This window comes from Urtica dioica, chromosome 6 (assembly GCF_054948205.1).
Source record: "Urtica dioica subsp. dioica isolate 48M chromosome 6, U.dioica_male_clone48M_v1_H2, whole genome shotgun sequence".
Classification (NCBI taxonomy): domain Eukaryota; kingdom Viridiplantae; phylum Streptophyta; class Magnoliopsida; order Rosales; family Urticaceae; genus Urtica; species Urtica dioica.
The window spans coordinates 29988855-30060943 of NC_142761.1; the positions used below are offsets into that span (position 1 = coordinate 29988855).

At 45.0% G+C, this 72089-nt stretch overlaps 2 protein-coding genes and 1 long non-coding RNA gene across 4 annotated transcripts; 2 read left to right on the top strand and 1 right to left on the bottom strand.

Annotated features, from left to right (window-relative positions):
- Nucleotides 1–34355: 34355 nt before the first annotated feature.
- On the top strand, nucleotides 34356–36246 carry LOC149393607 (uncharacterized). 2 transcript variants are annotated; one of them, XM_089617752.1, is made up of 5 exons: nucleotides 34356–34567; nucleotides 34643–34717; nucleotides 34981–35118; nucleotides 35205–35297; nucleotides 35825–36246. In XM_089617752.1, coding segments are annotated over exons 1-5 (573 nt in total). In that variant the 5' UTR covers nucleotides 34356–34566; the 3' UTR covers nucleotides 36091–36246. The 2 variants fall into 2 exon arrangements, with proteins under 2 accessions (XP_089473878.1, XP_089473879.1); XM_089617753.1 differs by having other exon boundaries at nucleotides 35205–35323; nucleotides 35825–36048.
- A 155-nt stretch (nucleotides 36247–36401) lies between these two features.
- LOC149393608 (pentatricopeptide repeat-containing protein At5g56310-like) lies at nucleotides 36402–38770 on the bottom strand. The gene has a single exon (XM_089617751.1). It carries the CDS (start codon nucleotides 38571–38573, stop codon nucleotides 36498–36500), a length of 2076 nt encoding a protein of 691 aa, XP_089473877.1. The 5' UTR covers nucleotides 38574–38770; the 3' UTR covers nucleotides 36402–36497.
- Nucleotides 38771–39883: 1113 nt separating this feature from the next.
- LOC149393609 (uncharacterized) lies at nucleotides 39884–42640 on the top strand. Its single transcript, XR_016299878.1, has 3 exons — nucleotides 39884–40615; nucleotides 40690–41777; nucleotides 41967–42640. It is a non-coding gene; the product is annotated as an uncharacterized LOC149393609 (long non-coding RNA).
- The last annotated feature ends 29449 nt before the right edge of the window (nucleotides 42641–72089 follow it).

The window sequence follows — 72089 nt, forward strand, 5'->3', positions numbered from 1 at the left end:
CAAGCCTTGGGCCGGCCATTGGCCGAGGCAAGCCTTAGGGCCGGCCAATGGCCGAGGCAAACCTTGGGCCGGCTGTTGGCTGAGGCAAGGCCGAGGCCAGCCCTTCTGCCGGTCGGGAGGCTGCCAGCCGGGAGCTTGCCGGATGGGACTTGGTCGGCCGGGAGGTGGCGTTGTGATTTTGCCCCTGTCGATCGTTGACGGGCCGACAACACTAGTTATTTTTCGTTTTGTTTTGGCACCTAGGTCCTCATTTGACCTTGTGGTTTTAGCTCTTCGACTTTGAGACTTGTTCTCGAGTTGTCGTGTTTAAAAGTGCCCACTCACTAATTCCTTTTCTCTCGAGTGATTCTTGTGATAGAAACTATCGTGGTTGCTCGTGTTGCCGAGGAAAGAAGAGAGACATGCTGGGAGGGAGACGAACGTTTTCAACCTTCCGAAGGCTCATCAACGTTCAAGCTTCTAGAAAGGTTAGTAAATTATTTATGCGCATAATAGTTTTTATTTACATGTGCTTGCTCTTTGTCTAGGTTAGTAAAATCGTCTTACTTATGAAAATAAAATTTTTAAAATTCCGCCGCTTACCCGAAGCGTTAAACTTTTTCTTAAACCCTAGATCAATTCCAACACAAATTCTATCATTGTGCACTCTTCTCCTCATATCATACTTGTCACCATACCAAATGCATTTCAATAATACGACATGACAATTATGTCCATAATTCAGCACGATGACGTCTTCCATCCGACCGTAAAAAGCGTACTAATCGACGGACATACACATACACCTTTGTTTTGAGTGATTCGTTGCTTATCATGATGATGAGTGATGAACTTGATGCCGTTAATCACACAGCTCATATATTGAAGGGCGATTTGAAAGGATCCGACATACAACGCGTAGAGCTCTTCGACACGTTAGAGCCACTAGCTTTCAAATTATAAATCTAGTTACGAAACAAAGCCTTGATAAATATGTGTGAGATAATAAAAGATATAATATTACCTTTTTCGCAAACCAAACTTCGAACTCCTTCCTATGCGCATCATTGATATCATCTACTCTAGTTTCTCTTATCAGTTCCCAATGTTCACTTTTGCTCAAAACGTTACTCGAATAGTAGTAAAACAATGAGATAGCTTAGAGAAACACATAGATCGATAACTTACAGCAAATATGAATCAACTTTTTGCATAGCAAAAATGATGTCTGACTTGATACAAGTCTTTGCGTACATCAAGCTTCCAACAATAGATGCATAAGGAATTTGTTCCATTTCTTTGCGTTCCAATTCATTCTTTGGACATTGATTACTATATTTATCTTTCTTTTGAATTGGAACAACATTTGCAGATCATTTGTCTATCTTGAATATCTCTAGAACTTTATTTATTTATGCTTTCTCAGACAATCTCAACCATCCTTGTGATCTATCACGAGATATTTCTTTTCTGATCAAATAGGATGCCTCACTCATATCTTTCATTTCAAAGTTCTTAGAGAGAAACTCTTTGGTTTGATGTAATAAACCAAGATCATTATTAGCAAGCAAGATGTCGTCAACATACAAAATCACAATTATAAACTTACTCCCACTGATCTTCAAATATATACATTGATCAACGATATTTTCTTTAAATACAGAAGATGTGATGGTATCATTGAACTTAAGGTACCATTATCGGGAAGCGTATTTAAGTCCGTATATTGACTTAGTCAATTTACACACCATATGTTCTTTTTCGTCAACCACAAAACCTTCAAGTTGATCCATGAACACTTCTTCATCTAAATTCTCTTTGAGAAAGGCAATCTTCACATCCATTCGATGGAACTCTAAATCATAATGAGCTACCATAGCCATAATGATCCTTAGAGAGTCATTTTTAGAGACAAGTGAAAAGGTCTCCTTGTAGTCAACACCATCTTTCTGAGTAAAAATTTTGGCAATGAGTCTGGCCTTGTGTCTTTCGATATTGTCATTTGCATCGAGCTTGGTCTTGAAGACCCACTTGAACCCAATCTTTTAGAACCTTCAGCCAATTCAACAAGTTCTCAACTTTCATTGTAATTCATTGCTTTTAGCTCTTTTTTCATGGAGTTTAACTAGTTAGTAGAACTCTCACTTCCTATGGCTTGTGAAAATGAAACTGGATTATTATCAACTCCTAAGTCATATTCCGACTCTAGTAGATGAACATTTAATCACCAGAAATAGCATATCTACGTTCTCTTAGAGATCTTCTTAATGGGACTTCTTGTGGCTCACTATGATAAGTTACAACATCATTCAGTGGTGCTTGATCATTAATTTGTTGTTCTTGCAAATCATTATCATGGTCGACATGAACAGGAACAACTTGAGAAGAAGGTAAAGGCAAATGTACTTGAACTCTAACTTCTTGAAATTTCACATTACATGGTTTTAAACTCCCACTAACTTTACTATTTTCAATGAACCTAGCATTTTCAGTTTTGACAATCCTTGTACTATGGTTAGGGCAATAGAATCGATACCCTTTAGATTTTTCAAGATAACCAATGAAGAAATCACTTATTTTTCTTGAGTCTCGTTTTCTTTCATGTGGATTATCTTACTTCAGTTGGGCAACCAAAAATATGCAGGTGCCTTAACTGGATTATCTTCCCGTCCACAGTTCGAAAGATGTCTTATCAACTGTCTTACTGGGAACTCTGTTCAATAAACATTGGTCTTTAAAGCCTGCATCCATAAATATTTGGGAAAAGAAGAATTGCTTAACATACTCCTAACCATGTCCTTAAAGTATGATTACACTTTTCTACTACACCATTTTGTTGTGATGTTCCTGGAATTTTGTATTGAGCATAGATGCCACGATTTTTTAGAAACTTAGCAAATGGACCAAGGCACTGTCCACTTTCATTATATCTTCCATAGTATTAACCACCTCTGTAAGATCTAACAATTTTTACCTTTCCATCTAATTATCTTTCAACTTCATTGATAAACACATCTAGAGTATCTACCAACATAGATTTTTCATGCAACAAATACCCATATCCATAATGTGAAAAGTCGTCGGTAAAAGTGATGAAATATCTTTCTCCACGAAGTGATGGAACGTCAAAAGGTCCACAATTGTCGGTGTGTATAATTTCAACGAGCTGTGAGCTTCTTATGGATACTTTCTTAAGTGTGTGTTTTGTTTGTTTTCCCTTAATGCACTCAACACAAACTCCAAGATTGGTAAAATCCAAATCAAGTAGGGTATCATTCTTTACCAACTATTTGATTCTTTCTTTGGATATATGATCATATCGTTTATGCCACAAGTGAGCTGATGATTCGTTAGATAAACATCACAGGTACAACCAGAAGAAATCCATCAAGTTGATAAGGAACTTTAGCCATATTTAATTCAAAGCATACTAAAGCACTAGGCTTACCTTTTCTTTCAAAACATGGCTTACGTTTCAGGAAATCATTCTGATAGTGTCCAATCTTTCTAGAGAAATGGCATGTATCTTTGGCTCGTTCCTTCTTGCGAATTTGGACAGATGACTGATTAAGCATTGATAGTCCTTGCTTGCCTTTTCCATAATTCCATGGTTTTTTACCAACTCCTTTATGACCAACGAGATTGGCTAAATGATTTCTAGATTTCTTAAACATTTTTTCCTCTTGAGTGAGCATACTTTTCAATTCATGCATATTCCATTTATCCTTTAGAGTATTGTAATACACATGAAATGTGACATACTCAGAAGGTAAGGAATTAAGAATAAGCCTTAGTAGGAAACTTTTATTCACTTTTATTCCAATGGTCTTCATTATTCTTGTAACGTTTGTCATTCCAACGAGATGTTCATTGATGGTACAAAAACGATTAAATTTCATGGTAGTTAACGTAACCGTTAGTGCCTAAACATCCGACTTATCAGTTGAGTCGGACTGAGATCTATCTTCCACAAACTTCATGAATTTCTTAGCACATTCAGTTTTCTTAAATGTGGACTTCATGTTATTTTCTACATTCATTCGCATAAACATTTGGCTTAGTCTGTTAGACATTTCTCAAACTTTATGGAAGGATCTCTGATCATCATTGTTTTCTCCAGTAAGAGCAGCGGGTTTCTCAATTAAGAGGCTAAATCAAGATTCTGAACACGAAAGTGAAATTGAATATGTTTAAACTATTTAGAGAAATTGAGTCCGTTAAACTTAATAACAGACGTAGCTTGCGAGTGATGAGAAACAGGAATACAGGCTACAAAATATAGATAATATATGCTCATACATTAATGCTTTGAGTAATAAATCTAATCTATAATACAGATTCAGAACATGTGGTATACATTAAAGTCTCATTTGGGCAGAACAACAACATATACAATAAGGTAAGCATAATTTGTGCAAAAAAAAAATCAAATAATAGGTAATTGACATATTCAATCACATATATTTGCAATCTTTTGATATACTAAACATATCTAACCAAGCATATCAATTTACCACGATAATGTTCATGATTACAAGAATACTCCCTGAACTCGGAGGTCGGTAACAACTCACCCCCTGAACTCGAAATTTCCACAAAAACTACTCGGATCTTTCAATTTTTTTGAATTGCGCCCCTTCCGTCTATTATTTTCAGTTACCATCCATGACAAACCCACGTTTTCGACACGTGACCCATCAGCGAACTTTTTTTTTTCCCTTCACTGGATTCCAATGATTTTGTTACACAAATATGAACCTAGAGACAGTCTTACAGTCTTCGGTCACGAATTCTCACGCCAAATTTGACGAAAACTATTCAATACAACATAGAAAACTAAGTTACGTCAAAGCTTTAAGGAATCAATTCCAAAATAAAAAATGCAACTAAAACCTGATTCAAGAACAATGCAAAGATTCATGCTTTACACAATTTCCAAAATATCAAAGATCATACATTAAAAAAAAAAGTCACTAACAAGCCAACAGAATCATGCTTTGTACATGAACCATAGGCAACAAGGCTCCAGTGCAAGAACAGTCGAAAAAACCGAGTTTTTTATTATTATTATTTTATTTTCACATCAACAGACTATCCCACAAAATAACATAAAATCAAAACAATCTCTGAATCAGATTGCTTACCTTCTGATTCTGTCATCGTGGCAAAGGAGATAGACCAAATTGGAGTGTCTGTCGCCAAAGTAGACAACGAAAGCCGCGGAGACAAGCCAAAGAACATTCTCGACAATCTCAACCTTTGACCAAATCCTCGGACTCGGCTCAAATGTGTTCCTCGGCCTCGAACACGCGTCGTCCTCGAGATCGTCGCTGCTCGAAGCGTACCCTTGGCTGTGTCTATGTCTCATGAACCCACCGGCCGTCGGAGTCTCACCGGACATCGTGAAATCCCTAAACTACCCCTCTAACGGAAAAGAAAAAAAGAAAAAATAGGCAAAACCCTCTTCGGAGTTGGACGAGGCTTCTTTCAGTTCAAATTTCGAGACCCATTTAGGAGAATTGCGAAAAGAAACGATCTTTCGGCGTTAGTTCGCCGCGATGAACGAAACCCAGATCAGAGTTCTCTGATTTCACGAAAAACCCAAATGGGATTTGGGGACGAACATGCATGAGTCGAAAGTCAGACCCGGATTCTGATTTGGGGTTTCGTTCCGATTGTCCATAATGGGGTTTTGTTCCTTTTGCGCTTGTTGCTCGAGTCAAGAATGCGAATTTTCAGTGGTTGAAACGAATGGTATTATCATAATTTGACCTCGCTGATGGGTCACGTGTCGAAAACGTGGGTTTATCCTGGATGGTAACGGGAAATAATAGACGGAACGGGCGCAATTCAAAAAAATTTAAAGATCAGAGTAGTTTTTGTGGAAATTTCGAGTTCAGCGGGTGAGTTGTTACCGACCTCCGGGTTCAGGGGGCATGAGTGTAATTTATCCTAAAATAAATAATCAACCTTTGGACGATCTGAAAAGCTTTATAATTTTGCCACTTTGGTGACTAATAAATAAATCATAATATGGATATCAAAATTAAAATATAAAAACTTGATTATGACGACAAAAGACTTTAATAAATCATGTCACTTTGGTGATTAGATTTAATATTAAATATTTTATTTGTCACGCATAAAAACTTGAATGTGTTATCACTTTAGTGATTAACAACATATTCCAAATAGCTTTGAAGACATTAATATTATTTACTAAAAATATCATATTCGTAAGCAAGCAAGGCAATTTCGAGCAACCGTCATTATATCAATCAAAAATCAGTGAAGAAAAGGAAAATGTGTGAATATGAAACAAACAAAAAAAAACGGCGTAGCGGGTTTTGATTATACCCACAGTATACTTTCAAAATATAATTCACAAATTGAAATATGCAAAGTCTTATCTAACTATGTCACCAAACAATAATGCAGCGGACGCATAATTCAATGAAGAAAACATTATAAATAAAGCCAAACATGACAATAAGTTTTCATATGATTCTGGAGAATGAGTCATGTAAACAAAACTCCAAAAACGACGAATAGAGAATGAACCAAATACATACTTTCGTCAAATTAAAACAAACTTCATGAATTAAATTTCACGAAATCCCACAATAATCAATCAAACGTCTAATATACGTTTCTAACTTCATAACTTTATTATATTAAAGCACATGATTTCAATCGCCACTCATACGACACAATGCCAAAGAAGGATCTTCTTAATTCTTATCCATTAAAGAACCTGTGGGTATTTCGAAACATGAAAAACAATCACAAATAAAATGTGATTAATACGGATTATTTATTTGGGAATTTTGACGGACAAATTAAGAGCAATGCCGCGAACATGATTCATAAACGCAAAATCACAAATTCACAACTTGGTTATGATACCACATTTAAGCATAATTTAGACAATATTAAAAAGCCAAGATCTTAGAATTGGATGATTTTAACATATCATTAGAAATAAATAAATAAATTTCTACCTCGATTCATGACAAGAGCAAAGACGGCGGATCGAAATTGGTTTCTCTCTCTTGACATTTTAGACTTCAGAGCTTTCTTTTGATAACAGAGGAAAACAACGTAATGTGTTGAGAAATGACCAATTCCTAGGGTTTCACTTTATATAGACTCACCATCAAGGTATATAGAAAAATTATCTTTATTTTAATTAATCAATATGATTTAATCCGATTATATATTAAGTCCACTAATTTGTATTGCACTTGGACCACACACATACGCTCACTTTATAAAATAAAGTCCAACAAAATGTACTAACAACTACCAAGGACTAGCTTTGGTTTTCATATAAAAGAGTTGGATTTCGTGTGAATTGTTGTCGGTCGTTTTCGGAAAATCTGAGGCGCCGAGAAGACACGCCGTTCAAAGGGCCGATGTGTTGGAATCGATCTAGGGTTTAAGAAAATAATTAACGCTTCGGTAAGCGGCGGAATTTGAAAAAATTTCTTTTACAAGTAAAACCAGTTTTTACCAACCTAGACAAAGAGCAAGTACACGTAATTAAAAACTATTATGAGCTAAGAAGTTTACTAACCTTTCTTGAAGCTTGATCTTTGAGAAGCTCTTAGAAAGTTGCAACGCTCGTCTCCCCTCGCAGCACGTCTCTCTTTCTTTCCTCGGCACCTCGAGCAACCACGAAAGTTTCTATCACTAAATCACTCGAAATAAAGGAATTAGTGAGTAGGCACTTTTAAACACTACGACTTAAGAACGAGTCTTGAAGTCGCAGAGCTAAACACTAGGTCGAGTGAGGACCTAGGTGCCAAAACAAGAAAAATCGAAAATAAACTAGAGAGAGAGAGAAGAGGGGCGGCAACCACAAGTTCTAGAGAGAGAAGCTCTCAATCTCGAACTTATGTGGAATGAATAGAATGAGAGGAATGAGGGTCCTATTTATAGGAGAAGGGTTGGCCTTGGAAAGAAGTAGTTTCCTCTTATTTTCCAAGCCTTTATGAGCAATCTTTTATTACCCATTCCTATCAACATAGGCACCCACCTCATTCAAATCCCCAAGGGATTAGTTTCCTCTTTTGTTCTCTCTTGGTTGCCTTGGCCGAAATTCCCTATACAAGTATAGGAAATTTGTTTCCTCTTTTTCTTTTGGCAAGTATCTTGATACATTTATGCACAAAATATTATCTCTTCCTCTTGCGTATGTTGGGCGCCTATCTCATTTCAAGGAAGGCCTTCTAGAAGCTTTTCCACTTGTTCATGACAACATGAAAAAGGCCCATTAAGAATTTTCAATAAAATTCTTATGAAATGAAATTAATCCACAAGGCCCAATAAATCTAATTTTGGCCGAGTGAAACTTGTCATCAAATGACCATGTCAAAAAATTTATTGACATTCATTTCATCCTATGTCTCAAAAGACAAAAATACCCTTTTGACAATTTTCGTTTTTGTTTTGACTTAGCTTCCAGTTTAACTATTCCTAATCGATGTGATTCGTGACAGTGACCTCATGGACCCAAATGAACAAAGCTTGAGCTAAACACTTGGACTCAAAAGTTCACAAACCTTTTCCAAGTTTAGCTTAATGCCAACTGACTCCACTAAAGAGTTGACACTGAAAATCTCTCGGTTCAAATGAATTTATTTTCTACTCAAGAATTCAACCTAATTATGATGAGCGGATCCACTGAATATTATCTATGGTTACCCTTCATGAATGTCATCAGCTAGTCGGGATTTACTAAATTACCATTTTACCCTTCTAGCTGTTAGTTCCTCAACTCCTTTGTCGCTTGTGAATAAGTTAGAAACAATGTATTGACGAGGAGCTAACAAGTCACATTGTTTCATCCAAAAGAGCCAGGACTCAATTTGGACACTGGCCAGTTCATTTATTCACACTCCAAGGAACAAAGCATGAGGTGACATACATTGCATTTCAGCAATCTTGTACATGAATTCCATATCTATGAGAACTTCACAAAGTTACTCATGACATTCTCACAACTTAGTACTTCACTAATAGGCCCTGTTCGGAATCACATAGTGAGTCCGAACTCTGACTTTCTCAAATGAGAATACGTAAGCTGTGAAATGGCATGTCTCATTTCAGGATTAAGGTAAGCATGATGCAATTCATACATAGTGACTTCGAGACATAAGAGGTTAAATGGTTTGTTCTTATCTTGTCTCTAGAAGTGCACTGGTCAATTCAGTACCAGAAGATACCTAGAAGAACTATAGAGTCTCCAACTCTCAATGCCTCATAACCAGACATCATAGATTCTTCTAACAATCATACTGAGGTCAATAGTCCTTTGACCCTAAGATTGCGAATATATTGTTTTAAGCAAACTACGAAGAGTTTGTTCATGCAAATCTACATTTGTCTCTTCGTAAGTTGTTAAGTTTGTTTATGGACTAAAAGACTAAGGTTTTATCATAAAGCTTCAAACAAAGAAAGAACGAATGAACGTTTCAACTTTATATTAATGAATAAGCAATTACAAGCAAGAGTCTTCGTAAGACTATATGACATCAAATGTACATAAATAGACACTACTACTCTTCTTGTGGTCACCATTGACAACAAACTCCCACTTGACTCAAAGAAGACGTGAGTAGTCCTACATGCCTAATCCCTCTCGAAGTTGGTCGAAGACCATGTTCGCTAGGGCCTTGGTGAATGGATCTGCCAGAGATCTACTTCACCTCCACGTCTCCGCGCTGCGCGATCTCTCGAATCAAATGGTATTTCCTCTCAATATGCTTAGAGCGCTTATGGCTTCGAGGTTCCTCTGAGTTAGCGACAGCCCCACTATTATCACAATAAAGGGTGATGGGCTCGTCGACGTTTGGAACAACTTCCAAATACTTAAGGAATTTTCTAAGCCATACAGCCTCTTTGGATGCTTCACAAGCAGCCACATATTTTGCTTCCATTGTGGAGTCAGCAATGCAAGATTGCTTAATACTTCTCCACACAACAGCTCCACCATTAAGGATGAACACAGATCCTGAAGTGGATTTCCTGGAATCCTTATCCGCTTGAAAATTGGAGTCGGTATATCCCGTGATAGTCAGGTCAGTACCTGAGTATGTAAGCATGAAGTTCCTAGTTCTTCGAAAGATACTTAAGAACATGCTTAACAGCAATCCAGTGCTTGGGTCCAGGGTTGGATTGGAAACGGCTAACTACGCCAACGGCGAAACAGATATCAGGTCTAGTGCAAAGCATAGCATACATGAGGCTTCCTACGGCAGAGGCGTAAGGAATCTTCCTCATATCTTCAATCTCTTGTGCAGTCCTGGGAGACTGGTCCTCAGAGAGTGACACTCCATGCCTAAAGGGTGTTTGACCCTTCTTGGAGTCTTGCATCGAGAAGCGATCCATCACCTTATCAATATAAGATGCTTGAGAGAGCGACAGGGTCTGGTTTTTCTTATCTCGAAAGATTTGGATTCCCAGAATGTACGCGGCTTCTCCTAGATCCTTCATATCAAATTGCTTTGCCAGCCAGACCTTAACCTCAGATAACTTACCCACGTCATTACCAATGAGTAATATATCATCGACATATAGTACCAGAAACACAACTTTCCCTTCGTGTATTAACTTGTAAACACAAGGCTCATCTATTGACTGTTCAAAGCCAAAGCTCTTTACAATTTCGACGAATCTAATATTCCATGACCTAGATGCTTGCTTTAATCCATAAATGGACTTAAGCAACTCACAAACCTTGGTCTCTTGACCTTCTTCCACGAAACCGTATGGTTGAGCCATGTAAATGCGCTCGTCAAGATTGCCATTCAGAAAAGCTGTCTTGACATCCATTTGCCAGATCTCATAGTCGAGAGCCGCAGCTATGGATAGGAGTATGCGGATGGATTTAAGCATCGCGACTGGCGAGAAGGTTTCTTCATAGTCAATCCCTTCTTGTTGGGTATAACCCTTCGCCACAAGTCGTGTTTTGAACGTCTCGACGTTCCCATCAGGACCCCTTTTCTTCTTGTATATCCATTTACACCCTACGGGTTTAATCCCTTCAGGAAGGTCTACAAGTTTCCAGACTTTGTTGACATACATCGAGTGCATTTCAACTTTCATGGCGTCAAGCCAAAGGTTTGATTCAAAACAAGCCATCGCTTGGCTATAGGAAACAGGATCTTCCATGTCGGAGACGGCTACGAGAGAGTCTCCATAAGACATGTACCTGTCAAGGTTTTGAGTAGCCCTCCCACTACGTCGAAGTACTACTTGACGAGATTCTGATGAGTTAGGTTGTGTTTCAGTTGGGGTAAGAACAGTTCTTACAGATAAGGTAGAAGCTTCCTCACCCAACTTTTCTTCAAGCACAATTTTGCTTCTAGGTTTTGCATCCTTCATAAAGTCCTCCTCAAGGAAACGAGCATTCGTCCTAACGAAAGTCTTATCGTCCTCGGGACTATAAAGATGAAACCCTTGGTTTCCTTTGGATATCCCACAAACAAGCACAATTCTGACCTACTAGCCAACTTGCTAGTCTTTTGCCTTAGCACGTGTGCAGGGCAACCCCAAATTCGGATGTGGCCCAAACTTACTTTACGGCCAGTCTATCGTTCATAGGGAGTACCAGGAACCGTCTTGGACGGAACTTGGTTCAGAATATAAGCGGTTGTTTCGAGGGCATATCCCCAAAAGGAAAGAGGGAGTGATGAGTAACTCATCATTGATCTAACCATCTCCATAAGAGTTCGGTTCCTTCTCTCTGACACTCCGTTTTGTTGAGGTGTGCCAGGTGCGGTAAGCTGAGAAGCGATGCCTTCTTCTTTAAGAAAGTCATCGAACTCTCCAGACATATACTCACCACCTCGATCAGATCGAAGGGTTTTGATCACTTTGCCAGTTTGCTTTTCCACTAAAGACCTTAAATACGTTAAAGGTCTCGGATTTGTGTTTCAGCAAATAGACAAACCCATATCGTGAGTAATCATCGGTGAAGGTAACGAAGTATTCGTATCCTCCATGTGCCTGTTTGCTGAGCGGACCGTATACATCAGAATGTACTAGTTCCAGCAACTCAGTGGCTCTTCGACCCTTATTGGAGAAAGGTCGCTTAGTCATTTTTCCTTCTATGCAGGATTCACAAGTAGGTAGTGAACCTATTGCAGAGGCTTGGAGTGGACCGTTCCTCACAAGTCTCTTAATCCTATCTAGACTGATATGACCAAGTCTTAAGTGCCATAGGTATGTTGATTTTGTTAGATCGGAGGATTCAGAAAGTTTGATCCTCTTTGGCTCCCTAATTAGATCATTATCTATTTCGGTGTCTAATATGGAAGGTTGAGTGGGATAAATGTAAAAAAGACATTCTTCATACATGCATCAGTGACAAAAGAATTATCAGGAAACGAAATACGAATTCCATTCTTAATGAACTTTAAACAATAATCTTGCTCACGAAGACGAGCAACAAATATTAAGTTCTTTCCAAAGGAAGGAATGAGATAAACATTATTCAAGTTTAAAGTACGGTCTTCAAAAGACAGCATCACGGATCCCACAACCTTCGCAGACACCAGGCTCCCATCACCCCATTTGAAACAGAACTCGCCTTCCTCTAAGCTTTTGGTTTTCTTGAAACCATTCAAGGAACAACAAATATGGTTAGTAGCAGCGGAGTCAAGAATCCACGTTGATACATTATCAGCTACTAAACATGCTTCGGTAACTAGTACAATACTATGTTCCTTTGCTTTGAGATAGGCATGACAGTTCTTTTTATCGGCCTTGTAATGTCCCTTCTCAGCTCTAGAGGCGGAGGCTTTGTGCTCAGTAGCATGTCCCTCTCCTTGATTCCTCTTTCTCTTAGTGAGACCTACAGCAGTGTGAAGTTCCTCCATAAGCTTGGTAACAGTGTACTCTAGCTTGTTAATGGAGTAGTTCATCTTGGAGGTATCAAGAGATGCGGGGAGAGTTTCTAAGATCACATCTATGACATTCTTCCCATCAATCTCAGATCCTAGGATTTCCATTTTACTCAGATGACTAATGATCAATATTATAAAGTCTCCAACAGGAGTCCTAGCCTTCATGCGACAGTTCATAAATTGTCGGACTGCTTTTTGCCTTGCTTGACGCCTTTGCCCTCCAAACATCTCATGGAGATTGGTGAGCATGTCTCGATGTCACGATGTTGTTGTTGCAACACATTGTTCATTTATTCTAAGATATAGAACCTCACAATCTCATCGGAGCAGAGCCAGGCCGCCAAGGCGTCTTTGTCCTCTTGAGTTGAATCATTATTCGTCAGAGGAGGACACGGGGTGGTGAGTACCCATTTGTGCTTGGTAAGGATTATGTCGAGGTTATGTTTCGAATCTACGCAGTTTTCGTTTTCGAGTTTGTTCGAGGAAAGGATGAACGAGAGAAGGTTGAGAGACATATTGCCTATTTAAGTTGAAACAAGTTTATGATTAGTCTTTGGTTTAGGATTTAAGTTTTATTAAGACTTTTATAAAATCCAAAGGTGTTATAAACCAAACGATAATTTATTCCCTCAAGAGAAGGCCGCAAAAAATCTCCTTTTATAAGTAAATGACACATCATTAATGCTTAGCCAAGATGTCAATACATCATTTTTGACTAGCCACATTGTAAATTGGTTTGATCACTCACATCCTTTCGCAGGGCCTCGAGGGAGGATTACTAGGGATTGAGCCTAAGTGTGCAACCAACCACTTAGTCCAAAAGGTTAACTTTGAAAAACAATCCCCCAAGGGGAGGCCTTGCCATCATCGTCTCACTCTCGGACGTAGCTCATTGAGCAATGATCAGTGCAAAGCGCCCTTGAGTACTCTCATTTAAGAGAGGGCCATGAGGGTGACTCTTAGTCTGGCGACACTTGCACTTTTCATTAGTGTTGGGGATCGTGGGTTACAAACAACAAGCATAACCCTCCCACTTAGTTTTTGGAGTTAGTTCATTGACTCTTATAAGTTCGGAAACAGATTTCCTAGTTAGAGAGCGACAGAGTGGACAACTAGAAGAGAATCCTAGATCGACATGTTCAGAGCAGTATTAGTGCATAAAGGCACAAGGTACATCCTCGATCTTTTCCTATTTTCTATTTCGGGAAAGTGCATGAGGGAAGTGTGAACTTCAACTCACTCGAACACTTGAAAGTTTGAGATTACACATCCTTTTATTTTTCGGCTTGTCTACAAGGAGACCTCCCACTCAAATTTTCAAGAGCATATAGATTTTGAACATATGTGATATAGATATAGTTTTGAAAACATTTTGAAAACTTATTTGATTTGGATGACAAAATATTTTCAAGTTTGAAAGTGAAAACGGTTTTTCAAAATTCAAACTAGTTTTGTAAAAACTCAATTTCAATTAAACTTTCAAAAATCAAAAACATTTTAATCTTACACATCATGTTTATAATCATATGAAAAACATTTTTTCTCAAGAAAATTTTCTCATTAGAGTTCTATAACTCATGGTAGTGGGGTTTGAAAATCCGGATTTCTAAATAACTGGAGTTTCAGCACAGCCGCCCACCTCGGAGTAAAATCGCCATATCTGGCGGCTCCGATTTAATTTGATTCAAGAATCATTAAATTACGATTTCTGAGCAGAGAGTTATGCCACTTTTAATGCGGGTTTACTCCAGCTCGAAGAAAAAGAAATAATTAAAGCTTGGTCCTTTTTAGGTGCGAAAAAGAATCGAGTGTAACGGAACGTTTTATGAAGGTTGTTAAAACTTTTATTTGTGTTTTATTAGCAAGGTAATAACAAGATATAAAAGAAATAACAACATGCATAAAACGATTCAAGTAAAAATAAGAAACTAGTAAGACAACAAAACTAGTCACAAAATTTTACTCGAAATTTCTCAAACCTTTAAAACACGTTTTTCAATATAAAAAATTAAAAACTTTTAGAACTGATTCTAATGTGTTTTAAAAACATCCCAAACTCATAGAAAATCAACATGATTTTTAATTTAAAGGCAAGAGCAATAAATTAAAAAAAATCTAAGATTACAATTCTAACTTGTCACAAAATTAGTAAACTTTCGAAAACGATTTTCAAGCTCATAATTTTAAATACATGTACCTGCTAATCTTTGACCATCGCTCTAATACCAGTTGTTGGAATCGATCTAGGGTTTAAGAAAATAATTAACGCTTCGGTAAGCGGCGGAATTTTGAAAATTTTCTTTTACAAGTAAAACCAGTTTTTACCAACCTAGACAAAGAGCAAGTACACGTAATTAAAAACTATTATGAGCTAAGAAGTTTACTAACCTTTCTTGAAGCTTGATCTTTGAGAAGCTCTTAGAAAGTTGCAACGCTCGTCTCCCCTCGCAGCACGTCTCTCTTTCTTTCCTCGGCACCTCGAGCAACCACGAAAGTTTCTATCACTAAATCACTCGAAATAAAGGAATTAGTGAGTGGGCACTTTTAAACACTACGACTTAAGAACGAGTCTTGAAGTCGCAGAGCTAAACACTAGGTCGAGTGAGGACCTAGGTGCCAAAACAAGAAAAATCGAAAATAAACTAGAGAGAGAGAGAAGAGGGGCGGCAACCACAAGTCCTAGAGAGAGAAGCTCTCAATCTCTAACTTATGTGGAATGAATAGAACAAAAATACCCTTTTGACAATTTTTGTTTTTGTTTTTACTTAGCTTCCAGTTTAACTATTCCTAATCAATGTGATTCGTGACAGTGACCTCATGGACCCGAATGAACAAAGCTTGAGCTAAACACTTGGACTCAAAAGTTCACAAACCTTTTCCAAGTTTAGCTTAATGCCAACTGACTCCACTAAAGAGTTGACACTGAAAATCTCTCGGTTCAAATGAATTTATTTTCTACTCAAGAATTCAACCTAATTATGATGAGCGGATCCACTTAATATTATCTATGTTTACCCGTCATGAATGTCATCAGCTAGTCGGGATTTACTAAATTACCATTTTACCCTTTTAGCTGTTATTTCCGCAACTCCTTTGTCGCTTGTGAATAAGTTAGAAACAATGTATTGACGAGGAGCTAACAAGTCACATTGTTTCATCCAAAAGAGTCAGGACTCAATTTGGACACTGGCCAGTTCATTTATTCACACTTCAAGGAACAAAGCATGAGGTGACATACATTGCATTTCAGCAATCTTGTACATGAATTCCATATCTATGAGAACTTCACAAAGTTACTCATGACATTCTCACAACTTAGTACTTCACCAATAGGCCCTGTTCGGAATCACATAGTGTGTCCGAACTCTGACTTTCTCAAATGAGAATACGTAAGCTGTGAAATGGCATGTCTCATTTCAGAATTAAGGTAAGCATGATGCAATTCATACATAGTGACTTCGAGACATAAGAGGTTAAATGGTTTGTTCTTATCTTGTCTCTAGAAGTGAATGGTCAATTCAGTACATTCGGAAGATACCTAGAAGAACTATAGAGTCTCCAACTCTCAATGCCTCATAACCAGACATCATAGATTCTTCTAACAATCGTACTGAGGTCAATAGTCCTTTGACCCTAAGATTGCGAATATATCGTTTTAAGCAAACTACGAAGAGTTTGTTCATGCAAATCTACATTTGTCTCTTCGTAAGTTGTTAAGTTTGTTTATGGACTAAAAGACTAAGGTTTTATCATAAAGCTTCAAACAAAGAAAGAATGAATGAACGTTTCAACTTTATATTAATGAATAAGCAATTACAAGCAAGAGTCTTCGTAAATAGACACTACTACTCTTCTTGTGGGCACCATTGACAACACGATGGTCAGGCCGGAGGTCCTGAAGAGCGGCGAGCCTTCCGTCACGAGTCGACCGACAAGTCCTCGTGCCAAGCATGCAGCTCCTCAAGTCGAGCCTAGCTCCTCGAGTCGAGTCACTCTCCTCGAATCGATCCTTGCTCCTCGAGTCGAATCATTCTCCTTGAGTCGAGCCTTGTTCCTCGAGTCGAGTCACTCTCCTCGAGTCGAGCCTTGCTCCTCGAGTCGAGCCTTGCTCTTCGAGCCGAGTCACTTTCCTCGAGTCGAGCCCGCTCCTCGAGTCGAGTCATTCTCCTCAAACCGAGTCTTGCTCCTCGCGTCAAGTCATTCTCCTCGAGTCGAGCCTCGCTCCTCGAGTCGAGTCACTCTCCTCGAGTCGAGTCTCGCTCCTCGAGTCGAGACTTTTATGTTTCGTGTGACTTGCACGATATCCGGAGCTCCGAAGGCCCAACGGGCCAAATAAAACGAATGTCACCAAAGGCCAGCCAGGCGCGCGCCGCGCCTGGCATGCGACGCGCTGCGCGGAGACTGCGCGGCGCACCCTTTGCGCCACGTGTTGCGTGCCGCGCGGGGCAGTCTGCGCGCCGCGCGCACGCTGCGCTCCTCCTCTTGGTGGGGCGCGCGCCCCAGTCCCACATGGACAAGAAAGAAGCCTCCTAAGGCCCTCCAACTGCTATAAATACCCCCTATCATTGAGGGGGAAGCGACCTCATTCATTCTCAAGAAACTTGAGACTTCTCTCTGCTTCTCTGGATGCCATCTTTGGCCTGAAGTGGATTCTCCTCGATTTCTCGTTCTCAGAGATTCCGAAGCACTCCCGGGGACTCCCAAGTGCCGCCTCTCTCGATCGAACGACTAATCTCGAGCCCACAAGTGCTCCTACGGATTTCAACTGAAAATCGCCTACGCGTCTAGCACACTAGAGACGTCTACCATTTCTGACAAGAAATTACCTACGCGTCCGGAATCTCCACCACAACAAGGAACTCTTGACTTAGAGTCTCCCGCGTCTCCAAAAGAGAGAAAAAACACACATTCTCTCTCGGGTCACTGGATCCCAGAGTTCTGAGACGTCACCGAGGACCCCTTCGCGCTCCGTCTCCTCTGTCGAGCACACCCTCCAGGCTCCGCGCCTCACACAGCGTTACATACGCCTTGAACTATGTTCTGACCTGATCCCACACACGGGTGTTGTAGGTCGTTTTCGGAAAACCCGCGACGACAAGAAGACATGTCACTCAAAGGGCTGATGGTCAGGCCGGAGGTCCTGAAGATTGGCAAGCTTTCAAGCCCCCGCCCAAACTCTTGACTCCTTGAGTCGAGCCTAGCCCCTCGAGTCGAGACTTGAGTCGGCTCCTCGAGTCGAGCTTCGCCCCTCGAGTCGAGCTTCGCCCCTCGAGTTGAGACTTATTCAGTCTCCCCGAGTCGAGCCTCGCTCCTCGAGTTGAGCCTTGAGTCAGTCTCCTCGAGTCGAGCTTCGCTCCTCGAGTCGAGCCTTGAGTTAGTCTCCTCGAGTCGAGCCTTGAATCTGTCTCCTCGAGTCGAGCCTCGCTCCTCGAGTCGAGCCTCGACTCGGATCCCATCCGTCAAATAGAGACAATTATGTCATAAACCCAAAATGCAAAGCCCACGATAGCTCAACGGGCCCGGAAGGACGACGGTCGCGAAAGACCCACGAAGGCGCTGCCCTACGCGCGCCGCGCCCGCCACACTGCGCGCCACGCCCGGGCAGAGTCGTGCCGCGCGCCGCGGGTCGCGCGCCGCGCGTGGTGCGCCGCTGCCTCTTTTGCGCCTCCACTTGAAGAGATGCGTGCCCTCAGTCCCACATGGGCGACGAAGGACCCCCTTAGGTCCCCAAACACCTATATAAACCCCCTCTCACTGAGGGGGAAGCCATCCCTTCATCTCCTATCGATACGCTCGATTTCTCACTCTCCTCTGCTTCTCTTGATGCCATATTTAGCCTGAAGCATCCTCGCAAGTCTCTCTCATTCTCAGAGGTTCCGAAGCACTCACGGGAACTTCCCGGACGTCGCTCCCTCTGACCGAACGCCCCCCGGTGCTCAAACACGCCCCTAGGGTTCTCGACTAGAGGTCCCCTCACGCGTCTAACACGCTAGACGCATACGCGATCTCCGAAGTTCTCAGACGCCGCCGAGGACTCCACCGCGCCCCGTCTCCTTCGTTGAGCACGTTTCTCCACCAAGGCTCCACGCCTCCTACTGCGTCTTACACGCCTGAACTACGTTCTGACCTGATCCCATGCACGGGTACGTAGGCAGCCGACACCCAAGGCACGGTCACTCTTCCTCCTCACCCCTTTCCTCTCCCGAGAGGCGGGTTGATCAGAAAAAACCTAGCTCGAGGCTTTCAAGTTCACATTCTTGGCCCGGGTGCGATCACTTGGTCCGGCCTTGGATCGAACCGCCCGAGGTTTTCAATAGTTGTTCATTTTCGTGCGACAACATTTTGGCGCTAGAAGGAGGGGACTTCCCGACCTGTTCAGCCCGAAATCCCTTATGTTCATCTTCTTCTTTTCTTCTACGAACTCAATTTTCTCGAACTTGAGAAAAGATGAGTAGTCAACAACCCGTACGTTCTGAGGGCGTTAACAACCCCGATAACGTCACTGGGACCAAAAAGTACTTCTTGCGCTCCCGAGCGCATGGTGACGAAGAGTCACTCCATGAAGAGAGCTCGACCCACTCACCATCTCCATCCCCTGATAGCAGGGACAACCGCATCATGGAATTGGAGGAGAGTATCCGCCGGGTAAAGGCGAGGAACGCAAGGTACCACAGCCGACTGGCTGCGAAGCAACCTGCGCATGACACGGTAATCCCCAACGGGGATCCTGAGAACCTCAACGAGGAAAGCCGCGATCGCGACCCTGATTACGAGGGTACTAGTGATTCGGAGGATATCGAGACTTCTCTCACGAAGGACGGGGGACCCCCCGCCGTGCTTGAAGCTGGTCCATCGAATCCCCTACCCCGGACAGGCGACGCGCCGGCAGCTTCTCAAGAGGGGAATTCCCGACGTTCAGCCCTCGACGGACTAGGTCAAAGGGAGAATGTTACGGAAAGTCAGGGCACACGGAGAGCGCGCCGTCGCAGACGAAGCCTGCGCCTCCGTACGACCAGCCCTGATCTTAGGGACCACCTCACTGCTCAACGCATTGGGCGTGGAAATGATCTGAGAGAGCGACTAAGCTCTAGACCCAACGTCTCGCTGGCAGCCCCAACTAACGGGAACCGCCGCACAGGTCAGGGGTCTAACGAAAGGCGACATGTGACTCCTCCCGAACAGGGGGTTACTCCGACAATCGGTCTCGATGTGGTCACTATGATCCACAATCTTCGGAATGAGGTACGAGATCTCCGAGAATACGGAGTAGGTGGAAGCACCTATGGGGTCGTTGAGGAGAACTCCTCACCTTTCACGGCTCAGATATTGGCTGAGGTTTGTACGGGGAATTTCAAACTCCCAAACCTCACTCCCTATGATTGGAAGGCAGATCCTGCTTACCACATCCAGCACTATGAAACCTGGATGACGATGCAGGTTGTTTCTCCTGGCGCCATGTGCCAAGCTTTTAGTTTGACCCTCGTCGGACCCGGTTTTGAGTGGTTCAAGAACTTAAGGCCAGGAAGAATCCACTCGTTCAAAGACCTGAAGGACATGTTCCAAGCACGATTCGCTACATCTATGGTCCAAAAGAAGACCAAGATGTACCTGTGGTCAATCAGGCAAGAGAGTGGCGAGTCTCTTAGATGATACCTCGCCCGATTCACTGAAGAGTCGAACAAGGTCGACCGCTTTGACGATGGTGACGAGATTGCCGCTATCATAGAAGGCTTGCGCACAAGTGACTTCCTCAAGTCAGTCGTCGGCCGTGTCCCTTCTACCATGGCCGAGTTAATGACTCGGGCTAAGACCTTCATGGGAGTCGAAGATTACCTCGACGGCCGCAAGAGTAACAATCAGAGCTCTCGTCTCGAGAAGAACCTAACCACGAGCAAGGCGAACCTCGTAAAAGACGAAACAAGGGAAATCAGGTTTCTAATAACCAACCCCCTGTACCCCAGAAGCCGCGACTTGCGGAAAACTTCAAAGGGTACTCGTCGTTCACACCGTTGAACACGGCGTCGGAACGGATCCTGGCTCTGGCACGTGACAAGTTCACGCCCCCGGCTCCAATGAAAAAGGATCCCGCAACTCGCGATCGATCTAGATATTGTGAGTTTCATCGAGAATACGGTCATTTGACCTCGGAATGCTACAACCTGAAAAGGCAAATCGAGGCTTTGATCCAACGGGGTGAGCTGAAAGAGTTCGTGTTATGCATGATTAGCGCTGCGGACCCCACCACGAACAGACAACAGTCTGGTCAGGGAGGAGGAACAGCCGCTTCTGCGGACCGAACCGCGGCTGCTGCCAACGCCAATCCACAGCTCCACATGGTAACCACCATATTAGGAGGACCACAAGATGGAGATTCAGCCCGACAACGGAAGAAATTCCTTAGGGCCGTAACTCAGGAAGACGTTGCTACGCATGTCAACTTCATGTATGAAGAACCTCCGTCCGTGCCTCACGAGACGATGTATTTCACCAATGAAGAGGCCAAGCGAGTTGTGCATCCACACAATGACGCAATTGTTCTCAAAGCCCAAGTGGCCAATAACTTGGTGAAAAGGGTTCTCATCGACAATGGCAGCGCTGCCGACATAATTTTCAAGTCCATCCTAGTGCGCATGAAGCTCGGGGGGCTTCGCCCGACTCCGACCCAAACGGCCTTGTTTGGGTTCACTGGGGAAAAGATTATGACCGAGGGCATCATCGACCTGCCGGTCACCTTTGGGACCCTTGTAGGAATTGAGGCCGTTCACACGGTCCCATTCCTAGTGGTCGATCAGGAGTCGCCCTATAACTTAATCATCGGGCGACCCACGCTGAACCGGCTAAGGGCAATCACTTTCACGTACCACCTACTGGTGAAATTCCCCACCGAAGAGGGAATTGGCATTATGGCCGGAGACCAATCCCAAGCCAGAATATGCTACGTGCAAGGAGTTGATGGAAAATCCGTGGGAAAATGGTCAACACAATCTTCCAACTGGAAGACGATTACCCGTGCGACCCAAGGGACGCAAGGAAGTTCGGAGAACTTGACCCCCGGGATGAAGTCTAAAGACTCAAGGTGGAAACCTCGGATGATCTTGTGTCGGTCATCCTGGACGAATCTAAGCCTGATCAGGTTGTAAAGGTCGGCATCCGGCTTCCACCCGCCATCAAAACTCAGCTTACTGCCTTAATCAGGGAGTTCAAGGATGTTTTTGCATGGACTCATACAGACATGCCTGGAATTGATCCCGAAGTAACAGTGCACCGATTGAACGACGACCCAAAGGTCGCCGAAAAGGTACAGGCTAGACGAACGTTCAACCCAGAACGATACCTGGCCATAAATGAAGAGGTCGAGAAACTCCTCGCCGCAAACTTCATCCGAGAGGCTAAGTACCCCAAGTGGGTCGCCAACGTGGTAATGGTGAAAAAGCCTAATGGGAAGTGGCAAATTTGTATAGACTACAAAGATCTTAACAAAGCATGCCCTAAGGATTGCTTTCCACTCCCGCGTATCGAATAACTGGTGGACGCCACGGCTGGCCATGAGCTTCTCAGCTTCATGGACGCCTATTCGATCGGGCTATAACCAGATTCGGATGCATGAGCCCGATCAAATCAAGACAACCTTTGTCACCGATCGAGGTCTCTATTGTTATAAGGCCATGCCTTTCGGCCTTAAGAACGCGGGAGCAACATACCAGCGCTTGGTAAATCGGATCTTCGCCGATCAAATCGGCAAGACAATGGAAGTGTACGTGGACGACATGCTCGTTAAAAGCCTACGGGCAACCAATCACGTACACGACCTAAGGGAGATGTTCATGATCCTCCGCCGATACAAAATGAAACTCAATCCCAACAAATGCGTGTTCGGGGTTGAATCCGGGAAATTCCTCGGATACATCGTCAGCCGACGAGGGATAGAGGCGAATCCCGAGAAAATCAAGGCACTCCTTGAAATGAACTCTCCAAGACGAGTCAAAGAGGTACAAAGCCTGACCGGTCGGATTGCTGCTCTAACACGCATCGTGTCTAAAGCCACCGACAAGTGTCAACCGTTCTTCAAAGCTCTAAAGAAAACGGACGGCTTTGAGTGGACGGACGAATGCGAAAATGCCTTCCAGGAAATGAAGGCCTATTTTGGGTCCCCGCCATTCCTCTCTAAACCAAAAGAGGGTGAGATGCTATACGTATATATCGCCGTCTCCGAAAGAGCTGTAAGTGATGTTCTTGTCCGCGAAGAAGACAAGGTCCAATGGCCGGTCTACTACGTGAGCAAAGCCTTACTTGACGTGGAAACGCGCTACACCGAGATAGAGAAACTTTCTCTGGCCCTCGTAACAGCAGCTAAGAAGCTACGACCGTACTTCCAAGCTCACCCAATCGCGGTGCGAACCGAGCATCCGATCGGTAAAGCTCTTCAAAAGGGAACATCGACTCGCATGGCGATTTGGTCCCAAGAATTGAGCGAGTACGAGATTGAGTCCACCCAAGAACGGCCATAAAGGGGCAGGCCTTAGCCGACTTCGTGGCAGAATTCTCCTATACTCCCGATATGGGAAGAGCAGAAAATGACCTAAGCGAGGATGCGTTAACTCGGAAAAGAAAGGTAGACCCGACGGGTCCCATTTGGGAGTTGTACGTAGACGGAGCATCTAATGCTCGGGGAGCTGGCGCCGGAATAGTCCTGATTAACCCCAACGGGGAAAGGCTGCGATACGCCCTCTATTACGGCTTCCAGGCCTCCAATAATGAAGCCGAATATGAGGCGCTCATTGTGGGGATAGAGCTAGCTCGGAAGCTCGGCTCCTATAACCTGCGAATACACTGCGACTCGCAGCTGATCGTAAACCAGGTAAAAGGAGATTACACCGCCAAAGAACCTAATATGGTTGCATACCTGGCTAAGACAAACTCCAAACTCGATGCCTTCTCTTGGTTCGAGATTCACCAAATTTCGAGAGAACAAAATTCCGAGGATGACGCACATGCTCGCCTTGGATCTGGCATCGACGAAGACGGATTGGGAACCGTACCCATTGAATTTCTCCCACGGCCATCCGTCTCCCGAGATGAAATCGGGACCATAGAGGTGGCATCTCAGCCCACTTGGATGGACCCAATTGTCGAGTTTCTGCGAAGAGGGGAACTCCCCGAAGACCGCAAAGAAGCCGATAAGCTGAGGGCCTTAGCATCCAAATACACGCTCCGAGAAGGTATACTCTATAAGCGCGGTTACTCAACACCGCTGCTTCGATGCCTCAATAGCGTTGAGTCGACCAAGGTCCTCCGCGAAATTCATGAGGGCATCTGTGGGAACCACGCCGCTGGAACTTCCCTCATGCTCAAAGTGCTTAAGCAAGGCTATTTCTGGCCTACCATGAAGCGAGATGCTTGCGAATGGGCAAGGCGTTGCGACAAATGCCAGCGCTTTGCGGTAATTTCCCGACAGACCCCGACCCCATTAAGCAACATCGTTGTCCCACGTCCCTTTGCTAAATGGGGCGTGGACATCATTGGCAAGCTCCCTAGAGCACCAAGGCAATACGAATATGCCATTATCGCCATTGACTACTTCACTAAGTGGGTAGAGGCCGAGCCGCTTGCCAGAATAACTGAAGCAAACACGACAAACTTCATCTGGAAAAGCATCATATGCAGGCACGGTATCCCCGCCTCGATCGTGACCAAAAATGGAGCCCAATTCGACAACGCACGAGTAAGAGTTATCTGCGATCAGCTAAAGATCAGCAAGACCTTCTCCTCGCCGCGTCACCCTCAGCCCAACGGCCAGGTCAAAGCAGTCAACAAGACTATCAAGGGCAATCTTAAAAAGAAGCTCGAAGATAGAAAGGGCGCCTGGGCCGAGGAATTTCCATTCGTCATATGGGCTTACAGGACGACCGCACGAAACGCCATCGGCGAAACGCCATTCTCCCTCGCGTATGGGATCGAGGCTGTGGTTCCAATCGAAACTGAGATACCTATGTTCCGAGTCGATACGTTCGAAGAAGCAAACAACGACGAGGCCATGCGCCTGGAATTGGATCTGATCGACGAAAAGAGATTAGAAGCGTCCAGACGCCTCGCCGCACAGAAGCGCAAGGTCGAAAGATACTACAACTCCAAAATCAAAAGGCGGACCTTTGCCGTCGGAAGCCTTGTACTCAGACGAGTTTTCCAGAATACACAAGTCCAAGGCGCCGGCGTCCTAGGCCCGAACTGGGAAGGTCCCTATAGAGTCCGAAAAGTCATTCACGACGGGACATACTACATCGAGCACACAGACGGAACTCCGATTCGTCACCCGTGGAATGCGGAACACTTGAGGCAGTACTACCAGTAGGTAGCGTTCCCCGCGTTTTTATCGCTTTCATTTCCCATTTTCAAATAAGGCCTACGAGCCAATGTTTTAGGATTTTAAATTTCTCGCATTTTTTTCGCAAACGTAATAAAACTCGGTTATCAAAAATTAAACTAATAACCCAGAAACTTGGGGGGCTAGCAATGGTAAGGAAACCCTCAAAAGAACACGCTCCACCAAAAAATTTATAAGACGCCTAAATAGCGCAACCAAGTCGTCTCTCGAGGCGCATCTAAGACGTCTACGTGGCGCACTTAAGACGCCTACATGGCGCACATAAGACGTCTACATGGCGCAACCAAGTCGTCTCTCGAGACGCATCTAAGACGCCTACATGGCGCACCTAAGACGCCTACATGGCGCACTAAGACGCTTACATGGCACAACCAAGACGCCTACATGGCGCAACTTAATACGCCTACATGGCGCACATAAGACGCCTACATGGCGCAACCAAGTCGTCTCTCGAGACGCATCTAAGACGCCTACATGGCGCACTTAAGATGCCTACATGGCGCACGTAAGATGCCTACATGGCGCAACCAAGTCGTCTCTCGAGAAGCATCTAAGATGCCTACATGGCTCACGTAAGACGCCTACATGGCGCAACCAAGTCGTCTCTCGAGACACACCTAAGACGCCTACATGGCGCAACCTAAGACGCCTACATGGCGCAACCTAAGACGTCTACATGGCGCAATCCGGCGCATATAAGGTGCCTACGCGGCATGGCTAACTCGCAGTCGAAAAACCTACAGAATGCAAACCATCCAAGCAACTGGCGCGCCTGGAAAGGTATCCTGCTGAGGTAAAAGAACTGGAAAGACCATTGACACAAACACTTGCCTGTCTAAACATGCCATAAAAAGTGAATAAGCAAAAACGTTCATAAAAATAAACAATATCTCACAAAAGGAAAGGGCAACTGCCCCAAGAATCCTAGAAAGCAAGCGCTAAAACAAGTGCGCTGAAGGGAAAAATCCTAGTAAGCAAGTGCTAAGACAAGTGCGCTGAATGGAAAAACCTAAAAGAAAGCTTGCGCTAAACACTTGCGTGAGAAAAATAATGAAGAAAATATGTCACTCGGCGGGATCGTCGCCTACAGGATCGGCCCCGTCGAGTGGTGGGAACAACGAGTCGAAGAAGTGGAAGGTGACCCCCCAAGAAACGTTCTCGATAGCGATGGCGTCCCGACACTCCACCGCCGCCGCGTGTCTTGCCTCCTCGACTCCGACGTCGAAGTCGTCTTGAAGGTCGGACGCGAGCTGTTCCGCCGCAGCTTTCTCCGCGGTGACCCGAGCCACCTCCTCCGCCAAGGAGTCATGCTCACGCTCCGCTCGAACATGGGCAGCTTCACTCGATGTAAGTTGGCCCTGAAGAATGCCTATTTCTTCTGTGCGCGATTCCAACTGGCGTCGAAGGTCCCGCACCTCGCTTCGGAAGACCTCCGTCGATCGAGTTGCCACTTCGAGAGCTTGACGTTCCGCCGTTAGCTCCTCAGCCATCTTCGCCACCGCCGACTGAGTACGGTCGCATTTGCCGCGGGTAACTCCCAATTTCACGCGAGCCTCTTGGAGCTACTCGCGGAGACTCGCAAACTCTGCCTTTGAATGAGAACCTCGCTCGACACGGGCCAGCTGAGACTTCGCTTAAGCAAGCTCCTCTTGGGCAAGGCTCATCCGTCTGATGAGGTCGTGAAGGATCTTTTCGCCCCGGGTCGCTCGAGCAAGCACCTGAGAAGGCAAAAAGACAATTCAGTAAAAGACAAAGCCCTAAAACAAACAAGGCATGAGAAACTCACTCTCTGAGCGTCAGAAACGCCGTGACGAAAGAACTCCACGTCGCTGCTAGCCACGTCGCTCTTCCACATATTCATCGAAGATTGAGCGAGACCCAGGGAACATTCCCCCCTAACCTCCGCGGCCTCCACGTTGACCATTGAATTTACGCGCTTCGAGTCTGAAGACATGTCTGGTAGAGCCGAGGAGGAGGGTCGCTTCAAAGAAGCGCGAGGGCCGCTCTCCGTCGGATGACCGGTATCGGGTCTCTCCCGACCATTCCGCACGGTAATTCGAGAACGGACCGCCGCTAACGACTTCGGGTCCCGGGAAGCCTTCGCTAAGCGCGCTCGAGCCCTCGCCCTAGCCGAGGAGGCTACAAAAGCGACAAAGTCAAAACCCTAAACTAAAAGCAAAAAAACAGAAAGAGCGAAAGTCGAAATACCTGGAAGACCGCCGCTCGAGGGAGATGACACGGCGCTGGGAGCACTCTCGGTCCGCTGACTGTCGCCATGGCTAGGAGGAAAAGGCGGGAACCACCCGGTGGCAGCCATTAGCTCAGACGAACGAAATCGTTCGACAGCCTTCCGAGCCTTCGACATTCCCCGGATCTCCTTCACGAAGTCGAGATCGTCGGCCCCTGCGTCAGCAAAAAACTCGGCCAAGGGACCAAACCGAAGCGGCGCGTCACCAAAGGCCTCCGCCGAGACCCACACCCACGATCTTCGATTACACTTCTCCGAGTCCGTGATCAGCTTAGTGTTCCGGCGATCGCGGGCCATGAAGAAACCAGGCTGCCCGGGCGCAGGGAAGACCGCGATGAGATTGCGAAAGTCACTCACGGTCATCACCCGCTCGGTCTGGCAATGCCACTCCATGTGACACATCGCCACGATGCGGTAAAACGCCGGACTCATCTGACAAGCATGCACCCCCAGTCGTGCGAGGAGCTGCTGGACGATGGGTTGGAACGGCAGCTGCAACCCGCAGTTGAGACTCGTGACCGAAACTGCGGCAAATCCACGGCGAGGTCGGAAAGGACGGTCGCCCTGTAAGGGACGGAGGAGTGCCACAGACGATGGAATGGCGAATGCCTCCCTGAGACCGATGAATGTTCGGTAGGTGAGCGAGCTCGAAGCATCGACCCCCGAACAATCGAAGCACTCGGGAGCAGCAAAGCCCTCCTCGGGATACCACTCCGTCCTAGCAAGCGACCTCGCCGACACTATTGCCTCTGCGTCAGGGGTCTCGGGCTGAGAACCCCCTGGCTCCACGGAAGGGCCTCCGCCCTCCGGCACAGCCGCGGTAGCCGCCGACGGCCCTTCGGGATGCTCCGGTGCGAGGCCTTCGGCCTCCGGACATGTCTTTGAATCGCCTTCGGGATCTTCAGACTCGGGACCAAAATCGTCCACGCAGTCAATCTCATCGAGGACCGACTCTAGCGGAGTCGCTTCATCCGCACCTGCAATATCGCCCAGCGTGCCATGGGACCCGAGAGAGAATGTTTGTTTTCTCTCTTTTGGAGACGTAGGAGAATCTCAGTCGAGAGTTCCTGGTCGTGGTGGGCGTGCAGGATGCGCAAGCGATTTTCTTTGGAAAATGGTGGACGCGTTTAGTGTGCTAGACGCGTAGGGAATTTTCAGTGGAAAATCCTTGGAGCACGCTTGGGCTCTAGATTAATCAGAAGAAGCGACACTCGGGAGTTCCCGAGAGCAGCGTTTCAGAATCTCTGAGAACGAGAAATGTTGCAGAAGTTGCTTCAAACCAAAGATGTCATCTAGAGAAACAGAAAGAAGAGTAGTATTTTCAAAGGAATGAATGTGTATGAATACCTGTGGGACTGGAGAGCGTGCTCTCCTCAAAAAGAGGAGCGGTGCCTTGCGCTAATCCGAGGCGCATGCAGGGCGCTCTTCTCGGGTGGCGCACGCGCGCGTGCTTGCTCCAGGGGGTGCGCGGCGCGCAGTTCTCCTGGCGCGGCGTGCGCCTTTCTGGCATGGCGTGTGGTTCGCTCCGCGCGCGTCCTTTTCTGAGGAGCGCGCGCGCGCCTTCCTTGAGGGGCATGCAATCCATCTCGTCGATCGTTTGTGGGCCTTAGAGATCTTTAATGACCCGGCCCGTTGGGCCTTCGGGACTCGAAATTTCATGCAAGTTGCGTGAAATATAAAAGTTTCTACTCAAGGAGTTAAGGTCGACACGAGGACTCGTCAATCGACTCATGGACACATAATTCTACTCGAGAAGTTATCTCGACTCAGGGAGAACGACTCGACTCGAGGAGCAAGGCTCGTCTCGAGGAGTACGACTCGACTCGAGGAGCAAGGCTCGTCTCGAGGAGTACGACTCGACTTGAGGAGCTGAAAGTTCAACACGAGGACTTGTCAGTCGACTCGTGGCGGAAGGCTTGCCGCTCTTTAAGACCTCCGGCCTGACCATCGACAACACGTAACAACATATGTAATTCTCTAGACACTATTCCAGATCTATTGAGTATTAGAGAATTGTGTAGGTTTTGTGATTTGGTGATTGAAGAGTTCACGAGCGTTGACATAGAAGAATACCAAACATTTGTGTTTGAGAGTGAAAGTGACGGGATCTCAGATTCAGGGGAACCTGAGTTGAAATTCACGGGTAGTAATATGAAAAAGCCCTTGAAGCGGGGATCATTCATATAAGTCCATTGTTGTGCTATTGACTACTTTTTATATAGTGAATTTCATTTCCACTGTGCACACTGCCTGCATAGTAGGTGACGTTGCACCGAATTGGGTTACTATTTTTTGTGTCATTTATTTTTACACATTGTCTTTTATTAATCTGTCTATTTCATTAAAACAGACTGTCACATACATTGACTATATATTGTGTGCGATCTTGTCTCTTACTAAATAGAATTTCAGGTGACTTGAATGTTGTGTGTATAGACTGTCAAATTGCGAAACAGACTAAATTTGCTCACAAAACTGTTACTCAAATCAGCACTATTAGATCTCTTGAGCTTCTTCATATAAACTTGATGGGTTCCATGAAAGTGGAGAACATTAGTGGGAAGAAGTATCCTTGTGTGCGTTGAAGATTATTCACGATTCTCTTTGATAAACTTTCTCACAGAAATGTCAGATGCATTTAATTTTAAAGTATTCATCACTTTAAGCGCTCACTATTCGAAGTGATTATTGAAAAGTAAGAGAACAATACTTTTGTTGAATACTGTTACGAGAATGGCATATCTCAAAAAATTTCTTCTTCTATTACTCTTTAACATACAGTTGTAGAGCGCAAGAACATAACCATTCAAAAAATGGCTTGTGTGATGGTCATGAAAAGGACATCCCTTCTAAAGTTCTAGACTTGAGGTCTCCATGTCACTGCATGCTTTTAAATATTGAGTTTGATTTTATGTCTCGATCTTCCTGCCCAATGCTGAGCCACATATATTATGGCCGCATCTTCTCAATTTTATGGCTTAACAATTTTAGGGATTTGTTAGTAAATATTAAAAGTGTTTAATTAGTTGTTTAACCATTATTTTATATATTGGTTATTGATTTAGCGAAGCAAATTAGCTCTATAGAGCTAGTTGCTTAACTATTTAGCTCTAAAAAAATCTATGCGGTAAATGGAGCTAATACATTTAGCTAAACCATTAAAGATGCTCTATAGATATACCAGATCCGGCTCGGTATGTGGTGTATGAATTAAATATGTTGTCTTTTAATAAAATCTACTCAAATTATTTTTAAAATAGATGAAAACGTTCAACTTAGTATAGTATCAGTTGCAGATCTCAAATGTGATGTAGGTTAACCGGTATGGAAGGCTATATAATGCAATCGGGAAACCAGCTATGTTATTTTTAGGGCACCATCGCTATTTAGTTAATTTCAAACTTGATTTTAAAGAATTAGCCAACGTTTTGTTTCGTTTATTTTGGTAAACTAGTCATTTATCAAAATTAACGTATAAAAATGGCATGGACAATCATATAAAATGTTATCTGATTAATAAGATCAATCACAATACATGACTGGATTTTAAACATGCTTAATACATTGGTTAGATTACAAATCCAATGTTTCAAATGGACTACTAAGTGAGATTTTTCTTATTTCTATTTGTGAAATTTGTTGTAACTAGCCAAGTTTGCCATTCTTATTGGAGGAATAGCTCAAGTTTCATTTTATTAAGCAAATAGCACATATTTTCGGCTCAGACCATGGTAAATTCGTGAATAGGTTAATTTAATTAACCTACTGGAGTGAGTTAGGTTAATTAATTAACTGATTCATGAACGATTTGAAATTCACAAAAAATTTACAGAAATCATAACTTAAGTCAAGTTTGTCATTCAAAGCATTCAATTAATTAACTTAATTCATAATTCAATCATTTAGTAAATTAAATTTAATCACAAAAAAAAATCAGAAACTAATATAATTTTCTCAACCAATAAGTTAATTTAATTAACTTAACTCAATTCCGCGAGTTAATTCAATTAACTTATCGCGAAACTGTTTCTTCTTCTTCTCCACCTCCGATCTCTCACCACTCTCTCTCCTCACCAGTCCGGCCGATCCTCGCCATACCTTCCCTGCGCAACTAAGCAGCAGATCGCCTTCCCTTCTTCGTCTTGTTCCTCGGCGCCGTGGTCGAGCTGGTTCATTCCGGTGAGGTCGAGCATCGCCGCCGCCAGTGAGGTCGAGCATCGCCGCCGCGGAGCTCGACGGAATCGACGGCGTCTATGGCGGATCTCGCCGGCGACGTTAGGGATCAGCAACGAGGATGGACGACGATCGGCGACGATGCGCGGCATGAAATGGATCGGCGGCGTGAAGTGGATCGGTGGCGTGAGATGGACGAGGACGAGTTTAGGTTTAGGTTTGGGAAAATTGAGTTTTGCTCTTATACACAAGGGTAATTTATGTAGTGAAATATTAATTGAGTTATTCACTTAATTTATTCAAACTTGAGCTATTCTCCTAATATTCGTGGGCTGATTGGGCTAATATGCTCACTTTCCCTTTTTATTTCTTCAAAAATTAGATGAAAAATAAAAGATACAAGGTATTTATACCAGATTTATATTCTAAATTATTACCCGAAACTACAACCTAAAAGCGGAAACCGATAAATTAAAGTAAATAAATAGACAAAATATCGAGAAAAAATATAAAAAAGTTTCGCTTGTAGATGGCCATAATTGCCTAAGCTCCCGCTACTGACATCATATGCCTCCATCAATTTTAGACATTTTGTGCATTCAATCAAAATGTTTGAACATCTCACACGAGTGTACAATATGATACAATAAGCAGGGGCGAACATATGTGATGCACGGGAGTGGCCAATTAGCAATATTACAAAATTTGATGATTTTTCAGCGTCAAAATGCCCTGCAAAAGTCGCTGGAGATGATGTTGAAAAGTCTGAACTTTGAGCCAAGAGAAAGGAGAAGAGAGATGAGAGAGTAGAGATGAGAGATAAAAAAAAAAAATTGAGTAATAAAAGAGAAAATCAAATGACACATTTATATTATTTTATTTTTTCAATTTCTTTTTAAATCTTCTTTATATATATTTATGAGTATGTATAATGTAATTATGTATTGGCATATTTTCAAATGACACAATTACATTATTTTATTCTTTTTCAATTTCTTTTTAAATATTCTTTAGATATATTAATGCTATATATATATATATATATATATATATATATATATATATATGTATAATGTATATACATGTATAATCTAATTATGTATCTGGTATATTTTCAAATGCTTCATAGTCGTAATCTGAGAGCCCAAAAATAAAAGTGTTTCTAATATTATTTTTCTTTATTAAAAAAAATATATTATTTTTCTAAACCTCTTTTTAATATATATATATATATATATATATATATATGTCTAAAAGAAAAATAAAATCTTAATTTATATTTTTGACATATTAGTTGCGTTTGTTTAATTATTTTATTTTGAATTTAGTTTAGAGTTTAGACTATATATGAGAAATATATTTATATGAAATAAAGGAACCAATGACCTCTTTTTTGTAGTCATTGGATTCATTTGAAGGATAATTTTGATTTTTTTACATGTGAATTTTTTTTTTTTTTATACAAAATCAAGTCATTTTTATTTTGATTTAAACCGAGAAATACATTTTGAAACGATTTTATTAAGATATTTTATATAACTTTTTATCTGTTATCATGCAAAATAATAAAAAAAATGCCTCGGTCACTTACAACTCTAATTCTTGGTTTCGCCCCTAGCAATAAGCACCACATTATATATTCTATTTATCTCAAACAGCTCATTTAAATTAGACTGCCAAATTGAATAATAAAGCCATCTAAAATCTTGCAATATATATATATATATATATATATATATATATATATATATATATGTATATAATAATCCACAATGCAAAATTATTATTCATATACTATTCATCTTATTTTTAGCCAATAATATCATATGACCTCACCTCTCTCTCTCTCTCTCTCTCTCTCTCTCTGTGTTCATTACAACGCACGGACTGTAAATGCAATCAAGAGACAATGGATAACACGTGTCCATTATTAATTGTCTCAACGTCATGTTCAAACAAATATGTGTGATTGTCTCTATTCCAATTAAACAACAAATATATTGGATACATTGAATGGAATATTTGACCTAAAATTAAAGTTTTCCTTATGAATCTCATTTGTAAATTTATTCAATCAAATATTTACAATTTTGTAGCTCTTATCAAGAAAGAGGCACATAATAGAGTGGTAAAAAAAATATATGTATTTTTGAGTTAGTTTATTGCCTTTTTTTTAAACTGCTCTTAGAAATAATCATGGTCAAAAGATCAGGGAAATGTTGGACATTGGTAAGAAGTTAAAAAATTCACTTGACCTTCTCTTTTCATGAGCATATTTTAATTATTTACTGATTATAATTACAAACACCACGACGTGCGAAGTACGTGTTTCAAACTAGTGTGTGTATGTATATATATATGTATATATATATATATATATATATATATATATATATATTTTGTTAAACAGGTTCTAGTGGAATATAGACAATTTGATCTTAATAAATAAAAAAATCAAAATAAAACTAAAAAAAGTGGGGATATTGATGCCTTCTACTACAAAGAATCCTCCAGCTGAGATCACGTGTCAAAAAAAAAAAGGGGGGGGCAATTAGTTGGTCCCACAAAGCCGCCAAAATCAGGGTATTGAGTCAACGGCCTTGTCAATTTACAAAGTTTGACCCTCTCTCAAACACACGCATACACGTTGGGGTTTTTTTATTGGGACACGTTGTTTTCATCATAGAGGTTCATCCCAAACCAGCAACAGAGAAACATCATCTTTGGTTTCAAATCTTGTTATACCCAGTATTGCATATATTTCCCTTTTAAATAGTTGTCATCAAAGAGTTATTCAATCTCTTGGTGTGGAAATTGCAAGGACTTCATAGTTTTTTTTTCTGGAGAAGTTTGATTGTCTAATAATTAAAAAAAGTGAGTTCCATTTTTTCAGTGATTAGTTCTTCTACAAAGCAAATTTTCTGATTTATATTCTTTTAAATCCCCTAGTGTACCCAAAGGTTAAAGTGAGAGAGCAACAAGACCAAGGTGATCAACATGTCTTCCCTGACTATTTGTCTCCAGGTTATACCTTGATCCTTATATCAATCTTTTCAATATGTAAACGTTTTTTTTTTACCTATATGAAAATTCTTGGCTTTTTTTTGTTAATGGAGATCATCGTGGTGTATTTTAAAATCTATGATTTGGTCATATTTTCTTGTGTTTTTTAATTATGAAGTTTTCACCTTTATTTGCTTGGTTGACTTTTTGGTATTGAACATAGAGAGATCTATGGTCTACTTAAATTTCATAGACTGATACAAGTTGTATTTTATGATTTACAGAGAAAGAAGATGAAGATAGATTGGCATGTTCAAGTGCGAAAATTCCTAAGTCTTACAGACCCAATAGAACAACTTTTTTCTTCACAAAGGAAATTTCCAACATTTTTATGCCAAAAATATCAGCTATTCAAGGCTTAGGTACTTCTTCTCAACCTTGTATGATTCAATTACCCGATTTTATTTCAGTTCTAAACATGAAACCGTTCTTGATTCAATTGGTGCAGAGAAGGAGAGTGAAAAAATGAATGGTGAAGAAAGCAGACAAAAGCTCAGAGCCAGTTCTGTTCCACCACCACGGGCTGTATTATCTAGTCCTGGTAACCATGGTTTTGCTGAAATCTTGGTGATGGTTTTGAACCTTGATTTTGTTTTCCTTTAGTTTATTTGCAATCCTTGTGATGAAGATTGATCCATATTCTTTCTTCTTTTCACCAACAACTTTTTTTAACGAAATCAATTTTGGACGAAACGAAAGCCCAAGTTTTATCCATGAATTTTGTAGTTGAAACATGAGCATAGTTGACTTGGAGATAACTTTTTTTAGTTCAGCTTGCAATTTTACCCTAATGAATAAGGGAATAGGCCGCACACTTGAGATTCTGTTATATGCTAAAACAGTGACGGAAGTTATGCAAAAACAATTGGGGTCAATCAATGACAACCTGTGAAGTTCAAGATCTGCGGTGCAAATAAGCATTTTTCATATGTCCGACGATGTCGATTTGATATCATTAATACCTTGATGCCTTACCATACATAAACCTTTTAGCTTTGATTGGATATTTTTCTAGCAAAATCTCTTTTATTAACTACAGTGCTTTTTATGTTGCTGAATTGATTTCAGACAATGACCAGATGATAAGAAACAGATCTCGAACAACATCCGAAAATCGAAGAGTCATTCAGAACAGACATAGGGAATCAAGGTGTAAACATGCTCCCAAATCCCCGGATAAAAATTTTGCAAACTCGCAGGAACCAGAAGAGGCTACAAATGACAAAAAACTCAAGGGACGAGTCAGAGCAGTCCCTGGTTCTAGTCAGAGACGACAAGTCAGAACTCCAAAACCCGGCTCTACCGAGAAACATGAATGTTCTGTTTCTGAGTGAGTGCAATGCAATAGAAAAGACATAACGAGAATGTTTTTTAAACACGACATATTATTGTCATTCAACTCTGTTTATTTCTTGGACATTCTTTTTTGTACAGGTAAAATTACAAACATATCTCCTTTGTTTGAACAAAATTTATTTTTTGTGCCTCGATATACCAGTTCAATAATATGACCTTGAGTTTGTTTGTTTGATTAATGCAATATATCTATAAGCTAGTATTTCCAAATATATAGCAGTATAAAATATATATAACGAAGCCATATTTTGTAAAACCTCCCCAAGGCATATTTTCATTTTCATGATATTTTTACTGCTAGAATAATATTTTAAAAAAAATGGATTTTGGGGATATATTTGTATTAATTCAAACAAAAAAACCAGGATTATAAATTAACTACAAACTATGAAATTTCAACCTGTTGAAGACAAAAATCCAAATATTCCGAGTGTTTAGACTTCATGTCCATATGAAGTAACTCTAACAAAAAACTAACCTCGCTAAGCTCGGAGTTGAACCGATCTCCAGAGAGAAAAACACGGCTACCACTATTGAGCTCAACCCAACTACACCCGGGCTGCTTTTTGACCCCCGAACTCTTCATCCGCGCCCAAACCGCCTCGGCATCTTTTCTTCTCCCACAAGTAACATACATCTCCGACAAAATCAAATATACCCCAGAATTCCAAGGCTCGATCTCCAAAACCCTTTCTCCAACGATCTCCGCCACCTCAACGTTCTTGTGAATACGGCAAGCTCCGAGCAACGCACCCCAAACGCTCGCCGGAACTCCAATCCCGTCCTCTCTCATCTCTCCCAAGAGACTCACCGCCTCATGAATGAGCCCGAATCTCCCCAACAGATCGACCAAGCAAGTGTAATGCTCGCTCGTGGGTCGCAGAGAGAACTCGAATCTCATCACAGAGAAGAAATGTCTCCCTCGCTCCACCAGCCCGGCGTGGCTGCAGGCCGAGAGAACCCCAACAAAGGTTATGTGGTTGGGCTCGACGAGAGAAGCCTTGGATCTCATTTCTTCGAAGATCTCAAGAGCCTTCTCGGCTTTGCCATGGTAAGCGAGCCCGCAGATTATCGAGTTCCACGAGATGATCTCTCGGCTTGTCATGGATGAGAAGACTAAAAGAGCAGAACTCGAGTCGCCGCATTTCGCGTACATCGTGATCGTGGCATTACAGACCGCGACGAAGCCGGAGAAACCCGATTTCACAGAGAGCGAGTGGGTTTGTCGGCCGAGCTGGCCAGCCGGCATGTTGGAGCAGATTGTCAGGACGGAGGTGATAGTTGATTCGTCCGGAGAGAAACGCGATTCTCTCATCATCGAAGTGAAGATCTCAATCCCCTCTTCGCCACGGTCGTTCTCTCCCAATCCAAACACAGTGACGTTATACACGGTTGTGTCTCGAACCGTCATGAAGTTGAAGAGACGGAGCGCGGAGTCCACATCAGTGATCGCGAAATACCCAACAATCAAGTTCGTCCACGAAACCACATCGTCTTTGTTCGGGGTCTTCTCGAGGAAAGCGTGGGTTTCCCTCACGAGCTTGTTTCTGATACACTCGAGGAGGATCGAGTTTCTCGTCTTTTGACATTGCTCGGGCATTTCCGCGTAGAGTCTCAGCGCATCTTTGAACCTTCCAAATCTCGCAAATCCATTGACCAGGGTGGTCAAAGAATCGAAATCCCGGTAAGGCATCTTGTGAAATAAAGCCTCGGCGATCTGGATAGCCCCGTTTTCAACGTACCCTAGAATCATCGCATTCCAAGCTTGATTGTCTCTTTCAGGCATTTCGTCAAACAGTTGACGGGCTTCGGAGACACGCCTGAAACTCGATAGCCCGGTGATCATTATAGTCCACGACGCGATATCCCGACAGCTCATTCGTCGGAAATAGTCTCCTGCCAAATCTATGTCTCCGTTTCTCACAAGCCCACCAATAACCAAGTTCCACGAAACCACGTCCTTCGCAGGCATTTTGTCGAACATCTTAATGCCTTCGTTGATCATCCCATTACGAACGTACCCAGAAACCATGGAGTTCCACGTGACCACGTCTCTGATTCCCATCCCTTCGAATGCTCTCCTCGCACCGCCCACGTGGCCGCATCGCATCAGCCCCGCGATAACAGTGTTGTACGATACAAGGTCTCTCTCAGGCATTTCGTCGAACATCTGGACGGCAGTATCCGATAGGCCGTTCAAGAAATAGCCTCGGATCATGGCGTTCCATGTCACGGTGTTTCGGTGGGGCATTTCGTCGAACAGGTTCCGGGCATCTTCGACAAGGCCTCGGCGCATGAGCTCGGAGATTTTGGAGTTGAGAGGCCTTAGGTTGGGAAGAGTTTGCGGAGCATGGCTTCGGGCAATGAAGGCTGTTGCAACCGAACAGAGTGGCTGTGAGAATTGGAAAGAGATAGTTTGGATGAGTGTGCATGCATGGTTGAGGCGAGACGTGAAATGCATATCCCCATCGGCTACACGGACGTATAATTAAGTCACATGCTCCAACTTCCACGACCAATTGAACTAGATGGTCTCAAAGGCAGAGATCAGTTTATCATAATGAAAAATTATATTGTCTCACTCCATCTTCTAAACTAATTGCAAAATCGTACATAAAAAAAGTGGCGCAATTTTCTTTTAAGGTTGCAAGTTTTTTTTTTTTTTTTTTTTTTTTTTTTTTTTTTTTTTGTTATGTTTACATAATCATTTATTTTCTGACTTTGTTTATAGTTTTATTTATGGGAGTCGACGAAAGTAAGAGTAAAAAAATACAAATGGTTTTTTTTTTACCTTTTTTTTTTAAAGGTCAGCAATAGGACCTCTTTATTTATTTATTTTTTTATGTAATTACCATTATACTCATATTTATTTTATATTTATTTTTTTTGTAAAGAAAAACTAAACCCTACTCTCATCTCTCATTCTTTCTTTCATTTATTCTCGGTCTCATCTTCTCCATTGTCTCCGTTTCATCTCCTTCATTGCCTCCGTCGCATCTCCTCCATTGGCGTCATGTCTCATTGTCGTCCGTGTGTCTGGATCTCCGTCGGCGGCCCTCGTCTCTCTCTAACTTGGCGGCCATCCCTCGTCTCTCTCTAAGTTCACGCCGTCCGTCGTTTCCACGGCCACCCACTTTTGATTTTCGCCGCCGTCTCTCTCTGCCCGTTCCGACGCAGCAAGCTCCCATATTGACACTCTTTTTGCTCTCTATTCTAATAAGCTCCCTCATACATAGTCATTTTGTTACAGTGTTTGTGACCAACGTTGTCACGAAAGCTTCAGCATGACCCCATATTTCGTGACAACATAGTCACGAAACTAAATTATTTCGTGACAATATAGTCACGAAACTAAATTATTTCGTGACACCATAGTCACGAAACTAAAGTCTGCAATGACAACATAGTCACGAAATTAAAGTCTGCAGTGACAACATAGTCACGAAACTAAATTCTGCAGTGACAACATAGTCACGAAACTGAATTATGAAGTGACAACATAGTTACGAAACTAAATTATGCAGTGACAACATAGTCACAAATCTAAATTATACAGTGACAATTTTATTATTATTATTATTACATTTATAACTCTTTATCAATTTTGCTTATATAATATGGATTCAAGAGCTTACATTTTTTTTTATTAACATTACATTTACACACACTATATTTTTGCTTATATAATATTTTTTTATCAAAGAAAAATAGATGTTCATTATTTGACAAAATAATTTTATGTGACTTTATATCCACTATTTGCAGTTATAAAAGACATTCATACCTTCGTCAAGCATAGCGGTAGACGGGTGAAACATGAACGATACGACGCTGGTCCCGGGTGTGGAGTGGGAATCTTAATACCGACAAAGGCAACACACGACGAGTTTATGCAGTTGTTGTATGCCACGCTCAATCAATACCCCCAGTAAGTATTGACTCCGACCTAAGTTTGAAATGTTACTTTGCATCTTCGGAAGGAGAAACCGGACAAATCCAAACTTAGTTTGGTAGTAGAGATGGAGCCATTGAAGCAAGAGCCGTTGGTTCAACTCCGAACACCGGTCAACCAGCACAATCAGACATACCGTCTCCTAAGTCGGAGGCTAGTTCTCCTGAGATCCATGACCCAAATCAGAGTCATTCAGGCACACCATGGCAGACCCCTCCATGCTCAGGCACTCCAAAACGGTTTAGTACGCCTTGCTCTTTAATGAGGCGGATGAGTCAATGCGCTACGCCTTCCACGGATAACCAAAATATGCATCCTGACCTTGATGTGTCGGGTATACACTCTCCACTGAGACTAGTCAAAGGATGATTGTATGCAAACAAAGCAACTCTGAAGAAACATTTATGCATGTTAGCAATCACCAAACATTTTACGTTCAAGACGAAGACTTCTAACAAACGGTATATCCATGTTGTTTGTCGAGATGACTCATGCACCTGGTCTGTTCGTGGAGTAAAAAAGACTACATCCGAGATCTTTGAAGTGAGGGGGTAATTTATTACTTATTTCTACATTGATATTATTATGGTCACCTGAAATTAACATTGCAAGTACATTCTTGCAGGTATGATTCTGAGCACACGTGTGCTACACAATTCAGACAAGGAGAACATCATCAGGCTACGTCCACATTTGTAGGCGAGACTATGAAACACAGGTACAACGATCTCTCATGTTCACCACTCATGTTCACCATGCAAACCCAAAGACATCATGTCCTACATGCAACAATATTTTGGAGTGGACATGTCCTACAAAAAAGCATGGAGGTCAAGAAAGGCGACAATATCATCATTGTTTGGCACCGATATATGCATCGTATAAATCTCTACCTAAATTCAAGTACATGATGTCGACTAACAATCCAGGTTCGACATTCGACCTTGTCACAACTCATCTATCCCACCGTTTCAAATACTTCTTCATGTTGCTTAGTGCTTGGAAAAGAGGGTGGATGTATATGCGGCCCGTAGTTATCATCGACGACACTTTTTTGAAGAGTTACTATAAAGGCACACTGTTTTCAGCATGTGGTATGGATGCGAATGAACAAGTTTACCCCCTCGCATTCGGCGCTGGTGATTCAGAATCTACTGAATCGTGGGTTTACTTCTTAACAAGGTTAAAGGAAGAAATCGAGGGAAAGGTCATATCAGGTCATAGTGTCTAACAGGAACACGGAAATCATTAACAGTGTGAAAAAGGCCTCAGACCATGGTTATTGCATGTTTCATCTTTTGAAGAACGTGAAGAACCAAATCAAAGGTTTATCAAAAGAGGTGAATTGGACGTTCTATGCTGCAGCAAAGGCGTACACGTATGCAGAGTTTCAAAAGTATATGCTTATGATAGATGAGAAAAATCTAGGTCCGAGCGTATCTTCAGAACGACGTAGGCCACGAAAAGTGGGCTCATAGTTTCTACACGTAGAAGAGGTACTCAATAATGACATCAAACAATGGCGAGTCGCTGAATGCTATGATTGTCAAACCGAGAGAGTTCCCTATTACCAAGCTATTTGATTTTCTCCGGAAGAGAATGACTAAATGGTTTTACGAACGTAGAGAAAAAGCGTTGGGAACGTTGACGATCCTTTGCGTTGACGCGAATAAAAAACTTGAAGAATACCACGCTAAATCTACTGGAATGGTGGTACGTGATAAGCATTCAGTTTTAAATTTTTTATAATATGTCGTTTAATATATCCAGTTTTTCGTGACAACGTTGTATGTATTGAATAGGATTTCGTGACTACCTTTTTTGGTCACGAAAACTTGTTATCGAAGTATTTCCCAAAAATTATTATAACCCGTAAACAAAATGGTATTGGGTGTGGAACAGATGCATCCATCATCGGTGTACGAGTTTGAAGTCGTTGATAGAGAGGGGCAAAAGTGGGCTGTAAATTTGAGAGAGAAGACATGTAGTTGTCGTGTCTTTCAAACTGACAACTTTATCTGTCCCCACGGCATTGCAGCTTGCGGTTTTCGAAACTTCACTGTTGAGTACATATCAAATTACTACACCACAGAATATTGGAAAAGTTGTTATGTAGGTGTAATTCATCCAATTGGCAGCGAGGAGTCGTGGAATTTTTCGGAGGAAGTCACGCAAAGAATAGTAAATCCACCTCATGTTGCGGCTGGCGCCGCCGGAAGACCGAAAAAGAAAAGAATACCCTCTCAATGGGAAGGGGATGAGGATAGAAGGAATAAATGTAGTCGGTGTGGTGGAGTAGGACATAATCGAGCCACATGTCGCAAAGCGATCCCGACCCACCATAGCCGACCCCGAACATGTTTTCCATCTTTTTTTTAGACTTTTTATTGATGTCCCAATTTGGAGTTGTACTTTACTTTATTTCTTATTTAGTTAGTTATGTTTGTTATTTATATTTCTCATTCGTGATGTTTTAGTCATGAAATCCACACTTTTTGTAACAGGAAAATCACGAAATCCCCATTTTTCGGGGTGTAGAAGTCAGAAAATCTCAATTTTATTGATGTAGTTATGTTTGTTATGGACCTTTTTTTACTATTCGTGACTTTTGTTGTGTTTCTCATATGTTTGGTGACTTTTGTTGTGTTTCTCATCGGTTCCCTACGACGTATTTAATGAAAAAAAACATGAGATTTCTCATTAAATTCAATCAAAGTATCCAATTTTGTGACTGGTATGTAAAAAACTGTACTGTTTCGTGACTTGAAGAGTTTTGTTTCGGGACAGATAAGGCACAAAATCCTCATTTTCGTGAAATGAATGTCACAAAATCTCCAATTTTCGTGACAGAAACTTCACGAAATCCCATTTTTCGTGATATAGAAGTCACGAATTCCCATTTTTTCGTGACATATAAGTCATGAACTCCTGGAATTTCGTGACATAGAAGTCACAAAATCCGTGCCAATTACGTGAAACATGCTCTCTTTCACTCCTTTAATCTCGTTTGGTCCTCATAAACTTGCTTCTAGACTGTTAAATGATTGGATTTGGGAGGACTAACAACGCTAATACGTGCGCTATCAGTAAATTCACTCATCAATGAGAACTTAGAGGGGAAAGCGACAAGTCGGACTGCATGACGTTAAACCTCATTCACCTATGTTCATATGTTTAGACTACTTTAAATTCTGTCTCATTTGAAACGATGAGATAGGACAAATTAATGTATGTCAACAACACTTCACAATATAAGACACATTAGTTCCTCAAGATATTCTAGGTAAGTCGAACTTTACTTACCATTTATTTTTTCAATTTTTTATTTTTATACTTATAACAACAATTGGTCCCCTACGACGTATTTAATGAAAAAAAAAACACGAGATTTGTCAATAAATTCCATCAAAGTATCCAATTTTTTGACTTGTATGTCACGAAACCGTACTGTTTCGTGACTTGAAGAGTTTTGTTTCGTGATAGATAAGTCACGAAATCCTCATTTTTTGTGACAAGAACGTCACGAAATCCCCATTTTTAGTAACACGAACCACACGAAATCCCATTTTTCGTGACATAGAAGTCATGAATTCCCATTTTTCGTGACATAGAAGTAACGAACTCCAGGAATTTCGTGACATAGAAGTCACGAACTTTGTGCCAAATACGTGAAACATATTCTCTTTCGCTTCTTTAATCTCATTTGGTCCTCATAAATTTGCTTCTAGACTGTTAAATGATTGGATTTGGGAGGATTAACAATGCTAATACGTGCGTTATCAATAAATTCCCACATTAAGGAGAAATTAGAGGGGAAAACGATATGCCGGATGGCATGACGTTAAACCTCATTCACCTATGTTCATATGTTTAGACTACTTGATATTCTTTTCCCATTTGAAATGATGAAATTGTACAGATTAATGTATGTCAACAACACTTCACAATACAAGACACATTCTTTCCTCAAGATCTTCTGGGTAAGTAGAGCTTGACTTACCACGTATTTTTTCAATTTTTTTATGTTTATATTTATAACAACCATTGGTCCCCTAAGACGTATTTAATGAAATAAAAGAGATATTTCTCATTAAATTCCATCAAAGTATCCAATTTCGTGACTGAAATGTCACGAAAAAGTATTGTTTCGTGATTTGAAGAGACTTTTTCGTGACAGATACGTCACGAAATCCTAATTTTTGTGACAGGAAAGTCACGAAATCCCCAGTTTTCGTGACAGGAAAGTCATGAAATCTCCATTTTTCGTGACTAGAAAGTCACGAAATCCATTTTTTCGTGACAGGAAAGTCACGAAATCTTATTGTTTCGTGTTATGAAAGTCACAAAGTCCGCGCCTAAATATAAGCTAATTTGAAATAAAAAATGTGTCTATATTTTATTAATTATTTATGTGTGTATTTTATTATTTTCATAGAAATTAAATCAAAATTATGTCTACTGTTTCGTGACTTAGAAGTCACGAATTCCATTTGTTTCGTGACAGGAAAGAGATGAAATCCCCGTTTTTTCGTGGATTGAAGAAGATGTTTCCCAAGTAACTTTAATAATTTACTATAATATAATCACATCCAAAAGAATTCTGAGTATGTAATAATTTACTGTTTTACATAATGAATACGTACGTAAAGCACATACAACATGTCTTCGTGATGACATTGTCACACAAATTCCAAAAATGAGTATTGTTGTCGCAGTTTTTCGGACAACGATTTAGGAACCGGAAATGGTTAGACCCAAGGCCGGACCAAGTGGTCTCACTCCGGCTCGAGCGTGTCGGACTCGATATCTCAAGTCGTCCCTTAGCTGTCTATAATGTCTATCTCGTCCAAGCACCTGAAACACAAGCGAAGAGGTGTGAACTACAAAGGGGAAACAGAGGGGTTGCCTCTGTTTACCTCTCCGACGCTCAACATTAGTAGGATTGAGGTGGTTGATAGAGGTTTAGTGTTTAGGGGTCGAGAGTTGAGAGAAACGAGCGAGTTATGAGTTCGGCAGCGTTTCAGTACTCAAATTCCGATTACCTGGTTCGAGGGAGAGACCCTCTTATTTATAGGCGGCCAAGAGGTGTTTGAGGAACCCCTTGGCCGAGGGCCGGTCTTGGAAGGACGGCCTTGGAGCGCCGGCCGAGGAGGGCCGGCCTTGGAGCGCCGGCCGAGGAGGGCCGGCCTTGGAGCGCCGGCCGAGGGGGGCCGGCCTTGGAGCGCCGGCCGAGGGGGGGCCGGCCTTGGAGCGCCGGCCGAGGGGGGCCGGCCTTGGAGCACCGGCCGAGGAGGGCCGGTCCTGGAGCGCCGGCCGAGGAGGCCGGTCCTGGAGCGCCGGCCGAGGAGGGCCGGCCTTGGAGCACCGGCCGAGGAGGGCCGGTCCTGGAGCGCCGGCCGAGGAGGGCCGGCCTTGGCGCGCCGGCCGAGGAGGGCCGGCCTTGGAGCGCCGGCCGAGGAGGGCCGGCCTTGGAGTGCCGGCCGAGGAGGGCCGGCCTTGGAGCACCGGCCGAGGAGGGCCGGTCATGGAGCGCCGGCCACGGCGAGTGCCGGCCCCGGACGAGCGCCGGGCTCAGGACGGCCGCCAGCGTGGCCGTCGTCGATCTACCGGACCGAGACGGACCGGTAACATTAGCCCCCCGAGTTTATCACCGATTGTAAATCGTGTGGTAAACTCAAAGTCCGACGTTGGCCCATCGGAGAAGCCCGCCGTCAAGAGGTATGCTCCGACGTCCTTTCACGTTGTTTTTATTTTTATATTTTTTGTCGATCGTGCTCGTTTCGTTATTCGCGCCATGGACCCCATTGACTCGGGATGTGGGACCGTTGACGATGGCTTACATGATTTGTTTGAGGAAAACCACGTGGATTTGGATGCTTTTTGGGCTCAATTTTCGCCACCATCAACACCACCCAATACTCGACACTCATCGCGTTCGTTCAACGCTATTGAGATGACCGGAGAGGATTTTTCGCTGGTTGAAGCGTGGCTGGCCGACGAGGGTGAGGGCGCGAGTGCCGGAGACGGCCAGCGCCGGCAGGAGAACGCCGGCCCGATGGCACCAGCCGCCGGGGACGGCCGGGCCGACCAGCACGAGGCCGTCTTGGCCGAGGGACGCGCCATGGAGGCCGCGCGCGCGGGGGCGGCCACCCAGGAGACCGGCGGCGCTGCGCAGGCCGCCGCCAACGCCGGGGGAGTCGCGCCTGGCTGGGTCGGCGCCGTCTGCGCTGGACCCAGCCCGGGGATCGCGCCAGAGGACTCGCGCGCGACGATCCCGACCGGGGAGCACGCCGACCAGGCCGAGGAGGCCGACGCCGGGGTGGAGGAGGCCGGGCCCGACCGAGTCGGCGCCGTCTGGGGCGAACCCAGACCTGGGGGAGACGTCCCTCGCCCCGGGGGAACCAAGCCGGCCGTGGGGGACGCGGGCGACGCGTCTGGCGAGGCCGACGCCGGCGAGGAGGCGCTGGCGCAGAGGAGCGCCGCCCGGGGCGGCGTTGGCATCAGGGAGGACCCCACCCCCTCGGGTGGGGCTGCGTTGCAGGTGGCCGGCGGCCGTGGGAGCCCAGGCGGACCGGCCCCAGCCGGGCCGGAGCGCGTCTACGTCGGGGGGGCGCCGCCGGCGGCGGCCGACGCTGCAGGAGGGGCCGCCGGTGCCGGACAGGAGGAGCGCCGGCCGTCCAATGCTGAAGAGGGGGAGGCGGCCACCCTGGTGGCCCTGCAAACCCTAGGACCCGATGGGCCGGGCCTAGGGGATGAGACTGCAGCCGGCCGGGAGTCGGGCCGGGCCGACATGTGCGAGGAGGGCCCAACCGGCCGAACGCCGGACAGGGCCGCTGGGCGTCAGGCGCGCGAGGAGGGCCCAGCAACCCGCGAGCCGGGCCGGGCCGGTGGGCAGGACGCGCCTGGGCTGAACGCCGGGACGCCCGGGCAAGCCACCAACGCCGGAGACTTGACCGGCCGGGAGCTGGGCCGGGCCGACGGGCCTGGCGCGTGCGCCGAAGGCCGGACGTCGCCGGGACCGCGCGTGGAGGAGTCACCCAGCCAGGAGGCGGGCTGGGTCCTCGGGCTTGACGCACACGCAGGCGAGGGCGTCGCCGGCCACAGGACGAGCCGGCCCGATGACAGTGACCCGGCCGGCCGGCAGCCGGTCGAGCGTCCGGGCACCGCCCCGGACTCCGGGCACTCCGGCGACTCGTCGAGCCGCCGTGCAGCACCCGCGGCGAGGGGACTTTCCTCTACCGCGCAGGAGGAAACACGGACCTCGTCCTTCCCGGTAGGGGAGTCAGCCGTGCGGGGTAACTTTGACTGTTCGGGCGTCGATGTCCCGAGCCTGATCTCCATCGTCAGCTTCAAGAGCCTCAGGAAGCGCTACAGCATCCCGGACTCTGTGTCAATCCTCCGACCGTTGCCCGACGATCTACCGTCCCGCCCTCGAAGGGGGTACGCCGCGGTCCACGAGGCGAGCCTCCGCGGCGGGCTAAGGTTGCCTTTCCAGCCGGTTATCCAGGAGCTGCTAGCTCGACTGGGGGTGCACGCCTTACAGATGTCCCCGGCCTTCTACCGGATGGTCGCAGCGTGCCACATGATGCTTCACCGGGCGAAGAAGAGGGCTGTCACTGCCGACGACATCCAGGACCTCATGACGATACGAGGGGTGCCGGGGAAGCCGGGCTTCTACCAAGCGCTACATCGCAAGCGCTTCGTCATCGTCAGCAACGTTAGTTCGAAGCACCGATACCCTTGGATATGGGTGTCCGAATCAGCCTTCGGGGTCGCGCCTCTCTTCTTTGGTCTTGCGGCTGATTTTCCACCTATGGGCGATATCGAAAGTTCTGAGCTTCACGCGGTGATCAGGGCGCTCCCGGAATCGAGGCGACAAGGACCACACTTCGAGTCCCCAGACCTAATGGCAAGGACCGGGTGGTTCCCGCCTGGAGACGACGCCCTTCCGAGCTCGGGTCTCGCCGCGGAGGCTGCGGAGGACCCCGAATCAGAGGCGGGGGGCTCGTCTGCTCCTCCCCCTGACGTGGGGGGTACCAACCGCACACAAGCTTCTAGTTAGTGTATATTCCATTGTATTGCACTCTAACCTGTCACTTCTTCGTCTTTTTCAGATACGATGACTCGGCGACACCGGCCACGCACGCAGGCACCGAGGGTGGCGCCCGACGCCGAGGCCGTGGTCGCGGCTCAACCACAAGCTGAGGCCCGCCATAGGGAGCTTCCAACGCGGGCGAGGACCGAGGCGAACTCCTCGAACAAGCGACCGTCGTCGACGATCCTTCCCGGCTCGTCCTCCGGCCACAAGCGCGCTCATACGTTGGCGACGCCAGATGGCATGGAGTCGATGCTCCTGGCGGAGGCGGCGGAGCTGAGGGACCGATGCTCTCAGGGGATCCTTGAAACCTCACTACGGGATTTCAAGAGCCTCCTGACGGTGAGCGACCTTGAGCATTTCCAGAGTGGGATCGGCGACGCCCGAAAGGTATGACTCGCTTGTTTTCCTCATTTGCGATTTGTTGTGCTTATTTCGCTTACATGTACGTTGTTTGTTTCCGCAGATGCTCGCACGCCAAGAACGGAGTGACCGCATTCTCCGGGATCTGTTGCGTCGCATGCAGATCATGGAAAAAGACAAGGAGGATACCGCGGCTGCCCATGCCGCTGCCCTGGCGGGGGCTCGCCCCATCCAAGAGTTCCACGCGCTTGAGGAAGAGCTAAAGCGAGCTCGCGAGAAGGCGGCGGCCGAGAAGGCGTCACGGGAGAAGGCTGAGCAGGCGGCCGAGACTTTCTTAGGGGAGACCAAGAAGCTCCAGGCGGCCCTCTCGAGCCGAGATGAAGAGCTGAACATCGTCCACGCCCGACTGTCGGCAAGCGAGATCTCCCGGGTCAGGGCCGAGAGGGAGAGGGAAACCCTGCGGGCGGAGGTGCAGACCCTCATCGAGGAGAAGGACGACGCCGTGCGATCGAAGACAGAGCTGGAGGAGGACTGGGACCTCTCGCTAGAGGTGGCCCGTTACGAGGTGGCCATGCGGGTCAAAGACGCGACCGCGGAGGAGAACGCGTCTCGAGGGATCACATTTTCCTTCTTCGACGCCATGTTTCCTCCCTTGGAGGACGAGCTGCCGGAAGACAACCTGCCGCCCGAAGTCCCTGCGGAGGCCGCCCAGTCGTCAAACTGTCAATCCGGCGGAGGAGCCGTCGGCGGGTCGGGCGCCCCTCACCCTGAGGACGACGAAGAGCAGGTCGATTATGGCTCGGAGTGATCGAGTTCTCTTTGATTCTTCTTTCTTTTTTTTATTCGCGCACTTGTTTAGCGCTTGCTTTATGCTTTCTTTCGGATTCTTGCTATGATTGCGTCGTATTTTCGTATTTTTCTTATCGGGTTGTTTACGCAATATTGTTTTGCCTTGATTGAAGCTTTCTTTTCATCGTGCGTCTTATTTTCTCGACTTGCTACGTTTAGTGTAATCGATTTGCGCAATTTGAATAGTGCGTGTCTTACGAGCCCGGCTTACTATGCTTAGCGTAGCCGGTTGGCACGGCTTACTGCCGCGTTTGGCGGCGAAGTTTCCCACGGACGCAGGCTGGACCAGTTTCATCCGGTGGGTGCGATTTCCGGCCATCCACTTGTGACTCGCTGCCTATCGGCGCGTGCGAGCTGGGCGGCCGTCGCGCTCATCCTCCGGCGAGTACGCTACCTATCGGCGTGCGTATCCGGATGGGTTTGCAGCTCCCAGTGAGCGTGGTACTCGTTGGTACGCGTGTCACGTTTTGGGTTTTTACTGCCGAGATCGACAATCCGGTGCGCGGACGTGATCCATCGATGACTTGTCGCCTATCGGTGCGCAAGGTGCATCGGTGCATGAGAGGGTCGCAGCAAAAGACGTGCGAGGCCGGAGGTCCGGTGCGCGGATCCAACTCATCGACGTTTCGCTATCTCTCGGCATATGGCCTCAACCCGTGTGAGAGCGTCGCGCGGGGAGGGTACGAATTCGGAGGTCCGGAGCGCGGATCCGATTCATGGGTGTTTTGTTGCCGTTTGGCGCATGGAAGTATCCTCCTTAGCCCCCCGAGTTTCTTGGGTGCTCGTAGAGGAGGCTAGAAACTAAGACACCAAGTGTATTGAAGTGAAATGTAATTTATTAAATTATCGAAATGGTTCAAAAATTACATCACAGGCCTTTGGCCAAACTTGAAATTTAAAATTGACTTTGCTAGAATCGAAAGTTACACGAAAACGACAAAGCGTGAAAATGGACGAGTGAACATTTATTGATAATATTGCCGGAGATGCTCCGCATTCCACGGGTGCGTGAACACGAGTCCCTCCATGTTCTCGAGCTCGTACGTGCCATTGTGGATGGCTCGGCGCACACGGTACGGGCCTTCCCAGGTGGGGCCTAGAACTCCCGCGCCTTGCACCTTGGTGTTTTGGAACACCCTTCGAAGGACGAGGCTTCCGTCGGCGAACTTCCGCAGCTTTATCTTCGAGTTGTAGTACTTCTCGACCTTCCTCTTCTGCGCGGCAAGCCGGGTAAGTGCGTCCGCCCTCCTTTCGTCTATGAGGTCTAGCTCGAGCCTGATCGCGTCATCGTTGGCGGCTTCGTCGTACTCCTCAATGCGCAAGGTTGGCAGCCTGATCTCGACGGGTACCACAGCCTCGACGCCGAACGCGAGAGCGAAAGGGGTCTCGCCGGTCGCGTTTCGGGCGGTGGTGCGGTATGCCCATAAGACCATGGGGAGCTCGTCAGCCCAAGCCCCCTTTCTTGCCTCCAGCTTCTTCTTCAAGTTCTCCTTGATCGTCTTATTCACCGCCTCGACCTGACCGTTGGCTTGGGGATGGCGGGGAGAGGAGAAAGTCTTGCTAATGCCAAGCTGTTCGCACATTTCCCGGAGGCGCGCGTTGTCGAATTGTTTTCCGTTGTCGGTTACAATTGACGCAGGGATCCCGAAGCGGCAGATAATGTTTCTCCAAATGAAGCTCGTCGTGTTCGCCTCGGTGATCTTTGCTAGAGGTTCAGCCTCTACCCACTTCGTGAAGTAATCGATAGCCACGATCGCGTGCTTGTATTGTCTCGGGGCCGTAGGTAGCTCGCCGATGAGGTCGATTCCCCACTTCGCGAAAGGTCGTGGCACGATAATCGGACACAAAGGGGCCGGTGCTTGGCGCGGAATGTGGGCGAACCTTTGGCACTTGTCACATTTCTTGGCCCACTCGTGGGAGTCCTTTTTCAAGGTTGGCCAGAAATATCCAAGTCTTAGCAACTTCAATGCCAAAGATTGCCCGGCGGCGTGGTTACCGCACACCCCCTCGTGCACCTCGTGGAGTGCTTTTCTCGCCTCCACCTCGGTCAGGCAACGGAGAAGGGGCATGGAGTAGCCTCTCTTGAACAAACTGTCCTCCCTCATTGTGTACTTCGGGGCTAGGCTTCTCAGCTTTCTAGCTTCTTCTTTATCCTCGGGGACGACTCCTCGTTTAAGGAATTCCACGAGCGGGGTCATCCATGAGGGAGGCGGAGTCTCGTCAATGACCCCCACGTCGCCTCTCGAGACGTAAGGTCGGGTCAACACTTCGATTGGGACGCTGCCCTCGCCTTCCTCGTCTATCCCGGACGCGAGGCGAGCTAGGGCGTCGGCGTCGACGTTCGCCTCTCGAGGGACCTGGACGATCTCGAACCACGACAGGGCCTCCAAGTTCTTTTGGGCCTTGGACAAGTAGGCGATCATGTGTGGCTCCTTTGCGGCGTAGTCGCCCTTAACCTGATTCACGATCAATTGCGAGTCGCAATGGATGCGTAGGTTTTGGGCGCCCAACTTGTTCGCTAGCTCCAAGCCAACAATCAGAGCCTCGTACTCTGCCTCGTTGTTGGAAGCCTTGAACTCGAACCGCAGGGCGTACCTCAACTTTTCCCTATCGGGATTTGTGAGCACAACGCCGGCGCCAGCCCCCCGGGCGTTTGACGCGCCATCCACGTGTAAATCCCAAACCAGCCCTATCGGGTCATTGGTTCTCTTCCTTGACGACTCGCTATGGTCGTCCTCCTTGTCTTCCGCGGTCTTACTCCCTTCGTCGCCCTCATTGGTTGGGGGCGCGCTTGTGAACTCGGCGATGAAGTCGGCGAGGGCCTGACCCTTAATGGCGGTTCTCGGTTGGAACTCGACCCCGTATTCGCCCAGCTCTTGGGACCATATCGCCATTCGAGAAGAGGTCCCTTTTTGAAGGGCCTTCTCGATGGGATGCCCCGAGCGGACCACGATGGGGTGCGCCTGGAAGTAGGGCCGGAGCTTTCTCGCGCTCATGACGAGGGCGAGGGACAGTCTCTCGATCTCGGGGTATCGGGTTTCGGCGTCGAGGAGCGCCTTGCTAACGTAGTAGACTGGCCATTGCACCTTGTCTTCCTCGCGTATGAGGACCGCGCTCACGGCCCTATCGGAAACCGCGAGGTAGAGGTACAGGGTTTCGCCGTTCTTTGGCTTCGCGAGGAACGGGGGGGAGGTGAAATAGGCTTTCATATCGCGGAATGCTTCCTCGCACTCCTCCGTCCACACGAACCCGTCGGTCTTCTTCAGTGCCTTGAAGAACGGTTGGCACCTATCAGTGGCTTTGGAAACAAATCGCGTCAGGGCGGCGATCCTTCCCGTCAAGCTTTGAACTTCTTTGACCTTTTGTGGCGACCTCATCTCTAAGATCGCCCTAATTTTCTCAGGATTGGCCTCGATCCCGCGGCGGCTCACCATGTAGCCCAGAAACTTTCCAGACTCGACCCCGAAAGCGCACTTGTTGGGGTTAAGTTTCATCTTGTAACGCCGCAGAATCGTGAACATTTCCCTAAGGTCTCGGACGTGGTCGCGGGCTTTGAGGCTTTTGACAAGCATGTCATCCACGTAGACCTCCATAGTTTTGCCAATTTGATTGGCGAACATGCGATTCACCAACCTTTGATACGTTGCTCCCGCGTTTTTGAGGCCAAAGGGCATGACCTTGTAACAGTAAAGTCCGCGGTTCGTAACAAAGGTGGTTTTAATTTGATCCGGCTCGTGCATGCGGATCTGATTGTAGCCTGAGTAGGCGTCCATGAAGCTTAGCAGTTCGTGGCCCGCAGTGGCGTCCACGAGCTGCTCGATCCTCGGGAGAGGGAAGCTGTCTTTCGGGCAGGCTTTGTTGAGATCTTTGTAGTCGATACAGATCCGCCACTTCCCGTTTGGCTTCTTGACCATTACCACATTGGATACCCACTTGGGGTGCTCCGCCTCCCTGATGAAGTTGGCGGCAAGAAGTTTGTCAACTTCTTCACCAATGGCTTGGTACCTCTCCCCACTGAACGCCCGTCGCGGTTGAACGCGCTCGGCCACTCTCTTGTCATCGTTGAGACGATGAACCATGATCTCGGGGTCGATCCCCGGCATGTCGGCGTGTGTCCACGCAAAGACATCTTTGTGTTCTCGGAGGAAAGCGGCGAGCTCGATTCGGGTCTCAGACGGGAGTTGGGCGCCTATCTTGACCACTTGGTCAGGTTTGGCGTCGTCCAACACGACGGGAACGAGGTCGTCCGGTGTCTCCACCTTCCGACGCTCGACTTCGTCCCTTTGGTCTAGCTCTCCGAAGGTGCCTCCTTCCTCTAACTTGCACGGGAATTTGTCTCCGAGTTGGAAGACGGTGCTTACCACCTTCGCTTTCCCTTTTCCATCCACGCCCTGGATGTAGCACATCCTCGCCATGGATTGGTCTCCCAACATCACGGCGATCCCTTTATCGGTCGGGAACTTCATCATCAGGTGGTACGTGGATGTTATGGCCTTCAACCGATTGAGAGTCGGGCGGCCGACGATGATGTTGTAAGCCGAGGGCTGATCCACCACCAGGAACGACACGATGTGGGTAACCTCGAGCCCCCCCGGCGTACCGAAGGTAACCGGGAGGTCGATAGTTCCCTCCGTCATAACCCTCTCCCCGGAGAAGCCGAAGAGTGGGGTTGAGATCGGGGTCGGTCTTACCCCGGATAGCTTCATCCTGTCCAACGCCGATTTGAAGATTATGTCGGCGGAGCTCCCATTGTCGATCAGGATTCTCCGGACGAGGTTGTTGGCGACCGGGGCGGAGACGACTATCGCGTCGTTGTGTGGATGGAGAACTCGCGTTGCTTCTTGTCCGGTGAAGAACATGGACTCGAAGGGGGCCGGGGGAGGGACCTCGTACGTATGGTTGATGTAGTGCGCTATTTTCCCTTGGGAAACTTCGCGCACGTACTTCTTCCTTTGCGTGGCCGAGTCCCCGAACTCCGGGCCACCCAAGATTGCACCCACGACGTGAAGTTGCGAGCTCTCCGGCTCTTCGTTTGTCGCGCGGTCCGTGACAGTCACCGTCGCCGGACCTTTCTTCCCTTGCCGCGGGCGACCTCCGTGCGCCGCGGCCGTCCCGATAGTTCTTAGGACATACTCTTTCAGCTTCCCATCTTGAATCAGGGCCTCAATCTGACGCTTAAGTTGATAGCATTCGGATGTCAGGTGCCCGTGATCCTGATGGTAATCACAGTACTTGCTTTGATCCCTCTTGGCGGGATCCTTCGTGAGCGGGGTCGGGCTCCCCAACTTGTCACGATGCAGAGCTAGGATTTGCTCCGGCGGAGTGTTCAGAGGAGTGAATGGCGAGAACCTCCGAAAGCTGTCGACATGCGGTGGCCTCGGCCCGGGGAGGGAACGGCCGTTAGGGGCCTGGCTTCCCTTATTCCTCCTCTTTCGGGGGTCGGGACGATCCTCATCTCGATCGTCGCGGCGGCGACTCCCCTGTCCTCCTGCCTTTCGGCCATCTCGGCCATCGAGATAGTCCTCGACTCCCATGTATGTGCGGGCTCTTGTCATCAGCTCCGCCATGTCACGCGGGACTTGGCCAACAATAGACTTGAGGAAGTCGCTCGTGCGCACTCCCTCGGTGATCGCCGTGATGGCGTCCCTGTCGTCGAACCCCTCGACCTTGTGAGACTCCTCGGTGAAGCGAGCGAGGTATTGTCTCAGCGTCTCGTCTCTTCCTTGACGGATAGAGAGGAGGTGGGTCTTCGGCTTCTTCTGCGCCACGAGGGTGGCGAATCGGGCGAGGAAAGCCTCTCGCAAGGCCCGGAAAGACGGGATGCTTCCCGGTCTCAAGCTTCGGAACCACTCAAACCCCGAGCCTGTGAGGGTCAGGCTGAAGGCTTGGCAGAGGGTGGCGTCCGCCTGCCCTTGCATAGTCATCCACGTCTCATAGTGTTGGACGTGGAAGTGGGGGTCCGTACGTCCATCGTAGGGAGGAATGGACGGTAGCTTGAAGTTCCCCACGCATGGTTGCGCGAGGATTTGTGCGGCGAAGGGAGAGTACGATTCCTCGATCCCTCCGTACGGCCTTTGCCTCCCCGACTCCCTCATTTCGATGATTTGATTCTGGAGGCTTTGAATCATCGTGACCATGTCGAGCCCATTAGCGGGGCCGATCGTCGGGGCCACGGGAGTCACCGGTTGGCGTTCGTTGGACGCTTGGTCCACGACATTGGCCTGTGGCCGGCCGAGAGTTGCGGCGGGGAGCGCGTCCCTTCGAGAGTTTAGCCTTTGGCGGAGATCCTCCCCTCGGGAGTTTCTCTGCGCTGTCAAGCGCTCTCTAAGGTCCGCACTCGGTGCGGGGCGAGGTGAGGTCGCCCTTGGTCGGGCCGTCCGGCGGGCGCTTCGGCTGTCGGCCCCATCGTCTACCAGAGTCGCTCTCTCCTCGGCGAGGGGCCGTGTCCGGCCACCTCTTGAAACCGAGGGGGCGAGTCCCCGGGAATGTGACCGTGCCTGCTGCCGCCCTATGTGCGACGGTCCGGCCAAAGCGTCGTCGGGCCTCTCGGGCCGCGAAGGGGCGAGGCTAGGCGTTGCCTCGTTGGTCCTCGACTCCCCCACATATTCGGAGTCGGAGTAGTCTTTGGCGGACCTATCCTCAACGTCATAGCCGAGGAGGTCGGCTATGAGCGAACCATCGACGCCGGGGCGGTCAAGGAGCTCCGCAAGCCGCCGGGCCGTGTCCTCTCGGAGCGCGGCCTCGGGGTCAACCATCGGGTCTTGGGGCTGGCTCTCGCTATCGCGAGGTTGCCCTTCAAGACGATGTGCGAGGTGCCGAAGACCGTACCTCGAGCCAGTCGCTCGGGTACCCGCGGAGGTAGTGGGAATGTGACTCATCTCTCGAGAGTCGTGAGAACAGAGGGAGAAAAACTGGTAGAGGGAATGCGTCGTCAAGGTCGAGAGATGCCCCTCCTTCTAGCGCCAAAATGTTGTCGCAGTTTTTCGGACAACGATTTAGGAACCGGAAATGGTTAGACCCAAGGCCGGACCAAGTGGTCTCACTCCGGCTCGAGCGTGTCGGACTCGATATCTCAAGTCGTCCCTTAGCTGTCTATAATGTCTATCTCGTCCAAGCACCTGAAACACAAGCGAAGAGGTGTGAACTACAAAGGGGAAACAGAGGGGTTGCCTCTGTTTACCTCTCCGACGCTCAACATTAGTAGGATTGAGGTGGTTGATAGAGGTTTAGTGTTTAGGGGTCGAGAGTTGAGAGAAACGAGCGAGTTATGAGTTCGGCAGCGTTTCAGTACTCAAATTCCGATTACCTGGTTCGAGGGAGAGACCCTCTTATTTATAGGCGGCCAAGAGGTGTTTGAGGAACCCCTTGGCCGAGGGCCGGTCTTGGAAGGACGGCCTTGGAGCGCCGGCCGAGGAGGGCCGGCCTTGGAGCGCCGGCCGAGGGGGGCCGGCCTTGGAGCGCCGGCCGAGGGGGGGCCGGCCTTGGAGCGCCGGCCGAGGGGGGCCGGCCTTGGAGCACCGGCCGAGGAGGGCCGGTCCTGGAGCGCCGGCCGAGGAGGCCGGTCCTGGAGCGCCGGCCGAGGAGGGCCGGCCTTGGAGCACCGGCCGAGGAGGGCCGGTCCTGGAGCGCCGGCCGAGGAGGGCCGGCCTTGGCGCGCCGGCCGAGGAGGGCCGGCCTTGGAGCGCCGGCCGAGGAGGGCCGGCCTTGGAGTGCCGGCCGAGGAGGGCCGGCCTTGGAGCACCGGCCGAGGAGGGCCGGTCATGGAGCGCCGGCCACGGCGAGTGCCGGCCCCGGACGAGCGCCGGGCTCAGGACGGCCGCCAGCGTGGCCGTCGTCGATCTACCGGACCGAGACGGACCGGTAACAAGTATTAAGAGTCACACCGCCATCACAAAGACATTCCAAAAAAATACACTCCCCTATTTATAAGATTAGGATCACTAACCACTTCTCATATTTTCAATTTCTTCGTCCGACTCAACATTGTTTGCGATCTTTAATGCCCTGTGCTTGTACAACTCGGTTGACATCTTCTTTCTATACATGGACATATTGTCTTGGTGCAAACTAGTGACCGGAATCCCATGGATCATAAATTAGGCGGCCTTTACGCAAAGCATGCCACAGTCTTCACTGTTCATGGTTGTTTACTAGTATTCAGTATGCATCAAAATAGAACATGACAATCAAATATGAGAATAGATCTTACCCATTGCTTTGTTGTGGCATAGGTGCAATTCTATTTTAAATGGCTCCGGGTTTCCATCTGCAAGACCAACGACGCCCAACACTATCGGGATAAAATCCGCCATCATCCGAATGCCATCACGAACATTGTGTGCATACTTGGAGTTCATAGAGTCGTATATTGTTAGCGATCTATGACTTAGGAAAATTACGACAAGGAGCCAGTGCGCCGGCACATGGACAGGGACATAGATAGTGTTAACATCTGCCAATGGAGTGTTTGCAAAACCTGATTTTTCCGGAAGTTATGTAGTCAAGTACCACTAAATGGTCCGTCCAATCAAACGCATCCTTGTTCTTCGCTTTGGGCCAAGCGTTATGGCATCGGGTGAGCATTGGTAGAAAGTATGAGTTGGTTGTTGTAAACGGCTTTCGGACATATCCATACTTCCCCTTCTTTCTCAAGTAGTAGAAAATGACGTCCATATGCTGCAAAAGAACAAATTCACATAATTCAATCACATATGCTCACGTAGTAAATATTAACCAAAAAACAAATATAGTTGATTATTGCGTATGTAGAATAACAAGCGAAATTCAAGTGAATTCATTCAGAAATCCAAGTTCAGAAATTCATTGTCACGAAATATAGAATTTATTACATGAAGTTCAAAAAACCAAATAAAAAACACGTCACAACATAGCTACAAAAAACATGGTTTTATTTTTTTACATTCACACAAACAAAAAAAATCCGAAGTGAAGTGGTGTTTGTCATCCTTGGCTCTAAAAAACTAGGTTGAGTGGACGTACCTCTTCCGTAAGCCACTCAACCTGGGTCCACAAGGCGTAAAACCAAGTCTTGGATGTAATCTCAACCACCATAAACTGGAACGGGGGAGATAATTCTTCTTCTGGTGACTTCTACTTTACATTGCTGAAAATCACAAGTATGAGATCCCATTTTTATTTAAAATGAACAGAAAATATATGTAAGAAGGAGAAAGATACTTACACAATTTTGTGATTTGATTTAAAACCAAATTTAATCCATTTAGCCATTGCTGCAAGATCTTCCTCGGAAGCCTCGTCTTTAGGGTAGGAGAATCGATAGACTGACGATGGCCGAAGTGCTCGTGTGAACCTCGTAAACACAGCCGACGCGGTTGTCGGGGTGTAGACCGCTGGCGTCCTCCTCTGGCGAGTAGGCTTTTCATCCAATGATGAAATCATTATGAGCTTACCAGGAATCTTCAACAACGAGAAACAGACCTCATCAACCACCTCTGGACGTGGCATATGCGTTTTAGACTCTTGGGTCTCTTCGGCTCGGGTCTGGTCCTCGCCGCCATCAGCCTGCGTCTGGTTCCCGTCTACTTCTTTTGGCCCATTCATCTTCAGGACCTCTCCTGCCGTCTTCGTCGTCTTCACCATCATCTTTTTTTTTTCCTGAAGATCGTCTTCTTTACATTTGCCTCCAATAAATGGCTTATCTTCATCATTTTTCTCGGCTTCTTCGTCGTTGTTCAAATCCAATTCATTTGATTTGTTCACAACTACTTCTTCATTACCCTTCTCCTATTCCTTGTCCTTCACCTCCCCTTCATATTTCTGGCGTATCGTGGTTGCTCTCCGTAGTCGTCGCTGAATCTTAATCATGTGATTAAAGAAAAGTGCTCTTTGGTGAACTCCCAGGGTCTCCCACCAATCTCCATGACCAGAGATGCATTCGATGGACCGGCCCCGTCATAAAATCCTATCTCAACACTAAGTGACTGATTATTCTGGATGATTTTGTGATACAGGGCATGTCCAGGAACTGCCCAAAACACGTTTTCTTAAATAGCTCTTTTTGGTTCAAGGTCATGCCCGGCTCCCTCTCGAACGCGTCCAAGTTTCCACGGAAGTTGAATGAATACCCTTCTTCTATGTCTTCTTCTTTTATCTTCCGTATGAAACCCTAGAAATTAGAAAATTAAACACATAAAAGTTAGAACATTAAACACATATAGGATTCAAAATATATACACTTTCAGTTTCGTGATAACACTGTCACGAAACCCATGAAGTTCGTGGCAATTATGTCACGAAACTTCGTGGTTTCGTTACAGTTATGTCATGAACTTCATGGGTTTCGTGACTTGACTGTCAAGAAATTTATGGTTTAGTGACAGTCAAGTCACGAAACCGATGAAGTTTGTGACATAATTGTCACGAACTTCATGGGTTTCGTGACACGAGTGTCATAAAATTTATGGTTTTGTGACTTTTAAGTCACGAAATCCATGAATTTCGTGACACAACTGTCACGAAACCCATAAATTTCGTGACATATTTTCACGAAACCACAAAGTTTTGTGACACAATTGTCACGAACTTCATGGGTTTCGTGACACGAGTGTCACGAAATTTATGGTTTTGTGACTGTCAAGTCACGAAACCCATGAAGTTCGAGATACAATTGTCACGAAACCACAATTATGTGACACAAAATAATTCACAGAACCTACATCTTGTATGAGCAAGACTAAACAAATCTAATTTGTACAAACTCCACACAAAATCTACACAGAATCCACACAAAATCCATAATAACATCAAACTAACAGTTTCATCAAACACAAAATAAACATGCAAACCCAAAACTTTTCATTTTTGTCACGAAATAAAAAATTAAGCAACCAAAAGAGTAAAAATACTCACCTTCTGAGGTCTCTCAGATTTGCAAGGCGCCAGGATGAATTCATTCACGTCAAAAGAGGATGACTTAGACTTCTAAGGCTCCTCAAGAACCTTCCTCTTATTCTTCGGTGGAGCAAGAAGCTTCCTCTTCTTCTTTGCCCCGACATTTATTAGCGTCGTTGGTCACTCTACATTCTGGACCAAGGGCGCGTCAGAACCCACATGCGGACTCCGATGCGGGGATGCATGCGTCATTGGGGGAGGTGGAGTTTCGGTGGATGTTTGAGGAAGATTCCTCTTTTTAGGGTTAGGGTTAGGATTGAGAATTTTTGGAGGGCGTTTGGACGGTGGACTAGACTTTGTCCTCATCTCTAATGGGTGAAGAAGTGAGTAACGAAATGAGTGATAGAATGGATATTTTCAAACAATATGGACGATTTTTTAGTTTGGTTTCAAATGAAAGTGACGGTTTTGTCGAGTGAAAGAGTGACGGTTTTAGAGGAAATGATAGAGAAACTGACTCTAGAGGAAATGAAAGCTAGGACAAAGTGGAAAGTTGGACGGTTTATTGAGTTGGTTTCTCTCTCTCTCTCTCTCTCTCTCTCTCTCTCTCTCTCTCTCTCTCTCTCTCTCTCTCATCTGGTTAAATGTTGAAGAAATGAAGAGGAAGGAATGACGTGGCGAATGAAGGTCAGTGAAAGAGGATGTATTATTCTGGGCTTACGTGTAAAGTGGGCTTGATTTGTGGGTCCGTTACAACTAAAAATGGCCTAATTTCGTGACCTTTTCGTGACTTCTTATTTAAATTTTAATGTTAACAGGGGTAAAATGGTACATTCGTAAATCAAATTTAATTAGGAAGTCCTATTGCTGACCTTTTTGAAAAAAAGTCCAAAAAGGTCAAAACCATTTTTTTTACTCCTACCAAAAGCAATTTCCCTTTATTTATAAGAATAATTATTTTTTACCTCTTATTTTTTTAAAAATTACATTATATTTTCAACAAAAATTTTGTTGTAACTGATCATTTCATTAATTCTTTTTAAAATTTTAATTTAAGTTTTCTTTTATTAAAAAATATTCTGCCAATCCGCGCAAATTAATTTTTTTTTTGAAATTTAGGCTACTTTTAAAAAAAGAATGGGCTATTGGGCTACTAGCCTACTTAATCATTTTTAATAGATTTAAAACGCCTATTATCTTGAGAATATTATATTCTTAAATTTCATTTGATTTATTGTCGGCAGATGGATTATTTTTTGGAAAAAATTGAAATTTAGTCTACTTTAAAAAAAAAATGGGCTACTATGTTACTAGCCTACTTGACTCTTTTTTAATAAATTTAAAACACTAATTATCTTGAGAATATTATAATCTTAAATTTCATTTCACATTTCGAGGTTTTGGCCCACTCTAGAATTAGATAGTCGAAGGTCTAATTCGAAGAGGATTCGAGCGCCCAAGAATTCATGCCCTCCTCCGAGACTAAGGATTTAGCTACTCAAGGCCTCATGAACACAAAACATGACCTCAAACCTTAAGGACCTATCTTATTGGATCACATCCTCTCACAGGTCGAGGTCGTATAACAAATTACACGACAATGAGGCATACAATGGAGGCTTTCCTTGATTGCAATTTTACTAATTCTTAACTTGACCTATCCCTATAAAATGATTTATCATATCCAAGGATTTCATTGCCGTATTTTTCGTGCAGATCCTGCATGAGTACCCACAAACTGCAAACCACGGTAGAGGTTGTCATATTTCGAAAATTTCTTACGCTTTTGCAAAATCCACTGATATTGCAAAAAATTTCACAAATATTTCAATTTATCTTAAATAAATACCATACCACAACTATTTTAACAAACACCGTAGATACCGTAATTATTTTAGCAAATGTCGCACATATTATTGATTTTAATTTAATTGTTTATGTAATAGCTCGTAGTATACATTCGTCAAATACATTGTACACCACAGGCTATAAGAGGTAAACTAGTAAAATTGAAGTCACGGTATGATAACGGTAAGCGGTATTTCGAACATTGATCATTACCTATAATAAGGTATTTGAATCAAGTCATTCAACTTTAATATAGGGCACCTCGAGAATTCTCACCCCCTTTACCTCTTTATTTTTTTTCTTCATAAAATACACTTGAGTGTAAAAAAAATGTATTGACCTCAAGCAAACTAACAATTTCATGTAGGGTCACTCGAGTACAAGTATTAACCAACTCTTCATAATGGCTATTTTTTCATTTCGTTTCAACGACAACATTGTGCTATAACGGTGAAACTTCAATAGTGATCCACTCTAAATAAATAAAAATCTTAGTTAAGCTCTCATCTCAGTCGTAGAACCATGAGTGTTAAGAAGAAAGTAACTTGTTCTAGTTTTCATTATTCTCATCGTCGTGATGATAAAACTCTAAGGTGTATCACATATGCCAACACATAGAAGCTCAACGCCTAACTGAAGAGAGCTCTACATCAGACTGAGGATCCCACCACACACTACTACAAAAATAGGATTCTACAACGCTTAAAAACAGTTGTAGAATGATTCTACAACGCTTCTTAAGCGTTGTAGAATCCTGCGTTGTAGAAGCTTCTACAACGCTTAAAAATCCGTTGTAGAATCCAACAGCTTTCTACAACGCTTAATTATCCGTTGTAGAAACTAAGCTTCTGCAACGGATTCTTAAGCGTTGTAGAAGCTTCTACAACGGTTTGAATCCATTGTGTAATTTTTAAATATTTTCAAACATCTCGCCGCGGCGAAGTATATTTCTCGCCGCGGCGACATATTCTACAACGGATCTTCAATCCGTTGTAGAAGCACGTCGCCACGGCGAGAAATATATGTCACCGTGGCGAGTTATTTGCCGCGGCGAGGTACGTTCCGAGCCGCGGCGAGAACATTCTACAACGGATATTGAAGCGTTGTAGAATCAACTCGCCGCGGCGACGTCAAATCTTAGCCCCGGCGAGATTATTCTACAACGGATTATTATGCGTTGTAGGAAGGCGATGAATTTTTTTAAAAAAACTCGCCGCGGCGAAGAAAAAATCTCGCCGCGGCGAGACTAAGATTTCTAATTTGCCTGCTCTCGGTATCTTGTCTCGCCACGGCGAATAATATTTCCCGCCGCGGCTCGAATTACTTGCCGCGGCGAGAAGTATAGTTCGCCGCGGCGAGAATCATTTATTTTCAATCCAGAATCTGTTTTTTACACGATACTAGCACCTGAAAATAATCTTCAATACAAAAAATATCTAATATATACATTCATCTTCAAATATCCTCATCTTCAAAACATTCAAAATCTAATATATACATCTTCAAAAAAATTAGCTAATCATCACAGTTAATAAATGTTTGTACATAAGTTACCCATTCTTCCCTAACTCTCTCTAAATCCTCTTTTGTATAGGATTTCTTATTTTCTAATTTTCCTACACCTCCTACGACTATATCACGCATATAAGAAATGACAAAATACCCGTATTCCGTGTTTCCCGTTTGTCTCGGAGCGTCCCAAGCCTTGATGTACGTTGATTGCCCGTTACTATGGGCGTTTTGATGCTCGAGCTTGAAATCAACAAGAACCCTATATAACACGGAGATTATAAGAGAAAAAACATCTAGAACGGTTTATAATAAAAATTATTTAAGAAATCAAAATATTACCTTTTTATCAATCGATTTAAATCGGTTGGGATTTTATTTCTCAACGGGTCAAAGAACATAGCGCTATTTCTCCAAAGGTCGAGGACAACGAGCATCCAATGCGCACCTTTGTTATACGGCATCAAAACTAATTCACCAAATTTGCAATCTCGTACCACGTTTCCAACGTCCTTGACTCGTTTTGACAAGTAAGCCTCCTCGTCGTCATTTTTGATATACGAACTTAAGCTCGGATTTATAAAACAAAAATTTCGAGTCTTCTTCGCCTTTTCTAGCCTCGAGCGTAGATAGCTATGACAAACAAATATTTAGTTGATCAAAACACTAAATATTGAATATTGATATTAAAAAACGCATATAAAGAAAACTCTTACTCCATATAAACCGTTATGCTCCCCGCGCCAATTTTCAAGTATTGCAAAAAATCGGAAATGTCTTCAAATGACACCGGAATCGGGATAGCCGCGAGACTTGGACTAACATTGACCATAATCACATCCCCTTCCGGTAACATTACTTTGTTGGCATGTTGAGCGAGCAATCGATACTTGGGATTAATCACCTTGTACGGAATCTTCTTAGCATCATCGATGCTAGCTTCACTCTCAAAACCGAGCTTTGAGAGTTGTTTGACAACCGGACCGCAACTCTCTATTCCCGAGTCCATTTCCATGAGTCTCTTCGGCCACGAGATAAACCCGCCTATAGCATCTTCAACGGTTTGAGCTTCTTCGGTGGGAATTGGCAATTTTGCTTTTTTAATCAAAACCCCCAAAACGGGCACGCGTAAATTTCCTTCCTCCTAAGGTGAGAAATGAACTACGCCTCCATTCATGTACGCTCGCCCATTTGCAACATGAATTGTGCCTCCGAACTCGGTGTCATCAATGAAAAGAAGACACTCGACGCTTTCATCCGAACTCGGTGTCACCGGCGTGGTTGGATTCAAAGAGCAACTAGCACGAACACTATTGGGTTTTTCCACAACAATAGGATCGATCTTCGGACGATCATCAACAATGATAGGATCGATCTTCGGACGATCATCAACAATGATAGGATCGATCTTCGGACGATCATCAACATTGTCGTGTTCTAAGCGAATCAAGAATTTTATCAATAACTTAATACCAAAACATTTATCTTTAATAAATAGATAAAAAAAATTAAACATACCTAAAGAGGCCGCTTCATTGACGTGTTCTTCAACATTTGCCATCTCTTTATCATCAACAACCTTCGCGTTGAGATTCTCTTTCACTTGCTCGACACTAGGCGACTCGACATTAATGCTACCATTTCCACCGAATGCCTTCATCACCAAAGACTTTAACTCGCTCATTTCCCGACGCATCTTCATTACTTCTTCGTTGGGCGTTGGAGGAACAAAGTACTTAAAACGCGACGTGTGTTTGGATTGACCGCAAACTCGCGACGTTCCCAAAGCTTCTTGCAAAACACTCTTTCCCGATTCCGGCAACCATGTCCCTTGCGATGCTTGTTGTGATAACGTTTTCTACACATAAAATTATTTGAAAATAAAATTACAAGGTTAATTGTTATAACAAAGGTAAAGAACTTACGATTTTTTCTCCCATCAATTTGTCTTTCTCATCCTTGTAGTTATCTACGTCTTTCATTCGCGAGTCAATCCAAAGTTCCTCTTTCGTAGGTCATTCCCCCGTTTCGTCATGCTAGTAAGAAGTAATTATATAATAAATTAAAAAATAATTGCAACATTTGAAATAACTAAAAGAAAAAAATGAATCTAACATTTTCTTGATCAAGCTTTCGATATCCATTTCGGCCCGTTCGAGATTTGTACACACTTTTTCCGATATTTGATTTCCCATGTTCCGATGTTTGTTTGAACATTTCGGTTCGTCTATACTCAAAAAATGCTATCCAATCTTCTTCGGTGATACTTGTATAGTATTTCAAAATACAAGCTGGTCTCTTTAAAGCGATTGGTTCGTTGATTATGTCTTTGAGTAGATCGTTGTATATCTCATGACGAAATAACCTTGCGGCTTCTCCGACTCTCATAAGGCAATCGTGTTTTTGTTCGATAGGAATCGTATATCCTTCTTGCATTTCGTTCCAAATCCGTTCTTTAATTTGGGCGTTGTCTTTAATTACATCTCCAATCACGCATCGAAAGTGGAACGTGTTCTCTTGCTAACACGCCAAAGTAACTCGACAACTCATCACCCTCTTTACCGATTGGTTGCCCTTTATCATCAAATTGTACCGGGATTTTTTTACCAAGTGTTTTAGCCTTATTAACCCGACCCATAAGAGTGTTTCTTCGTTTTCCTTGTTCATCGGAGTTAAGCGCTAGTTGTCTTCTAATTTTTCTTTTACCACTACCGCTGGAAGTAGTAGTAGTGGACGACATTGAATCTAATAAACAAAATTTAAATCATAATTTCAATTTTCAACTCAAATGTAATCAAAATTTCAACTCAAATGTAACAAAAATCAAATATAAACTCAACTCCAATCACAATATAAACTCAAATCCAATCCGATTCTAAAAAAAACACAATTTCAATCCCAATTCAATCTACTATCAAATATATTTCTCAAATCAAATCAATATCAAACTTCAATTCAATAAACTCAAATCCAATACAATATCTCCTAATTTCAAATCAATATCGAATTCACACTAAATAAGTCCATGTAAAAATGTTCAAAAACATTACCCGGAGTTGGACGAGCACAAGGGCGGCGAAGAGAAGGTGGTGAGATGAGGGCCGGAGAGGTAATGGCCGAGGGCGGCGAGGTGAGGGCGCGCGGCGAGGGTGGGCACGAGCGAGGTGAGACCGGAGGGCGGCGTGGGCGCACGGCGAGGTGAGGGAGGGGGCTCAGCGAGAGGGCGGCGTGGGTGCACGGCGAGGAGAGGGAGGTGAGGGTCGGAGAGAGGGAGAGAACGCGCGGGGCGAGGGCGTGGGGGCTCAGCGAGGTGAGGGACGGAGAGAGAGAGAGGGGCCGAGAGAGAGAGAGTGGTGGGGAGAGAGGGGCGGGGCGGCAAGAGAGTGGCGGAGAGAGAGAGAGGGACGAGAGAGATGAGTAGTGGAGATGAGAAGAAATGAGAATGAGAAATGAGGGAAAATTGAAAAAAAAAACGCTAAGTATAGATATGAAATGGGCGGATAGTTAAAAAAAATTGAAATTTTCAGATTTTAAGACGCTCCTACAACGCTTATTCTAAGCGTTGTAGAAGCTCGCCGCGGCGAAGTGTATTTCTCGCCGCGGCGAGATGATTCTACAACGCTTACAGTAAGCGTTGTAGGAGCCTCGCCGCGGCGAAACCAAATTCTCGCTGCGGCGAGAGTTACCCAGAAACGTCTCGCCGCGGCGAAAATGTACCATCGCCGCGGCGAGGTAACCCTATATGTCCTCGCCGCGGCAGTAGACAATTTCCGCCGCGGCGACACCTTTCTACAACGCTTAGATAAGCGTTGTAGAAGCCTCACCGCGGCGAAATAGAATTCCCGCCGCGGCGAGGAATACATTCGCCGCGGCGTAAAATGTATGTTGCCGCGGCGAGACTATATGTCTGGAACATGGTGCTCTCGGTAAGAGTTTCGCCGCGGCGACGACGTGTTCCCGCCGCGGCGCAGGACTCCTGCCGCGGCAGGATTTGTACCTCGCCGCGGCGTGACATTCTACAACGCTTTTGGAAGCGTTGTAGAATGTCTCACCGCGGCGAAGTAGAAATTTCGCCGCGGCGAGTGACACGAGACTGGTGATATAAATTCTCATTTCTGGTCTTTTTCACTTTGAACTCTCTCATAACCTCACTCGAAAAAATTCTCATAACCTCATTCTAGAGCGTCCTCGTTTACTAGTCTCATCTACACATTCAAATCTTGTAAGTTCTTCTTTAACTTGTTCTAATTGTTGTTCTCTTGATAGTTTACTAATTAGAATTGCCAATTTTTTGTATAATTAGGGTTTTTCTATGAATATGAGAAAGTGGATGTGGGAGAATAGATTGAATGAGATATATCGGAAAGGTGTAGATGAGTTTTGTGATTTTGCTAGAGAGAACATGGTAGATTTGAAATCTATTCGTTGTCCTTGTATTAAATGTGGAAATCATAGACATTTTTCGATTGATGTCGTTCGGACTCATTTGTTTGCATATGGAATAATGACCTCGTATCAAAGATGGTTCTACCATGGTGAGGTTTTTCGTTCTACGGAAAATGAGGATGATGTTGAAGATGATATTGATGATATGCGCGGAATGATGAATGATTTGGAGGGCGATTTTGTTGAGCGACCGGAATTGTTTGAGTCCATGATGAATGATGCGGAGACACCATTATATGAAGGGTGTACAAGCTATTCGAAGTTGTCATTTTTAGTTACATTATTTCATTTGAAGGCGTCGGGGGGTTGGACTAACACTAGTTTTACTCTATTGTTGGAAACACTGAAAGAAGCATTTCCGAAAGACAATAAAGTACCTTTAAGTATGTATGAAGCAAAGAAAACTTTGGGTACATTAAGCATGAAGTACGAGAAATTCCATGCGTTCCCAAATGATTGTGTTTTATATAGACACGAGTATGAAGATCTAGATGAATGTCCGACGTGCAAAGAGTCACGGTGGAAGAAGGGTAAAATTCCATGTAACGGGGTTAAAGGAGTTCCAGTTAAGGTACGTACATTTTCATCACTTGATTAGGAAATACATGTAGCTCATATTCATTATTTATTACTGATTTTCGTTAAATATATTTCAGTCGTTATGGTACATTCCTCCAATGCCGCGCTTTCGTCGAATGTTTAATAGTGTCAAACACGCGAAGAACATGGTTTGGCACTCCGAAAAGCGTATCGATGATGGTATGTTGAGACATCCTGCTGATGCTGCACAGTGGAAATCATTCGATTTAGAGTATAAGGATTTCAGTGTTGATACTCGAAATTTGCGCCTTGGTCTAGCTTCTGATGGAATGAACCCGTTCAGCATGATGAGCAGTAAATACAGTGTTTGGCCGGTTATACTTGTGAACTACAATCTCCCTCCAAAGCTATGTATGAAGAGAAAGTTCTTGATGTTAACGCTTTTGATTTCAGGACCGAATCAACCAGGAAATGATATTGATGTCTATTTGGCCCCGTTGGTCGATGATTTGAAGATGTTATGGGAGAAAGGGATGGAAGTTAAAGACGCTTACCGTGGAGATTCGTTCAACTTAAGGGCAATGTTAATGTGGACTATTAACGATTTTCCGGCCTATGGAAACTTGTCAGGATACTCTGTGAAATGCTCGATTGGTTGTCCGATTTGCATGAAAGACACATCTTCCATCCGTTTGAAGCATGGTAAGAAAACTGTTTTTCTGGGTCATAGAAGATTCTTACCAAGAGATCACTCGTATAGAAGATTGAAACAAGCGTTTGATGGAAATTCAGAAGAACGACCCCCTCCTAGAATTTTGTCTGGTGAAGATGTCTATGAGATGGTTAAAAACGTCAATGAAGTGCTTGGGAAAAGAAAGCGGAGTGCTAGTACTAAAGAATCGTTCAAAGAGAATCCTTGGAAGAAGAAATCGATTTTCTACGACCTTCCTTATTGGAAGACACACTACGTCCGGCATTGTCTGGATGTTATGCACATCGAGAAAAATGTTTGCGAATCGCTTATTGGTACATTTCTTGATGATCCAAATAAATCGAAAGACGGAATACAATCTCGATTGGATCTCAAAGAGATGAATATAAGAAGCATTTTGCATCCCGAGGAGGGGGGTGGGAAAAAAACAAAATTACCACCGGCAAAATACACTCTAGATCGAAAGGAGAAAAAGAAATTGTGTAACTGGTTTGCTTCTATTAAAGTCCCCGAAGGTCATTCGTCAAACTATAAGAGGTTCGTGTCTTTAAAAGATTTGAGACTTACTGGAATGAAGACGCACGACTGTCATGTGCTGCTACAACAAATGTTGCCTCTTGCTTTGCGAGGAATTGTGCCAAAAGATGTGAGGTTTGCAATATCAAAGATATGTGTATTCTTTAACTCGATTTGCTCGAAGGTCATCGATCCAAATCGATTGGATTTAATGCAGTCAGAATTGGTGAAAACTCTGTGCTTGCTCGAAAAGATCTTTCCACCTTCATTTTTCGACATAATGATCCACTTAACCGTCCACTTGGTACGTGAAGTGAAATTAGGAGGGCCCGTGTTTTTACGGTGGATGTATCCAATCGAATGTTATATGAAAGTGTTGAAAAGCTACGTGAAGAACTACAATAGGCTGGAAGGAAGCATAGTTGAAAATTACATAGCAGAAGAGTCGGTTGAGTTTTGTTATGAGTATTTAGCTAAAACAGACGAAATTGGGTTACCCAAGAATACCAATTTTGATTCAAAAGCTCTATCTAAAGTTATTTTTTTAACACTTTATTTGTTTATTTAAATTATATATGAACATTATTTTTAAGTATTTGTTTCATTATAGGTACTTATTCGATCGTCAACCGAAAAGAATGGGAGCAAGCAAGTCTCCATGTGCTACACAACGTTTCCGAGGTCAAGCCATTTGTGGATATTCATTTGAATGAGTTGAGAGTGAATAATCCAAAGAATGGTAGAAATGAAAAATGGTTGCAAGAAGAGCACAACCGTTTGTTTCAAAACTGGCTTGGAAAACGCATATTTATAGAGGCAGGACATTCATCTACGTTGAGTAAACTATCTGGCGGGCCGTCCTCAATGGTTACAAGGTACACTGCTTGGTCTGTTAATGGTTTTACATTTTACACAAGGGAACGAGACAACAAGCATCCCGTACAAAATAGCGGTGTTACATTGTTTGCTGAAGCTTTACATGTTTCGTCGGCAAAAGATAAGAATCCAAAACATGCTTTTATGAAGTATTACGGATACATTGAAGATATTTGGGAACTTGATTATTGCGGGTTGCGAGTCGCATTATTCAAGTGCAAATGGGCAGACAATAATCACGTTAAAGTTGATAATGAAGGAGTTACAATTGTTGACTTTAGACGGATTGGCTACGAGAATGATTCATTTATTTTGGCTTCGCAAGCAAGTCAAGTGTTTTATGTTTCGGATCCAGCAAATCCTGAGTTATCGTTAGTGGTTCATATGAAAGCAAGAAACGGTAACGAAGAAGAAGACAAAGACATGTCTAGCATTCCTCCGTTCACATCAGGATTACCGCCAATTGATCAAGAGGTGGATGATTTTAATGATGACGATGTTTCACATCTACTTCGTAAGGATATAGATCCTATTTTTGTTTGATATTGAACATTTAGATAATGTATTTTCATTTTGGATTTTATGTTATTCTCCTGTGGACAACGTTATTTTTCATTCAAAATTTCTCTATACAATGTCATTTACATTTCTCCAACATCGCCGCGGCTGAGTACAACTCTCGCTGTGGCAGGATAATCTCGCCGCGGCGAAATACAAATCCTGCCGCGGCGAGGGACCTTCTACAACGCTTAAAAAAGCGTTGTAGAAACCTCGCCGTGGCAACGTATATTCCATGCCGCGGCGAGGTCATTACGCCGCGGCGGGAATATCAACTCGCCGCGGCGAGACAAGTTCTTAAAAAACGCAGACTCTCGGTATAAAAAAATCAAACTCTCGCCGCGGCGAAATACAAATCCTGCCGCGGCGAGGACCCTTCTACAACGCTTAAAAAAGCGTTGTAGAAACCTCGCCGCGGCAATGTATATTCCATGCCGCGGCGAGGTCATTACGCCGCGGCGGGAATATCAACTCCCGCGGCGAGGATATGTTCTCAAATATGAAGGCTCTCGGTAAGTTTCTCGCCGCGGCTATGTTGTATTTGCGCCGCGGCGACAGGTATTTGCCGCAGCGAGAAGACTACGCCGCCGCGGCGAGATTATGTTTTAAAAAATGCATGCTCTCGGTAAGTTTCTCGCCGCGGCTATGTTGTATTTGCACCGCGGCGACACGTATTCGCCGCAGCGAGAAGACTACGCCGCCGCGGCGAGATTATGTTTTAAAAAATGCATGCTCTCGGTAAGTTTCTCGCCGCGGCGATGTGTAAGTTTCGCCGCGGCGAAGACTTTCTACAACGCTTTGGAAAGCGTTGTAGAATGCCTCGCCGCGGCGAGGTGGAAAA

What these genes read in the sequence shown, in the direction of transcription:
- LOC149393608 (XM_089617751.1), bottom strand. Translation starts at nt 38,573, where the DNA reads ATGCATTTCACGTCTCGCCTCAACCATGCATGCACACTCATCCAAACT.
- LOC149393607 (XM_089617752.1), top strand. An exon ending in CCCTGACTATTTGTCTCCAG is followed by an intron (nt 34,718 to 34,980) that starts GTTATACCTTGA and finishes TATGATTTACAG; the next exon opens with AGAAAGAAGATGAAGATAGA. An exon ending in ATCAGCTATTCAAGGCTTAG is followed by an intron (nt 35,119 to 35,204) that starts GTACTTCTTCTC and finishes CAATTGGTGCAG; the next exon opens with AGAAGGAGAGTGAAAAAATG.